The sequence below is a fragment of the Rutidosis leptorrhynchoides genome, chromosome 11 (assembly GCF_046630445.1).
Source record: "Rutidosis leptorrhynchoides isolate AG116_Rl617_1_P2 chromosome 11, CSIRO_AGI_Rlap_v1, whole genome shotgun sequence".
Classification (NCBI taxonomy): Eukaryota; Viridiplantae; Streptophyta; class Magnoliopsida; order Asterales; family Asteraceae; genus Rutidosis; species Rutidosis leptorrhynchoides.
This window is the reverse complement of record NC_092343.1, coordinates 12,101,746-12,173,834: the sequence shown is the minus strand read 5'-3', so window position 1 is coordinate 12,173,834 and position 72,089 is coordinate 12,101,746. Positions and strand designations below refer to the sequence as shown.

At 35.8% G+C, this 72,089-nt stretch overlaps 2 protein-coding genes across 9 annotated transcripts; one reads left to right on the top strand and one right to left on the bottom strand.

The window, feature by feature from the left end:
- The first annotated feature begins 28,437 nt into the window (after positions 1 to 28,437).
- Positions 28,438 to 28,863, top strand: LOC139874305 (secreted RxLR effector protein 161-like). The gene has a single exon (XM_071861751.1). It carries the CDS (start codon positions 28,438 to 28,440, stop codon positions 28,861 to 28,863), a length of 426 nt encoding a protein of 141 aa, XP_071717852.1.
- Positions 28,864 to 44,565: 15,702 nt separating this feature from the next.
- LOC139877877 (uncharacterized) lies at positions 44,566 to 52,672 on the bottom strand. 8 transcript variants are annotated; one of them, XM_071865273.1, is made up of 13 exons: positions 52,483 to 52,672; positions 52,293 to 52,393; positions 51,413 to 51,623; positions 51,208 to 51,289; positions 50,858 to 51,129; positions 50,505 to 50,722; positions 50,315 to 50,415; positions 47,244 to 49,682; positions 47,108 to 47,143; positions 45,475 to 45,546; positions 44,885 to 45,296; positions 44,734 to 44,788; positions 44,585 to 44,634 (listed from the first exon to the last, which is right to left on the bottom strand). In XM_071865273.1, the coding sequence occupies exons 1-5, from the start codon at positions 52,655 to 52,657 to the stop codon at positions 51,024 to 51,026; spliced, it is 675 nt and encodes a 224-aa protein (XP_071721374.1). In that variant the 5' UTR covers positions 52,658 to 52,672; the 3' UTR covers positions 44,585 to 44,634; positions 44,734 to 44,788; positions 44,885 to 45,296; positions 45,475 to 45,546; positions 47,108 to 47,143; positions 47,244 to 49,682; positions 50,315 to 50,415; positions 50,505 to 50,722; positions 50,858 to 51,023. The 8 variants fall into 8 exon arrangements, with proteins under 8 accessions (XP_071721378.1, XP_071721374.1, XP_071721377.1 ...); XM_071865276.1 differs by lacking the exon at positions 45,475 to 45,546 and having other exon boundaries at positions 44,885 to 45,016; positions 45,133 to 45,296; XM_071865275.1 differs by lacking the exon at positions 45,475 to 45,546 and having other exon boundaries at positions 47,244 to 47,299; positions 47,504 to 49,682.
- Positions 52,673 to 72,089: the final 19,417 nt, after the last annotated feature.

Below are 72,089 nucleotides of genomic sequence, written 5' to 3'. Positions count from 1 at the left end.
ATAACACACCTGATTCGGTGTACTTTCAGAGGGTAAAACATGAACGTTAAGCTTGTTACTGGGTGCCTACAACTTATAGAATGCTTTTATACACTTGCTAGTGTACGGATATTTATGAAACTGAAATCTTATGGCCTATTATTATAATGAAAATGATTGATTTTGATAAACTAATGAACTCACCAACCTTTTTGGTTGACACTTTAAGCATGTTTTGTCTCAGGTGACGAATAAGATGATTGCCATGATTGCTACCTGATGAATTGAATGCTGCTATGTGGAGTCTTCATTTCATTACATTTACTTTGCATTAAGACTATTATTATTATTTCAGTTTAAATTTGATGTAAAACTTTTAATGCTTTCGCTGTTTTATTAATAAATGTTTTATTCAAAACGTCTCATATAGAGTCGTTCTCGTATATACAACTGTGATTTGATATAATTAGTCACAAATACCCTAGGCCCTATTTTGGGGGTGTGACAAGTGAGTATGTCGCGAACCCACCCTCATTTTCTCCAGTAATCACGGTAGTTGATTGGTTGGTGTGCTCCCGTCACACTGTCTTCGGAGTCGGAGGAACTTGGTCGATTTGTAGAGGCCATCTTACGCGATCACAAAAAAAAAATTTGGTATGAAAAGCTTAGTGAGCAAATGTTAGTTAGATGGTATTATCAATGCATAGTATGCATAGATATATATAGTACCATGATCCCTTAAATTACGGAGAAATTTATGGAAGATATCAGGCAAAGTTTACCGTAATAGATACGCTAAGATATGAATTTGTCTATACACTATCTATGCAATAAAGGCAGTAAGGCGTGTCTAGACTTTAGGAATGATAAGCAGGTAACTTTCCACTATGAATGATAAACAATACTTATAATATGCAGCTAAGGTAGAAATCCAGACTCGCTAATGCATCCTAACAATTATCAGTTAGACACACTAATGCAAGACCTGGTTCGCTAGGACCAACGCTCTGATACCACCTGTAGCGACCCGTCCTAATCCACATGGACGAAGTCATCAACATTTGGTCCCATTGCGAGGTGATGTCCTAAATATGCCATGAATGACTCCATGTAATATGAGCAAATGTACAGCGGAAGATTTCTTTCATACCTAAGAATAAACATGCTTAAAAGTGTCAACCAAAAGGTTGGTGAGTTCATAGGTTTATCATAACAATCATTTCAATATCTTAATAGACCACAAGATTTCATATACACAAACGCTTTAATAAAAATATTCTAAGTGGTTGAGCACTTGGTAACCATACTTAACATTTAATCAACGTCGCATATTCCCTTTATTATGAAATCTCACTACACTGTACCAAGAGTAATCACCGAAACGAAGTACTGTGCAACCGTTGAATACTGGTCGTCCAGTCCGGTTGGGGTTGTCAGGCCCGATAGATCTATCAACAGGATTCGCGTTTACAATACCACATGTAAATAGTAGTTACCAAGATATTAGGGAAGATATGCAGGGTGGTACAACTCAACGTAGAATATATTTTAAGTACTTGTGTCTATCTCGTAAACATTTATAAAAGCAGCGCATGTATTCTCAGCCCAAAAATATATTGCAAAATCAATTAAAAAGGGAGCAAATGAAACTCACCATACTGTATTTTGTAGTAAAAATACATATAACGACATTGAACAAAAATAGGGTTGGCCTCGGATTCACGAACCTATATCATTTGTATATATATTAATACATATAATCGTAATTGAACAATTTCATATGTTATAACTTATGTTATATATTATATATTTTATATATAAATATATATCTAATTCGTGTATATAATTGAAATAGTTAATATTTATATAGTTATATATATATATATATATATATATATATATATATATATACATATATATATATATATATATATATATATATATATATACATATATACATATGATTAATATTATATTAAAGATCAATAATTTGTTATATGTAAATATTTATATAAATAATCTTAATGTATATAATTATATGTAATGTTATGGTAGTGTAATAAATATACTCTTATATAGGAAACACTTATTTGTTATAGTAATATTGTTACTAATAACAATCTATATGATAATTTTATTAATATTATAAATTTTGATAAAAATGATAATAATAATAATAATATTAATAATTATAAAAGGATACTAATATTAATATTAATGATAATAAATCTAGTTTGCGATAATAATGATAATCCTAATTATGATAATACTTATAATAGGAGTTAAAATAAGAAAGTTACATTTTTAAATGATAACATTATATTAATAACAACATTAGAAATCATATTTGTAATTGTAATCCTAATAATAATAAGTGAACTTTCTATCATAATACCTACTTTAGTAATAATAATTTTAACAATTATGATACTAATACTAATACTATATGATAATAATAATAATACTAACACTAGTAATACTTATAATAATAATAATATTTGTTATAATACTTATAACAATGATAATAATAATAATATCCATATTACTAATAATATTAATTGTAATGATATTATTAATAATAATAATAATACAATAATAATAATAAACATAATAATAATAAAAATGATAATACTAATAATAATTATATTAAAGAGTCTACCTTAAATGTTTTCAAAAAAATATGGCCATAACCGGACTCGAACCAGCGACCTCCCGCTCACACAATCATCATTTAACCACTCTTCTATTTTCACTTTCCTGATTAAAATTCCTCTCTGATTATATATAACTCGTAATAACGTCTTCCCTTATTGCTTCTTCTTCTCAATCGAATCCCCAGAACCACTCTAACTAGTTATGATAACAGCTTAATTGCTTGAATTAGGAAATTTAATTGAAACATAAACTTTCCTTGTAAATGTTTGTATCAACAGCCAACGAAAGAAAAAAATATATATATATATATATATATATATATATATATATATATATATATATATATATATATATATATATAAAGAAAACTCGTTGTATGTTCACGGCTTCAAGAAAAATAAATAAATCATGAAGTTGAATTTGAAAACGTTTTGGACAATGGTCATAAAACGAATTATGTTCAAAACGACTATTAGAATCCTTCTCAATCATTAATTTTAACAGGAACAACTTCTAAAACTTCAATTTGATCTTTGAATGTTCGGTTGACTTTTTAATCAAAAACTTTGACTTCGATAATCCGTATTTGATTTTGAAAAATTGATTTCTGAAAGTTCGCGGATAGTTTGCTCAAAGGATTCCCAACACAATTCCATTAACACAATTTGAAATTTGTTACAAAATTGTTAAATTTGAAAAATGGATTGAAACATGGTACGTACCTATTTTTATTTTTATTTTTCTGTCCAATTAAATTGATAAAAATTGTTGTAGTTGTGATTGATGATTGGTGACCGAAAGTAGTATGAATTAGTTTAACAACTGATTTCGCTTAACTTATAACAAATTGGTCGACTAAATTCCTAAGCAGGTACTACGAAAATAATAAAAAATTTAAAAGAAGAGAAAAAAAAATATAAAGAACTATAGTAGATCACGATTGATAACAAATTTTGGCAAGATGTAAATGTTTTTATTCATTAGTCCAATTACACAGATCATGTAAATATGTTAGATAGCGATTTTTTTAACTGCAATTGTACGATTTCCAGATTTTTCATTAGATTAATATTAGTATAATAATAATAATAATAATAATAATAATAATAATAATAATAATAATAATAATAATAATAATAATAATAATAATAATAATAATAATAATAATAATAATAATAATTATAAATAATAATCATACTAAAATCATAAAAATTGATAATAATAATTTTATTAAGGATAACATTAATAATTTGTATTGTTTTCTAATAATAGTAATAATTATTATAATACTCATGATAATAATAATAATGTTAATAATACTAATAATAATATACAAATTACATGTATCCATGTTCATGTTTATATATTTTAATTAGTAATACTAATAATACTGGTTTTATTACTAGTATTAATATTTATTTTAACAATAGTAATAATAATAATATTTTTAACTTAAGATTACTTTTAATATATATGTTACAATTTGTTTATTATGTAATGTTTAATAATTATGTACTATGTATAATCAACTTTTTATACATTACAATATACATATATAAAAATTATATACACTTATGTACAGATTTGTTACAATAATTATTTGTATCCTATTTTATATTTTTAAATCTAATGTTTAAGATATATATATATATATATATATATATATATATATATATATATATATATATATATATATATATATATATACACACATATTTATTTACAAATAATTGTTCGTGAACCGTTGAGCATAGCCAAAGGGTAATTGATTAAATGAATAGTTTCTAAAGTTTTTGAGATTTCAATATAATAGACTTTGCTTATCATGTCGGTTTCAGCTGAAGATCAAGTTTAAATTTGGTCAAAAATTCCCGGGTCGTCACAATTTTTTCTTGCTCACGCATATTCTAGGACGAAGGTGATCAAGCATATTTCCACCGAATGCTAGAGATACGCTTGAGTGCAATAGAGGAGGGTTTATTATGTACAGCGGATTTAACCTCCGGTCCGGTAACCGTGATAACCCTAGCCAAGATGATGATTTCGGGAGGGTGGTTATGGCTATTTGGCGGCCATCGAGGCGTGTCGATTGGAGGCTAGGGAAAAACCCTACACTTGTGTAGGTAAAACCCTAGAGGGGAGTGGAGAGCGTTTGAGCTTCTAGGATGTGTGTCTAGGGTAGAAGTCCTGCCCTTTATTTATAGAGGCAATATTAGGGTTTTAAGGGAAAAGGCCAATGGACTGGTAATGGGCCAGGCTTAAGCATAAGACCATATATTAGCCCGATGCGCTATGCGTATCATTAAATCCCCCAAGTTCGGTATGATACATAGCAAATGTATTATATCAAACTTATTATATATGTCACCGCATGTAACTTGAAAGAATTGTCACGTTTAATAAATTTGCAATAAGCATTTGATGCGCATCTTGTGCGCCAAGTAATGATGCGTAATGAGCATCTATTGCACCAAGTGATGTCGTGATCATGACAACTCCAATTTCGAACACCTATACTTATGAATGATATACTTTAGGTGTGATTTAGACAATTATGTCTATGCGGGACAATTAAGAAACATAAACCCAATATATTATTGCCGATAAAGTATACTAATAATATATTAGTATATCGTTACTCCCCCAGTTCAATATAACTAAAGTATTTAGTTGTGTTGAACTATGATAATGGCCATGAACATTTCGCGATCATGGATTTATGAAGTACTGCCATGCGTCCATGGTCTTACGCATAATGGCCAAGGGCATTTCGCGACCAAGGACTTATGAAAGTATGCCTATGCGACCATGGTCTTAGTGAAGATATGCCATGAGCGCGCTTATGCGACCATGGGCGCGCTTACGCGACCATGGACTTAGTAAAGATATGCCATGGGCGCGCTTACGCGACCATGGACTTAGTAAAGAGTGGTCCATAGCACAAAGTCATGGTCTACTCATAAAACGTTTTATCGTAAAGTAAGGCTTTCCTGAAGCAAACATTGTTCGGAATTTCTGTTTGCGTTCAAGACATCTAGCTAGTGACTTTGAGTTCCAAATCTCAAGGCCACGTCGAGGTTTCTCCAGCTATTCGCATAGGAGCCTTCTTACAACAATGCGATAAATCGGAGATCAATGTTGCATTCAAGGCATCCCTGACTTGCAAGCTCTGTACTAAGTCATTTTGAGGCATCCCAACCAAAAGGTGAGGGGTATTTAATTGTGCGGGCAATTCAATGTCGCAATTTGCGTATATTTGCGTATTTTTACGCAGGAAAACTAATGCCTTTTTTATTTTTGATAGTATTTTTATGCGCGCGTCTTATTCTGCATTTAGTGTTTATTCTGGCGTATACTCGAGCAAAGAAACAACTTAGTTCCTTAATATTTGCAAAATAGCAAATTAAAAAGCCAGCTTTCATTATTTGCACAATAACGTAGAATAAATGTTATGCTGCATGACGGGAGCGATCCCTCTATGTCTGACATAATCTTTTTATTCTTGCGGAAAAAATCCAATGTTGTCCGCAGAGAGCAAGCCAATACTCTAAATATTATACTCTTGACTTTTATAATTTTCTTATAAGTGTTTACACGCATTGACAATCCAATGTTGAATCCGTCTATATAAGCAATTCAATGCTTATCTCAAGAGTCTTCCGGCCAATCCAATGCCCGTGATGTTGACAAGTAACCAAACTTGTATTTTATAGTCATGACTTTGCAGATCTCCATCCTGCGCGGTGTACAAGCGTTTGAAACAAACCAATGTTTTACTACTGTCACCATTATTTATAGTTTTAGTAGCAAAACTAAACTATGCCACTTGGGATTCGGAGCGTTCCCTGTGCAGCGGTGCGTGCAATCAACATACTTAATGTTTATAGTGTTTTGGACACACTAAATAAGAAACACTGCGGAGGGTGGATCATTTCCCTCGATAAGTGTGTTTTCTTTACGAGCTTAACCGCGAAAATAATATATGTGATGCGTATGCGGGTCTATCCTACCTGTTTAAAGGATTTTTGGCATGCAACCGCTAATCAATAAAAGGAAAATAATCCTTTCTAATAGTTATGCTCATATCATGGTAGCCCCCATTTCAAAGTACTAAAGTACTTAGTGGTGTTGAAATCTAAAATGAAAATTAAACCACTTTTAGATGGAAAGTGCAAAAACACGCATGCGACCGTGAGCAAATAAAATCATCTCATGGTCTTACTCAATGCTACCATGAGATTATAATAAGTGTTCATGGTCTTACGCGTTGCAGCAATGGATTTAATAAATATGTTATGGGCGAGCTTACGCGACCATGGTCTTTAAATAATTGTCCATGGGCTTACGTACTGCAGCCATGGACTTAATAAATATGTCATGGGCGCACTTATGCGACCATGGTCTTTAAATAATTGTCCATGGGCTTACGTACTGCAGCCATGGACTTAATAATTATATCATGGGCGCACTTATGCGACCATGGTCTTTAAATAATTGTCCATGGGCTTACGTACTGCAGCCATGGACTTAATAAATATGCCATGGGCGTGCTTAAGCGACAATGGTCTTTAAATAATTGTCCATGGGCTTACGTACTGCAACCATGGACTTAATAAATATGTCATGGGCGCGTTTACGCGACCATGGTCTTATTATAAATGTCCATGGGCTTACGCGTTGCAGCCATGGAATTAATAAAGATGCCATGAGACCACCGAGCTTATGGCCAAGTGGTACAATTCCTTAGTAGAGATCCGCCTGGTCACAGGTTCGATTCTCGAATGGGGCTGGTTTTCCCACATATTGTGCATAAACCCATTAGCCGTCAGGTTGGTGGGGTCATGTGTCCTTGTCCTATGGCGGGAGCAGTACATAATAAAATCGAGCAGGTTCACGTAAGTGCGATGTTTCGAGAGTGGGTTTCCAGTGGGGGGTAATGGGAGGGGGACCAACCAAGCCGTTCTAAAAAAAAAAAGTATGCCATGGGCGCGTGCGACCATGGTCTTTAAATAATTGTCCATGGGCTTACGCGTTGCCACCATGGACTTAATAAATATGCCATAGGCGCGCTTACGCGACCATGATCTTATAATAAATGTCCATGGGCTTACGTGTTGCAGCCATGGACTATTTTGTACAAATAGTGCGGAATGTGATATTGCGTGATTAGCACCGCAACGGGGCATTATACAGCGGCATTGCGTAATCTTAGCATCTCAGTGAGACATATTCCGTACCCCACCGCCTTTCCAAAGATAAAGGAAACATTCCTTTTCTACCAGTTATAGTATATAATATGCTAGCCTCCATTTCAATATAACTAAAATAATTAGTTGTATTGAAATTTTCTTGATACATATTACATCGGGGAATTACACTAGATACACGGGATATGTGCAATTTGAACTTCACAAATTAGCGTCATATAATAAACTTCGCTAAAATATCATAAACTTCAAGCTTCACAAATTTAGCTTTATTAGGGCGAGTTGCGCTGATTTCATCAATTATACTAGTCATTGTACATGACAAAATAGTATAACCACTAGCTTATATCATGTTGAATGCGAACACAATTAAATTGATGTGTTATATTAACACACATCATTACTGTATGAACTGTTTTCGTGACCATACACAAAACTTTGATCAAACCACCTGAGAGTTATGCAAACCTGCATAAACTAGCTAGCATTAGATGGTTAAATATAGACAATTTATTTCTTCAAGCACATAGCCACGCAGGACCGTACGTCGAGCTGCGTGTGAGCTATAGCTGGGCAGCATGTAGGCTGCTTATGAGCTGCAGAAGGACCGTTCCCTATACAAACTAGTTGCAAATCAGTCGTGCAACGGTCGGCAAATCAGGCATAAATAACCTGCAAATAGGCCTTGCGCGTGGTCGGCAATCATACATGAGTAGTAATTAAATAATATAACAATGCATCAAGGCTTTGTAAAATCGTGTCCGCCGTGTATTTACATACTTTCCATATTTAAGATTTATACCAGATGGATTATATGGCAACAAGATCATGTTTCCAAAATTTTAAAACAATCAAAGATCGTTAAGCCCATAAGAAATCCTTCTAGTACATTCCTTACATAAGCATAAGAATGAAACGATTGCAACAGGAATTCAATATCATCTATTAGAAACGATATCGTGACCCTCGTATTATTCGATTTCTTTCCAAAAATTCCATTAGCCCATTCAAATCACTGCAGTTGGGTATCGTTATTACCATCTAATAAAGATACAGGTCCCGTTTTCTTTTGATCTCGTAAATAAGGGATTTGTTCGTCCAGACATGCCTGAAGGCAGGGCCGGTCCCGAGCATTTGGGTGCCCTGAGCGAGGTGGAAAAAAAGGGCCACAACGAATAATATAAACTATAATCACCTTTTTCATTCTACGTAGTCATTATCACCAATCCACTCAATCTTTGCTGGAACATTGTGAATAGTAGGTAAGATTTTAAAAGTTAGATTCTTTCTTTAATTCGCATATTCTTCCTTTATTCTTTCATTCACAAATTCTTCCTTTATTTGTAAATAAATAAATAAAATATAATTGAAAAGTTCATAAATATTCATTGATTACCCATTATATTTTATCATGCGACATTATTACGTAGTATTATTTAATTTATTTGTTGAGACTGAAGACTTGTGATTACTAGCAACATTTTGTGAAGACTATTTTATCGGTACATGCTTGTTGTGTATATACATGAAAGAATTTTTTGTGATGACTTGTTTATACCAACATTGAAAGAATTGAGAAACTCCTTTTAATATTTGTATAAATTTGCTGAATAAAAAAACATGAAAAGATCTAGAAGTATAAACGAGAAGTTAATGGGTAAAAGAGGTCTGGAAATGGATTAAAAGGGTATCAATTGTAGTGTAACCGAAAAGGACAAAATGCTTATAATCTAAATAAAAATAAAATGCCCATTAATTTGGCAAATATTTTTCAAAAGACATCAATTTGGTAGATAAAGTTTGTGGAAGTAGTGGTCTATGAAACTGTTCCCACATCGGTGTTTTATAAGAAATATATAATCTATAAAATTAAAAGCCGTGAAAGCAACAACCAAAATTAATAAATTAAAGATGGGCCTGTTTTCTTGGCCATGACTTGTCTTTTCATTTCTTAACGGATCAGGCTTATTTATATTCGACAAAGCTTAGTAAATTTCTGCGAAAAAAAATATTGAGCCCCAAAAATTGTTGGGCCCGTGCAATTGTTCATGTTGCACCACCATTGGGCCGGGCCTGTCTGAAGGTGTCGGGATTATCCCAAAGGCGTTGAGATCTGCCCAAAGGCATCGTGATTAGCCCAAAGGCGTCAAGATCAGCCCGAAGGAGCTATGATCAGCCCGAAGGCGCTATGATCAGCCCACAGGCGTCGAGATCAGGTTCGAAGTCAAGTTCGTGAACTCACATGTACTATCGACACTGGGGCCTTAGTTTTGCCGTGGTCAATCTCTACTTTGATGACCAATAAGTCTTTGTTCGTGTTCTCACTCAGACAGTTATTTAAGAAACTTTCACGTACAGCTAATTGTACACCTTTAAGATGTACTTTTTTTTATATTCCTTTCTGAACTTGATCGAATCGTTAGTTCGTATACGACGCAGATACAACTCGTCAAATCATCCAATGGTAAGAATATGAGACAGATTATAATCAAACATAATTCTCAGATACACATCGTTTAACATATATGTAATATTTATCGTGTTGTTGGTATCACAAAATCGAGAATAAGTGTAAAAATGTAATTGAGTGGATGTAAATAGGTAGATCCATTTAACCAAAAAGATCTTGCTTTCAGTTACGTAATTTGGCAAATATTTACATTCATAAATAACTTATTCATTCTTTGGTGGCCAGAATATATGGCTTTAGTTTGTAGACGGAACACGTATAATGACGTATGTGGATCTAAACTTTCTAAATAATTAGATATAATAAAATCGTTTGTATTAGGATCCACATGTAACTGGTTCAATCATTACGGTAGAATAAGTAATAAAACTTACAGATGTGTCATAGAGCCGAACCAGTTTTTGAAAATCGTGAGACTTCTGTGGTGTCCCACGGAGGTTGGAACGCGAGACTTTAGTTGTGGTCCCACGGATGGCGCGAAATGATCAAGCATATTTCCACCGAATACTAGAGATACGCTTGAGTGCAATAGAGGAGGGTTTATTATGTACAACGGCTTTAACCTCCGGTCCGATTACCATGATAACTCTAGCCGAGATGATGATTTCGGGAGGGTGGTTATGGCTGTTTGGCGGCCATCGAGGCGTGTCGATTGGTGGCTAGGGAAAAACCCTACACTTGTGTAGGTAAAACTCTAGAGGGGAGTGGAGAGCGTTTGAGCTTCCAGGATGTGTGTTTAGAAGTCCTGCCCTTTATTTATAGAGGCAATATTAGGGTTTTAAGAGAAAAAGGCCAATGGACCGCTAACGGCCAGGCTCAAGCATAAGACCATATATTAGCCCGATGCGCTATGCGTATCATTAGAACGGTTGTGACATTAGAAGGGTTGTGACATATTTATTTGTAATTATAGTTTTAACACTTGTAAACTAATTTATTTAATTAATATTGTGGTTTCATGTCACGGGGAGAAAGTATGTCATTATTTCCATGTCCTAGGAGGAAATGGGGAAAATATATGGGGTTTTATCATATTTCCCTCTACTAACATTCAAAATTACATATTTACCCATCTAAGGATGTTAATATCATATAAGCGCATCTTAAATAATAAAACTCAACAAATTTATCCACTAAACTCACATATTTACCCACTTAAAAGATATAATATCATATTAGCCCATTTTACTTATTAAACCCATCACATATACCCATTCAATTCAATTCAATAAAAGTAATCTTTTTGGTGTAGGGGTTGATAAAATTGAAGTTGAATCCATGGCTAACTTATTTGGGTGTAAAGTTGGTAATTTTCCTTTTATTTATCCCGGGTTGCCTATCGGTGCGAAAATGAATAAATACGAAAGTTGGAAACCGGCTATTGATAAGTTTGGGAAAAGACTAGCGGATTGGAAAGCGCGATCGATGTCATTCGGCGGATGTGCTACCCTCGTTACTTCGGTTCTTAATAGTTTGCCTTTGTACTACTTTTTGCTCTTCCGTACCCCGCCTTGCGTGCTTAAAGAACTTGAGAGTATGAGAAGGAAATTTTTTTGGGGTGGGTCGAGTGACGAGTCAAAAATCTTGTGGGTAAAATGGGATGATGTCATTCGTTCATACGCGGATGGCGGATTTAATTTTGGTTCTTTAAAATATAAAAATTTAGCACTAATTGGCAAGTGGTGGTGGAGGTTTCATACCGAGCCCACTTCCTTGTGGGTTAGTGTTATAAAAAGTATTTTTGGGGATTCGGGGCTAATGACTTCGGGTGAGTTTGTTTCGCATACTTACTCTAACTATATTTGGAGCAAAATTGTTAAAACAGGTTTCGAGATTGATGGCTTCGGAGTTGATTTTTCCAAGTCATTCTCTAAAGCTATCGGCAATGAGAACTCAACAAAATTTTGGGAAGATGTTTGGCTTATCGATAAACCCTTAAAGGCTACTTTCAAAAGATTGGTGCGGTTAGAATCAAACATAAATGCATTAGTTTCGGATCGAGTTACTTGGGATGGCAAAACGTCTATTACGAACTGGGCATGGGTGCGTGACATAAGTGGGACGACCTCGGCAGAATTGGACGACTTGAATAGGTTGATCTCGGGAGTCAAAATGATAGTCGACAAAGACGATTTTTGGTCTTGAAAGCTTAGTGGTTCGGGTATCTTTTCAACAAAGTCTCTTACAAAGCATATCATGAAGTCGTGTTATACTCAAATGAGTTCATGTATTTTTACTCAAAAGAACCTCCTAGTTCCAAAAGGGAATATTTATCTGTCAAAAGAAGTATGTTCTTGATTTTCTTGCAGAAACAGGTATGATTGATTGTAACCCAGCTGATACTCCAATGATTCCAAACCAGAAGCTGTATATGAAAGATGAAGCTGATCTTGCTGATAAAGGGCAATACCAAAGGATGGTGGAAAAACTCATCTATCTTGCTCACACTCGGCCTGATATAGCACATGCAGTTGGAGTTGTGAGTCAATTCATGCATCAACCACAAGTTCACCATATGGAAGCCGTCATGAGAATCATCAGATACTTGAAGAATACAGCAGATCATGGAGTTGTTTTTAAAAGACATAGACACCTAAAGACTCAAATATATACAGATGCAAGTTGGGCTGGAGAAAAAAGGGATAGAAAATCTACATCCGGATTCTTCACACTTGTTGGAGGTAATCTGGTGGCATGGAAAAGTAAGAAACAAAAAGTTGTATCTCTTTCAAGAGCCGAGTCATAATTTAGGGGAATAGCAAAGGGGGCTGTTGAAGCACTATGGATCAAGAAATTGCTGACAGAAATCGGTTTCCCTCCAGATGAGGCAATTCAAATATTATGCGATAATGAAGCAGCAATTGCCATTTCAGATAATCCAGTTCAGCACGATCGAACCAAGCATGTGGAAATAGACCGACATTTTACTCGAGAAAAGTTAGATGGTGAAATCATCTCTCTCCCATCTATCAGATCAGAAGATCAGTTAGCCGACATCCTCACCAAATCAGTCAACGGAAGACTCTTCAGTGAAGTTCTTGGCAAGTTAAATATCGGGAACCCCACTATTCAACTTGAGGGGGAGTGTTAGAATGCTGCAACAAATAAAGAACTTAAATTCAAATTACCATGTTTGGTAATTTGACATTTGGGATCAGAAAGTTAACTTTCATCCTTTCCCATTCAAGATAAGTCACAAGATTCAACTAGCAGCCAAGATAACGGATACAAGCCTGCCACCATTTCCTCAAATATCAAAAGGGGGTTCCAAAAGCATATTGGAGCCATCCCTTATTTTAGAAATAGCTGTTGACAGTTTTGTGTATAAAACATTAGTCAAATGTAAACTTAGATAATAATACAATCTGTATCAATAATTCAATCAACACAAAGATCAAGTTTATACATTTAACATATCAAATTCATAGATTTAACATGGTATCAGAGCGAGTGTGCTGATCGGGATCATAGCAACACTCATATGTCTCAATCATTTACCAAGAATCTGGCCACCATGTCTCAAATTGACGGTAGCTCAGATGTTAACCTAGCTGCCATGTCAATTTCAGACGGTAGCTTAACAAAGAATGGAAAGAGTTACCTGGAAGCTTTTTGTCACCATAAACCACCAATAATTGATGAAACAGAAAGTATCACCACAAACCACCAACTGGAACTAAGTTGTGTTTATTGTGGGGTACAAGGACACACAATAATCAACTGTTTTCAGCTCCTTGGGTACCCAAATTGGTGGCACAAACAGGAAAGTGGCGGGGTTATGATGGCAGAGATAGCCGGTAACAACCATAAAGCCACCGGAGGCAACCATAGGGTCACCGGTAACGATAGCACGAAATCCAGACCTCAAACTAAAAGACCAACAAGAGGTACTTCATATTTATTGCCTCGATCTTACAAATCGAGCAAATAGGTGAAGGTAAAATCTTCAAACCCTAATTTTGCATCAACAGGATCGACCAAAGTGATTAGGGTAAACCCTAATCACTATAAATCCGTTAAAGAACAGAACCATAATCGGTTCAAGTGCTTAGAAACGATTGAAGAAGAGGAATTTAAACCCTATCTTCAATCAAAAACCTCCCAACAATTGGAAAACCCAAATCCTGTCACTGAAAAAGGAAAGAATCAAAACATTTTTTTCAAATCTGTTTTTGATAAAAGAAAAAAGGTTGATGACAGTACCAATAATTTAACAAACGAACTTACAGATAATAATCTTGAAACCTTGAACAAAGGATTTAGGGTTGATAAGCTTTTTGGGGAGAAAAATTGTTGGGAACTAAAAAGGCAGAGCACGCGTAACAGGAACCCTACAGATACGGATAGAACATGCGTATGTGTGGGGAACAGGGATATTTATTTTAATCAAATCAAGTTGGGCCAGGGCAAAAAGAGTTGTTGGGATGCACATAGGCTAACGAAAAAAGACATTAGGCCAGAACAATTTGAACATAATGAAGGGATTGGGTCACCAAGTAAACATGGGTTAGTAAAAGACCCCTTTTCTAATGTTGGGCCAGCACAAGTAAAGGTGAATAATCAGGCCCAAAAGACAAAGTTTTTTGCTAAAAAGGTCCAAAGCCTAATTTTTTCGAAAATAAAAGGCTAACTAAAACTTCATCTTTTACCGGAAAAGCCAATATTGTTACAAATGACGTTAAGAATAACGAATGGATTTTTGATTGTGGTGCTACCCACACCATGAGTTTTGAAAAATCCGATTTTTATGCTCGATCAAAACATTCGGTTAGTAAAATTCAAACGGCCAATGGAGGTGGTGTTCAAGTTGAAGGGGGTGGAAAAATTGAAATTACTTCGACTATGAACTTATCTAATTGTTTATATATTCCAACCTTGTCACACAAACTTTTATCCGTTAGTCACGTTACGAAAGAGTTAAATTGTTCCGTTTTACTACACCCCACGTTTTGTATCCTTCGAGATATTCGAACTGGGGTGATTATTGGACATGGCACCGAACAGGGCGGGTTGTACTATGTGAACAAAGAAACCCAACAAGGTACCGTGATGGTTGCTCACGGAACACCTACGAGGGAAGCTTGGTTATGGCATAGGAGGTTGGGTCAACCATCTGCTGGATATATAATTGCTTTATTTTCGAGTCTTTTTCCATCAAATGTGACTTTAAATTGCGAAACTTGTATTTTGGCTAAAAGCCACCGAAGTACTTTTAAACCTAGTAATACAAGGAAAGATGTTCCTTTCGCTTTAATCCATTCAGATGTTTGGGGTCCTGCACATGGGGGAAAGAACTTCCGGTATTTTGTCCTATTTATTGATGACCATTCACGTATGACATGGATCTATTTTTTAACTCACAAATCAGAAGTATTTGAAATTTTTTCCCATTTTTATTGTAGCGACCCCGAAAAATCGTCAAGTGACGGCGTCGACTACGTAGGTCCCATTACCTGGTCATAAGTCTTTAAAACAGACGTTTGACCCAAAATATGTCGCATCCATTCAAGTGTAAAGATTGTTTCAAAGTTTACAAAGGTAATTGACCACAAGTTAAGTTACAACGTTATAAGTACAAATGAAAACTATGCGACACAGTTTAAATAAGTTCAAAAGATGCTCCAAAATGCATGTATACTTGACATCCAAGCAAGTATCAAAAGAGTGCGGAAGCATGTATCACTAAGCATTCAAAACCTGAGAAAACATAGAAGAATCTGTCAACGAAAACGTTGGTGAAATCATAGGTTTAGTAAGTATTAAACGTTGTTTTTGAACCACAAGATTTTGTATTTCCATAACGTAGATTATCCAAATCATTTGCATTCCAAAAGTGTTGTTATACGCGAGCACTCAATTATCAAAACTTAACCAACGTTACCCCATCACACAGTGCTAGAACCCACACTAAAACACAAAAATATATTTCATCCGCATAACGGTAGCGAACCGTCCGAATGAGGGTTTGTTAAACCCGTATGGCCACACAATATAAGTTCTCGCTTACACCCTGCAAGTGTAACTAATGATAATCGAATTGAGGCATTTTTGTTCTAACTCGCACGTGGAATGTTTGTTTTCACACTTGTGTTCAAAACATAACAGTAAGTAGTACAAGATGTAACAAAGTATATGTTTTCTCAGCCCACGATTTAAAAGTATAAAAGTTGTTGAAAAGGTGGGACTATGATCTCACCTTGAGCGCAAGAGTTAATAAAGTACTTCGACGAGTAAACGTGCAAAGAACAATGCTAGTCTCGACCTAAACAATTAGGTTGTATCAATAACGATAGTCACAAAAGGTCAAAGTTGTTCAATTAGTCCTATGGCTCGTTACGACTCGATTATGTAGCATGTGAAATCAAATTGTCAAGTTTCATGCAAGGTACAAGTATATAAACAAGTTAGGAGGGTTGCATAATCATTTGGTTAAGTTTGACAAAAAGTCAAACTTTGGTCGGTCAAAGTCAACAAAAGTCAACACGTTCGGGTCGGGTCCCGGACAAATTTTCTATGCTAATTATTCATATACAAGTATATTAAAACAAGTTTCATGTGAATCGGAGGTCCGTAGGTCATCAAACATTTTACGTGAAATGGGACGAGGAGGTCAGAATCTGACCAGGCACATCTGCGCGCCGCGCGGGGATGGGGCGCGCCGCGCCACCATCTGTGCAGGTCTGTTTCTGTTTTTCCCAAGTATGCACGAGCCAAAATCAATTCTAACACAACAATTGACCCGCAAACACTTATAATGCCTATCATATATCGTTGGAAAGGTATTTTGACGAGGAATACAACTAAGCACTTATGGTCCAACAATAACATCATTTACAATAGCCGAAATCTCATCAAGCGAACAATAAAAGTCCATTTTCAAAGTTTCAAGTTCATCAATTGCATTTTGAGTTTCGGGAAACCAATTCACACATATGATATGCCGTTTTGAAGGTAATGAAGCATACATTACTACTAAACACTAACAATTAACATTCCATGACATTCAAGCATCCAAAAATTCATGTCGAGAACTATCAAACCCTAGTCAAACATCTCAAAATCAATAATCATGTTTTTGAAGTTTTCTTAATCAATCTACACATCAATTTGAAGCTAATGATGCTAGTAACACATTTAATACATGAACTTTAACAATTAAACAACTTTTAATCATCCAAAATCAAAGATTAAGCAAGCAATTTTCATATTCAAGCTAGTTACACCAAAAACAACAAATCGAGCATACAAATTACATACACGACATCACAATGAGCCATAGACACTAACTAACACCATTTCAAGTCAAAAACACGAATTTAGAGAAATCTAGAGTTTTAGAAATGTTACCCAAACTTGATGATATTGGTATCAAAATGTAGAGGATGAAGAGAGGATCACGAAAATGTAATTTGTTTTGATGTTTGCTTCTCCAATCGGATTTAGATGATGATTGAATGAATTTGGAAATTGGGTGTGTTCTTGCTAGAGAGAAAGAGAGAGAGAGAGGGAGATGGTTGAATGGTGGTGATTGGGGTGGACTAGGTGACCTAGTCAACTAGTTTGCCCCGTGTCAATATTAGTCCCTCGAGTTTGTAGTCGGGTGCGGAAAATACCTAAACGGAATATTTTAAAACGCGTATTAAAATCCGATAACGAGAATATTTAGAATGTTAGCTAACGGAGGTTACGAATCTAGATACGAGGAATATTATCTAAAAAGAAAAAGACGGCGTTAAAAAATAATTTAACGGAAAAATGCGGGATGTTACATTATCCACACCTCAAAAGAAATTTCGTCCCGAAATTTAGTTGGAAGTAGTAGTCGATATCTCTTACTCGAGACTTAGAGTAGTAACTCTACGAATGAGTGAAGGTACTTTCTTGGACATTCCACGAATCCGGATAGTCGGGGTGTTACGTTGTATTAGGGCTTGGTTTTACGATCCACAAGTCCAGCCGGTTTTTCCTATGAGGAGGAGTTTGTCATCAATAGTTGGTGCATCTAGAAGGATTGCACGTTCCTGTTCCGCAGGACACGTTTCTAAGTTTGTTACACGAAATGTAGGGTAAACGGAAACTTAATTGAGTCGGAAGTTCTAAACGATAGGAAGCGGTTCCAATACGCCCCAAGGTTTCAAAAGGTTCGATATTGCGGATATAGCCTTTCTCGATTTCCCAAAATGGATTACACCTTTCCAAGGTGCGGTTTCTCAATATTACACGGTTACACACTGGGATTTGTGAGGTTTTCATCTAAGTTTGGTATGACTCTTTTGGGCGACTACGGGTCGTCTCGAGCCCTTCTCGGACTTGGATTATCTCAATTGTTGTTTCTTGGATGAGTTAAGATTCGGTGTTTTGTTTGCCACATGCTTTGGTCCAACGAATAGGGGTATGACATTAGCGGTCATATAGGGTTTCGGAAAGTGCGGGTGAACACACGAGTGGTAACTACTGTTGTAAGAGGGATCTACTAAAAGCGACCATGCAAGTTTGAAACATGTCTTTCGAAGACGTAAATCGTTCGTTTGTTCGGTTCGTCTGTTTGTGGGTGGTACGCGGTACTCATGTCTAAGCGGGTCTCCAAGGTTTTTTTTGTAAAACTAGAGGTGAAACGAGTATTTCGATACAGGATAAATGACGAAGATACACCGTGTTGGAATAGAATTTCTTAAGATATGTTTGAACAAGTCAGTTAGGGTTCGAAAAATGTTCGTTAGGACTATTCACCCTCGTGGCGAATACTAATGTAATATGAGGAGTTTCTCTATCCATGGAGAAATGTTACAAGGAGTTTCCTTAACGGAAATGCGAGCGATGAGGATAGGAGTGAAATGAGGACTTAGAATAGGATGAGCTTGCATCTCGAGGTTGCCATAACGTGCCTCTAGTTGTCAAAAGTTGAAGTCTGAAAGAGAAACGAGATAGTACACGTAGTTGTATAGTTCGGGGTTGAATAATAGTTGGCCGATTATCAGAAACACAAGGGCGTTAAGTCAAAGAAGAGTGAAGTATCGTTGGATTGTGTGTTATCTTAATTTCCAGTAATATCAGACGGTAACGGTGAAATAACAGAGGTATGTAGTGTGGTACGTGATGACGAGAATATTGATCGGATCTACAGTTTAGTATTCGAATTCTTCGTGCAAAATAACGAATTTTAGTTATGTTGATTTTTGAGTCGAGAGAGTATGCCTTTCGGCGTTCAAGTAGAAATATTTCCATGTTTGAGTTCCATCTGTTGCTATACGATTTTTAACTAGAAATGTTGGTGTGAAGAATCAGTCTCAAGGCGCGAACACGGAGAGGTTTAAAGTTTTCCTTAGTGAGTTAACGAGTTTAAAAGTCGTGTAACACGAGAAAAGTCAGAAATGAATCTTCGGTAAGAACCGGTGAGATCTAAGATTTTTTTTTTTTTTTTTTTTTTTTTTTTTTTTTTTTTTTACGAATACAAGTCCGAGTTGGTAGAGTTTCCTGATTACATGTGGCTTGATTTTGAGATTGATTGTAATGCCTTGACCATTAACATCATGGTCTAGAAAATTGGACTTCGTTCAACAGAAATTCTCACTCGGAGAATTTGGTATAGAGTTGCTCTTTTCTCAAAAGTTCGAGCGTAAGATGGTGATGTTGTTCGTTTTCCTTCTTTACTTAAATAAGTTAAGATGTCATCCATAAATACGATAACAGATTTGTCTAGATAAGTTGCATACGTGGTTTAGGAGGTTCATGAATACGGACGGAGTCCTAAATAAATCAAACGGTACTAAGAGAGATTTACAACTAACGTTGCGAGTTCGGAAAAATGGCTTAGGAGACATCGTCTCCCTTAACCCCCAATTGATGATAACCGGAACGGAGGTCGATTTGGAACATACGGGATTCGTGCAAATAATCATGAGGTCATGGATGCGAGGGAGAGGGTATCGGTTTCCAACCGAAAATTTCTTAGTTCACAATAATCTATACATAAATGTAGGGCAACAATTTCTCCTTAATGAATAGGTTTTGAGTTCCTTAGTTCTATTGGTGTCGAGTTCAATTTCTTAACGTATATCCTCCGATAATATTTATAGGCACACAATATTTTCCGTCGGTCACTTAAATCGTCTAAGTAGTATCTGGGGGAAAGAGGTGGAATATAAAGAGCACGAGTCAAATCCTTGGTTATAAAACGTCTAACGGTACTCGAATCGAATAAGTATGAAATATGCGGTTTGTTGTGAAGAAACGTACCCGTGACTAGTCCATCATCGTCTCGGGCATCCTAGGTGTCGATGTTGTAAGTTCAACGGCGCGCGTTGGTTTTTGCTTTATTCTTTGGGCATTCATTCCTAAAATGACCCGATTGGCCACATTTGTAGCAAATACTCGGCTTTGGTGCGTCGGGCCCCTTTTGAGTGACGGGGGCGGTACTTCCACAATACTTGGCAATATGACCACTACCTTGGCACCGATGGCAAATTAGCTTGCCACATTCACCAAAATGATGCTTGTGGCATTTGTTGCAAAAAGGTCGTGTCCCGGCATAACTTTTCTTGCCGACGGGGGTGAGAGGTTCCTTGGCAAAGTTGTTGTTGTAGTTGCTCGATTGGGGGGCTTCCCATTTTCTTTTGTTGTCACCCGACTCATCCTCGGCTTTAGGTGCCGGCACTTCAATCTCGTCTACCGTTTCGATCAATTGACGGGCCATATTCAGGGCCTCTTGGTGATTACTGGGTTTGGATGACATTACTCCTTGTTTGATGCTCTTGGGAAGACCATCCATGTAAAGTTCAACCCTTAGAGGTTCGGGGGTCACGAGGTTTGGGCACATCAAGGATAGCTCAGAAAATCGTTGATTATATGCCTTTAGGTCATTCCCGACCGCTTTTAAAGTTCTTAGTTCGTGTTCGAGCTTACGGGTCTCTTCGCGCGGGAAGTATTCGGTGATCATCTTTTTCTTTAAGTCGGCCCATGAGAGAGTGTGAGCTTCATCGATACCCACCGACAGCACATACGTATTCCACCATGTGAGGGCGATACCGGCAAAAGTGTGGGTGGAATATTTGACTTTGTCTTGGTCCCGACAACCGCTTATGCTAAAAACGGCTTCTGTTTGCTCAAACCATCGGGTGAGCACAACCGGTCCTCCGGTCCCATCGAAGGTGTGAGGTTTGCACCCCATGAAAGTTTTGTAGGAGCAACCCTCGTTTGAATTACCGGTTCCATGGTTGTTGTGGTTGTGGTTGTTATTGATGTCGGAGGAGATACTAGCCATAGCCGCACCTATGGCGGTGGCTATCATGCGTTGGAGGGCTTGTTCGGGAGTTTCGGGAGGAGCGCGTCGACGAGCCATTGTTCCTTCATGACACAAGAATATCGTTGGTTAGTAGTCTAAATAATACTAACCGCGATATGGAATAAAGATAAAGAGAAAATTATCCTTGACTCGCCTTAAATTCTTTATGTCATAATGTCGGAACGTCCATGTGAATCACCGTAATATAATCCCGGAAATTATATTACCCTGATTCTCATGTGCATTTAACATTACTTCATAAAGTCAAGGTGGCGCGTCAACAAAATTTATTAACGTAAGATCAAGATCGAATACGAGTTAGATATGATAGAAGAGTTCGAGTATAAATGCACAAATAGTCAAGTAATTCCTACTTCAGTCTATATGCCGGTTGTAGTCTAGATTCACCTATGTACCCTATGACTCGGGGTGGACACAAATGAACTCTAAATCCCTACAACCAAAGCTCTGATACCACTTGTAGCGACCCCGACAAATCGTCAAGTGACGGCGTCGACTACGTAGGTCCCATTACCTGGTCATAAGTCTTTAAAACAGACGTTTGACCCAAAATATGTCGCATCCATTCAAGTGTAAAGATTGTTTCAAAGTTTACAAAGGTAATTGACCACAAGTTAAGTTACAACGTTATAAGTACAAATGAAAACTATGCGACACAGTTTAAATAAGTTCAAAAGATGCTCCAAAATGCATGTATACTCGACATCCAAGCAAGTATCAAAAGAGTGCGGAAGCATGTATCACTAAGCATTCAAAACCTGAGAAAACATAGAAGAATCTGTCAACGAAAATGTTGGTGAAATCATAGGTTTAGTAAGTATTAAACGTTGTTTTTGAACCACAAGATTTTGTATTTCCATAACGTAGATTATCCAAATCATTTGCATTCCAAAAGTGTTGTTATACGCGAGCACTCAATTATCAAAACTTAACCAACGTTACCCCATCACACAGTGCTAGAACCCACACTAAAACACAAAAATATATTTCATCCGCATAACGGTAGCGAACCGTCCGAATGAGGGTTTGTTAAACCCGTATGGCCACACAATATAAGTTCTCGCTTACACCCTGCAAGTGTAACTAATGATAATCGAATTGAGGCATTTTTGTTCTAACTCGCACGTGGAATGTTTGTTTTCACACTTGTGTTCAAAACATAACAGTAAGTAGTACAAGATGTAACAAAGTATATGTTTTCTCAGCCCACGATTTAAAAGTATAAAAGTTGTTGAAAAGGTGGGACTATGATCTCACCTTGAGCGCAAGAGTTAATAAAGTACTTCGACGAGTAAACGTGCAAAGAACAATGCTAGTCTCGACCTAAACAATTAGGTTGTATCAATAACGATAGTCACGAAAGGTCAAAGTTGTTCAATTAGTCCTATGGCTCGTTACGACTCGATTATGTAGCATGTGAAATCAAATTGTCAAGTTTCATGCAAGGTACAAGTATATAAACAAGTTAGGAGGGTTGCATAATCATTTGGTTAAGTTTGACAAAAAGTCAAACTTTGGTCGGTCAAAGTCAACAAAAGTCAACACGTTCGGGTCGGGTCCCGGACAAATTTTCTATGCTAATTATTCATATACAAGTATATTAAAACAAGTTTCATGTGAATCGGAGGTCCGTAGGTCATCAAACATTTTACGTGAAATGGGACGAGGAGGTCAGAATCTGACCAGGCACATCTGCGCGCCGCGCGGGGATGGGGCGCGCCGCGCCACCATCTGTGCAGGTCTGTTTCTGTTTTTCCCAAGTATGCACGAGCCAAAATCAATTCTAACACAACAATTGACCCGCAAACACTTATAATGCCTATCATATATCGTTGGAAAGGTATTTTGACGAGGAATACAACTAAGCACTTATGGTCCAACAATAACATCATTTACAATAGCCGAAATCTCATCAAGCGAACAATAAAAGTCCATTTTCAAAGTTTCAAGTTCATCAATTGCATTTTGAGTTTCGGGAAACCAATTCACACATATGATATGCCGTTTTGAAGGTAATGAAGCATACATTACTACTAAACACTAACAATTAACATTCCATGACATTCAAGCATCCAAAAATTCATGTCGAGAACTATCAAACCCTAGTCAAACATCTCAAAATCAATAATCATGTTTTTGAAGTTTTCTTAATCAATCTACACATCAATTTGAAGCTAATGATGCTAGTAACACATTTAATACATGAACTTTAACAATTAAACAACTTTTAATCATCCAAAATCAAAGATTAAGCAAGCAATTTTCATATTCAAGCTAGTTACACCAAAAACAACAAATCGAGCATACAAATTACATACACGACATCACAATGAGCCATAGACACTAACTAACACCATTTCAAGTCAAAAACACGAATTTAGAGAAATCTAGAGTTTTAGAAATGTTACCCAAACTTGATGATATTGGTATCAAAATGTAGAGGATGAAGAGAGGATCACGAAAATGTAATTTGTTTTGATGTTTGCTTCCCCAATCGGATTTAGATGATGATTGAATGAATTTGGAAATTGGGTGTGTTCTTGCTAGAGAGAAAGAGAGAGAGAGAGAGGGAGATGGTTGAATGGTGGTGATTGGGGTGGACTAGGTGACCTAGTCAACTAGTTTGCCCCGTGTCAATATTAGTCCCTCGAGTTTGTAGTCGGGTGCGGAAAATACCTAAACGGAATATTTTAAAACGCGTATTAAAATCCGATAACGAGAATATTTAGAATGTTAGCTAACGGAGGTTACGAATCTAGATACGAGAAATATTATCTAAAAAGAAAAAGACGGCATTAAAAAATAATTTAACGGAAAAATGCGGGATGTTACATTTATAAAATGATACAAACCCAATTTAACAAAAACATACAAATTTTGAGATCCGATAATGGAGGAGAATTTGTTAATTCTTCAATGAAACTTTTTTGTGAAAACAACGGGATTATTCATCAAACTTCTTGTGCTCATACTCTCGAACAAAATGGAGTGGCCGAACGGAAAAATCGGCTACTTTTAGAAATGACAAGAGCTTTATTAATTGAATCTAAAGTCCCGAAAAGTTTTTGGCCCGAAGCCCTTGCTTCCGCTACCTACCTTATTAATCGGTTACCTACTAAATTTTTGGGTACAAAAACTCCAAGAGACACCCTTTCCCAATTTCATACACTTCCAACCTCGCTTAGTATTGAACCTCAGATATTTGGGTGTTCCGTCTTTGTTCACATCCCAAAGAACGAACGCTCTAAACTTGATCCATGTGAAGAAAAATGTGTTATGGTTGGTTATGGAATAAATCAAAAAGGATATCGGTGCTATAGCCCAAAAAGACGTCATATTTTCACTACAATGAATTGTGACTTTGTCGAAACCGAGTATTATTATGATACCCAACTCATGAGTGAGGGGGAGAATGAAATGAATGACACTCTCAGTTGGATGACATGGGTTCCACATCAAACACCTCAAACACAAAACCCTGAACCAACTCAAACACAAGAGCCCGAGCCAACACAAAACCCCGAACCTATACAAACTCCAACACTAAACCCCGAGCCAACACAAGACCATGAACCCACAGAAACTATCCCACTGATGTGTGTGAGGTGTAGTACGAAATAGATATTATTTTATTACGAAATACTATTAAATACGATACAATTTTACACAAGTTATTTATTTATTTATAGAATGGATATACCTAAACCTTGCTACAACACTTATAGGAAGTGTACCTAATCGTAGAGTAGTGTAGTTTTTAGTAAGTCCGGTTCGTTCCACAGGGATACAGCTGAGTTTAACGCTATATTTATTTTAAACTATATTTGTATATAAATATATATATATATATATATATATATATATATATATATATATATATATATATATATATATATATATATATATATATATATATATATATATATAAGTAATATTGTAGTATTATTATTATTATAAAATGAGGGTTTTACCGTTTAATGACCGGTTTGTCGATTTTAGAACTTAAATCACAATTAAAACCTAATGTAAAATATTAAATATAAATATGACTTAATTTAAAGCGTAAAGTAAATGACGATAAAAATACGATAATTAAAAGTGCGATAATTTAAAGTACGATAAATAAAATGACGATAAATAAAAGTGCGATAAAATATGAAATAAAGGAATTATGCTTATTTAAACTTCCGTAATCATGATGTTTGACGTGTTGATTTTAATTTATTACCAAGGGTTAATTGTCATTTGTCCTGGATTATTCGATACGTCCATCTGGTTTTTGTCCATAATAGTCCATCGGTCATAAATATAAAGTGCGAGTGTCCTCGTCAAATTACCCTTATACCCGAAGTCAAATATTCCAACTAATTGAGGATTTAAACTATAACAAGGTCTTAATACTTTGCTAATAATTACACCAGATTATCGACTGCGTGTAATCCAAGGTTTTAATACGTTGTTAACAATTACACCAATTTTCCTTGTATGTAATACACCCATGTTTTAATGAGTCCATTGACTATTAATCCATTCCCGTGTCCGGTCAAATGAACGATTATTAGTATTTATAAATATCCCGCCCATCGTGTCCGATCGAGTGTATGTAGTTATTTATAGATACGTCAAATTGTAAATCTCTATATTAAATTAAACTATCATTCAGTTAAACAAATATAAAGCCCAGTAATAGCCCATAGTCCAATTTCCACAAGTGTCGGTCTTTTATCCAAACCTCAATTATGGTCCAAAGCCCAATAACCCAGTCTTAATATTTAGTCCAACATCACGATTACTTCGACTTAAATAAGCATAATAATAACTTAGCTACGAGACATTAATTTAAAAAGGTTGAACATCACTTACAATGAGTATTAATAGCGTAGCGTTACACGGATAGAGTTTCGACTTACAAACCTTAAAACATTCGCTAAAATAACCTTATTATTATTATTAACTTAAATTAAAATTAAAATTAAAATTAAAATTATATATATATATATATATATATATATATATTTCGTAGATAGAAAGAAGAAAAAGGGGTGAGGAGATCGTCCGAATGCGTTGGCTTTTATAGGCCCATTTTGCACTATGTAGCTCCGCGATCGCGATAGTTTTGTTCCTCTCCGCAGTCGCGGAGCTTTGGATTCCAGCTCACCAAAATGAATTAAACGTGGGCGGCTGATAAATATAATATATAATATTATATATAATTAATTATATATTCTATTATATTCTTGTGCATAGTTGATTTGTAATTTTAGCTCCGTTGAGTCGTACGTTGATGGTTCATGTCTCGGTTCCGGATTTTCGAACGCCTTTTTGTATAATTTAATATCTCGTACTTTGCTTTTTGCGGCTTGTACTCTTGTCATTTTTAGACGTTTCTCACCAATAATTTGAACCACTTGGATTGTACTTTGTACTTTTTAGCGTTTTGGTCATTTGCGTCTTCAAATCATCGAATCTGTCTTTTGTCTTCACCTTTTATTATTTAAACGATAAATACTTGAAATTAGAACAATTGTAACTAAAAGTTTGTCTTCCTTGAATGATAATGCTATGAAATATATGTTCGTTTTTAGCATTATCACCCACCAGACCATGAGACTACTGAAACCTCCTCGAATAATGAACAGCAAACCCAAGAGGAACAAAATGACACCAATTTTGATGAAACCGCCCAAGGATATGTCCTACCTCAAAGAGTCAATAGAGGTGTCCCACCTAAACGATACTCACCAGAAAAAGAAGCGCAAAGATCCAGATATCCTATGGCTAATATAGCACATGAAAATGTGTCAAAAGAAGCTCATCGGTTTAATTTCGCAATTTACTCTGAAAATATTCCAACTTCCGTTGAATAAGCTCTAAAATCAAAAAACTGGAAAGAACCAATGGAAGTTGAAATGAAAGCCTTGAATGATAATGAAACGTGGGAAAAATGTGTTGTGCCCCAAGGAAAAAAATCCAGTGGGATGTCGATGGGTATTTACTATAAAACATAAACCTGATGGAACTATTGAAAGATACAAAGCTCGACTGGTTGCAAAAGGGTACACTCAGACATACGGGATTGATTACTCCGAAACCTTCTCACCAGTTGCAAAGATTGATACCATTAGAGTTCTCTTCTCTATCGCTGCAAATGAAGATTGGCCACTTCATCAATTTGATGTGAAGAATGCTTTTCTCCATGGCGAATTAAAAGAGGAAGTCTATATGGAAGCACCACCTGGATTCTCCGACAACTTTAAAAACATGGAAGTTTGTCGACTTAAAAAGGCTTTATATGTGCTAAAACAATCACCACGGGCTTGGTCTGGGAAATTTACACTATTCATGAAAAAAATATGATTTTAAACAAAGCAACTCAGATCATACTTTCTTTTTTAAACGAAAAGGAAATTTAATTACATGCTTAATCATTTATGTTGATGATATGATAATAACAGGAAATGATAAAGAGGAAATTTCTAACTTAAAAATGAACTTATTTAAAGAATTTGAAATGAAAGATTTGGACAGACTTAAGTATTTTTTTGGGGATTGAGGTATTACGATCCCAACAGGGAATATTTATCTGTCAAAAGAAGTATGTTTTTGATTTTCTTGCAGAAACAGGTATGATTGATTGTAAACCAGCTGATACTCCAATGATTCCAAACCAGAAGCTGTATATGGAAGATGAAGCTGATCTTGCTGATAAAGGGCAATACCAAAGGATGGTGGAAAAACTCATCTATCTTGCTCACACTCGGCCTGATATAGCACATGCAGTTGGAGTTGTGAGTCAATTCATGCATCAACCACAAGTTCACCATATGGAAGCCGTCATGAGAATCATCAGATACTTGAAGAAGACAGCAGATCATGGAGTTGTTTTTAAAAGATATGGACACCTAAAGACTCAAATATATACAGATGCAAGTTGGGTTGGAGAAAAAGGGGATAGAAAATCTACATCCGGATTCTTCACACTTGTTGGAGGTAATCTGGTGGCATGGAAAAGTAAGAAACAAAAAGTTGTATCTCTTTCAAGTGACGAGTCCGAATTTAGGGGAATAGCAAAGGGGGTTGTTGAAGCACTATGGATCAAGAAATTGCTGACAGAAATCGGTTTCCCTCCAAATGAGGCAATTCAAATATTATGCGACAATGAAGCAGCAATTGCCATTTCAGAGAATCCAGTTCAGCACGATCGAACCAAGCATGTGGAAATAGACCGCATTTTATTCGAGAAAAGTTAGATGGTGAAATCATCTCTCTCCCATCTATCAGATCAGAAGATCAATTAGCCGCATCCTCACCAAATCAGTCAACGGAAGACTCTTCAGTGTTCTTGGCAAGTTGATATCGGGAACCCCACTATTCAACTTGAGGGGGAGTATTAGAATGCTGCAACAAATAAAGAACTCAAAGTCAATTTACCATGTTTGGTAATTTGACCTTTGGGATCAGAAATTTAACTTTCATCCTTTCCCATTCAAGATAAGTCACAAGATTCAACTAGTAGCCAAGATAACGGATACAAGCCTGCCACCATTTCCTCAAATATCAAAAGGGGGTTCCAAAAGCATATTGGAGCCATCCCTTGTTTTAGAAATAGATGTTGACAGTTTTGTGTATAAAACATTAGTCAAACGTAAACTTAGATAATAATACAATATGTATCAATAATTCAATCAATACAAAAATCAAGTTTATACATTTAACATATCAGATTCATAGATTTAACATCGAGTGCTTGCTTCGGGTTTTGTTTCTCTATTTTATTGATGTGCACATAGGATTCTAGCTCGGTATCATTATGCGTAACATTGTATGGGTACTTTTGTACTTTGGGGTTATTATTAATAAAATTGCCGTTCAAAAAAAAAAAAAAAAAATCAATTCAATTATCCATAATAATAAATTATCAACAAAACCTAAAAAATATTGCAAATGATCATTAAGCGTATCTTAAATGGGACCAATATATTCAGCCATTTTTCTTCTCACTGATCCAAGACTGCTGGAAACTATATACTCGTATGATGTCTCTGTTGTTGATTTTGTGACAGAAAGCAGTACATTTAAGATTTACACATCTTATTGTAAAATAATGGTGACCAAAAAAACATCACTTTTCATGTCTAATTTTGTACCACGAACTGATGATGGTTTGGTACTCATCTATACATGTGTTGGTTGAAAGATAAGTAATGTAAGTCCATCTTTGAACACAATATATCAGGTTGAATCTGAATATGGTTTATTCAATAAGTCAATTAGGATCATTCGATTTTTTCATATTAAAATAGGATAACTTAATATGAGATTTATAATATCAGTGGGTAAACATGTGATTTTATAGGTTAAGGTGGACATATATGATATTATCATCTTTAGACGGGTAAATATGTAATTTTGGATGTTAATAGGGGGAAATATGATAAAATCCCAAAACATTTGATGTGGCAGTCTGTCCCGATGAGAAAAGATATCATTGTTGGGAGTGGTCTTGCAACTAAGAGTAGTGCCTACGTCCGCCCTCGTGTTGTATCTCGTGATTAATACACATATTTGAAAATGAAAGTTGTAATATTTTGTTTGTGCATATAGCTTTAAAACCTAAAATATATATTTTTATTTAATGAATATAATATGTTCTAATTTTTTGATAAATTATGTTATTGATGATAGTAATTCATTCATCGTTCTGTCTTGTGAAGATGTTTAAGGAGGTGCAGACTATCCGTCCTGAAAATTCTGTGATTGTTGGAAGAGGACTAACTATTCAACTTGAATAAGGAGTTTTCAATAAGCAGTTAATAATCGTACAATGTATAAACTTTCTATATTTTTATAGTAGCTAATTTTAATCTACATGATACATAATACATTTTAAAGATAAAATCAACTAACGATCAATCACACAAAACAAGAAATCGGATTGTGAGTAATCATCATATGATCAGTTTTATCTTCGAATAAGCTCGCATTTTGCTGCGGGGTGGTTTTGGTTGGTTAATGATCGGTTAACTGAACGTTAAAAAAATGGTTAACGGTTGATTAATTGAACGTTTAAAAGTAAATAAAGGATTGAAAAAGGATGTGAAAAAAGTTTGGTCGGTTAACAGTCGGTTAATAGAACGGTTAAAAAAGGTTAACGGTTGGTTTGTTGAACGTATAAAAAACGATTAACGGTTGGTTAGTTGAACGTTTGGAAAATAAAGGAATGAAAATCGAAAGTGAAAAAAGAAAGTGGAAAAATGTGGAAAAACTAACGATAAAAAAAAGTTTTTCGAAAAAAATTGAAACGACCCGTCCATATCACTATAGACACAATACGTTATTTATCGGTCACACAACGAAGTTTGCCCTCTATATGATATGTTTTCATAAACATTGCATGCATTTTAAGACATACTTTCTATAGAAAAAAGTTTTTCTAATATGTAGACTATATATATATATATATATATATATATATATATATATATATATATATATATATTTTCTAATATGTAGACTATATTAATATGTAGACTATATATATATATATATATATATATATATATATATATATATATATATATATATATAGTGGTAGGATCCAGTGGCGAAGCCAGGATTGCAGATGAATGGTGTCATAATATAATATTGAAACGTACCAATTCTAAAAAGAGATAAATTTTTTTAACAGCAGTTAGGAGTCACTGTCGGAGGTCCGAATGCGATGTCAGAACCCACCCACGAGATCATTTCCCTCGTATGAACCATTACTGTCCTATAGCCCCTCGGGAGAAACACCCACGACGAATCCATATGAGCATCGTGTGTGGTAAAACCCCATCGGGTGAGGTTCAAATACATAGACGTCTAAAACCTCCGAGACGCATTAAATGGGCGGGTAACTACAAAGGAAATATTTTTTGCAGCACATGGGAGTCGAATCCCTAACCTCCTGTATGAAAAGTCCGGTTACCATCAATGTACCAACACCTTACGGTTAAAAAAAAGAGATTGATTGACAAACTCTGAGTTCGTATTAAATTAAATCTAAAATCAATAAACCTTAAATTTATATAGTGCAAAATGGTAAATAAGAAATACAACGAAAAATATCTCAACCTAAATATAACAAACGAAAATTATCTCAACGGAAATATAGCAAATTTAATTGTGGGTATCGGATCTCTAGTGATGGGATGAATAGGGTAGCTTAATTTTTTCAATTGCATTACTTAAATTATATTAAATGGGTTGTACATTATTTTAAATTTCACGTTTGTAATTTTAGTTCACCGCCCAAATACGGATACAAGTATAAGGTTTTTATTGAATGGGTTACATGTTAAAAATTGATTGGTGTCATTTGTTAACCATTAGAATATTATAGAAAAAATTACGTCGTTGGTACCTGAGGTTTGTACTAACTTGCATCATAACACCTAAACTATTTTTTTTGCATCGTTGGTACCCAGGGTTTCATCTTATAACGTTCTTGGTACCCATACAAAACGGACGTTAGTATATGGGGGTTAACCCCTCACATGTGCCACACATGTGAGGGTATTTTCGTCCAAACAGAATTGTAAATTCAGATACCAATCAATTGTACGCTGTACGGAGTATTAAATTAATAATCTCTTTTTTATCTTCATAGCAAACATCTTGACTAATTAGGTGTAAATTCAGATATCAATCTAAACCTCTCTAAAAGGGGTTTTTAGAGAGAGAAAACAGAGAAGAAGGGTTGGTTTTATGTCCGCAAGTTTATTGACTGTTCTTGGGGCTCCATTGCTCTGTTTTCATTTTTCATCATTTGTTCTTGGGGGGCTCCATTGAAGCTCTGTTCTTGGATATCTTTAAGACTATTTTACAAATCATAATATTCTTTACATTTTTAACAACAAACCTTTTTTCTTTAAACATTGGGACTTCAGCAGCAAAATCACCTTCTTTTCCTTTTACCCTTCTTTTCGTTGGTACCCATGGTTTCATCCTTTTCCTTTTACCCTTCTTTTTTAACCCAACTACAACATCAAATTCATCTTTATGTTCTCTGTTGATAAAAACATAAACCCTAATTTATCTTCAACAAAAATTAAATCCAAAGAAATTTCGATTGTTGTGAAATTGGTTATTAAATGTTAACCCCCTCTAATATCAGTTGTGAGTGATTAGAAAAAAAAAAACCCAATAAATCTCAAAACCTTATTTACAGTTTGACCTCTTAATTAAGTCTGGTGGTGTTATGGTACGGTGTTCCTATTTACCACCATCATTCACAATGACTGCAAATCCCGCCACAACATAACACAGCCGACTGTTTTCAGATTATTCCCATTTAGTAATGGTATTTGTGCACACTTTGTTCTTCCATAGAGTTGTAGTAGTTTTTATTTTAACCTTTTATTTTCTTTATTCTATGACCATTAGGGTGGTAATTTGAAATTGAAATGGTGTGGATAGTGCAGATGTATGTGTGTTAATAATATCTAATTGTTTGACTTTAGTGGAAGAACACAGGTAGTAAAAGACATCAATGGAGGGGGTATAAATCCTATAATAGATGAATCAAATGCAAGGCAATTTCTGTTCGGACGAAAATACCCTCACATGTGTGGCACATGTGAGGGTTAACCCCCATATACTAACGTCAGTTTTGTATGGGTACCAAGAACGTTATATGATGAAACCTTGGGTACCAATGACGCAAAAAAAATAGTTTAGGTGTTGTGATGTAAGTTAGTACAAACCACAGGTACCAACGGCGTTATTTTTTCAATATTATACTATTAATTTCAACACTATAAGCCCAATTTATAGGTTTTCAATGGTGTCATATGACCCCATTGCTTACCATATACCTCCGCCACTGATAGGATCAAGAGGGAAATAACCATTCGGGGGGAAGCGGGGGGAAGCAAAAACTTTTTTTTTTTTTTTTCGTTTTTTGAAAAAACTTTGTTCACGAACATTATAGATGAGATGAAAATATGAACATTTAGTAGAGACACTTTGTGATAAATGTTTTTATTTTGGCGGGAAAACGCTCGAAGAAGTAATATATAACAATTATCGTGTTTTTCGAGCGTATTTTGAGGTTTTAGCTATTGGGGTTTAGATATTAGGGTTTAAATATTAGGGTTTATAGGGTTTAAATATTAGGGTTTAGAAATTTAGGGTTTAGGGTTTAGATTTAGGGTTTAGATTTAGGATTTAGATTGAGTTTTTAACACGAACGGTTTAGAGTTTAGGGTTTAGAGTTTAGGGTTTGGTGTTTTGGGTTTATGGAATAAACCCAAAACACCAAACCCTAAACCCTAAACCCTAAACTCTAAATCGGGCTAAATTTTACTTCACAAAACATAAAAAAAAAAACGTTCATATTCTTCACGAACAATATTATCTTGAATGTTATTTTTGTCGATCGTTTTCCCGCCTAAATAATAGCATTCATCACGAAGTGTCTCTTCTAAATGTTCATATTTTTGTATGATCTTGATGCCGGAAAAAAAAATTCAAAAAAAAACGAGAAAAAAAAATTTGCTTCCCCCCGATTGATTACTTCCCCATTGATCCTGCCCCTATATATATATATATATATATATATATATATATATATATATATATATATATATGTTGAGGATCATGGAGAACTAAAGGTAGTAGAGAACCCATTGAACTCGTGCAGATTGAGTCAATCTGCTACAGATTGACGGTTTTTTTTTTTTTTGCAGATTTTTTTTTCTGTGCAGATTGACTTTTTTTGTGTGCAGATTGAGTCAATCTGCGTGCAGATTGACCTTTTTTGCAGTTTTTTTTTTTTTGCAGATTGAGTTTTTTTCTGCGCAGATTGACTTTTTTTGTGCAGATTGAGTCAATCTGCTTTTTTTTGCATTTTTTTTTTTTTTGCAAATCGACTTTTTTTCTGTGCAGATTGACTTTTTTTGTGTAGATTGAGTCAATCTGCGTGTAGATTGACCTTTTTTTGCAGTTTTTTTTTTTTTTGCAGACTGACTTTTTTTTCCTGTGCAGATTGACTTCTTTTTTCCTGTGCAGATTTTTTTTTTTTTTCATAGATTGAAGCTCAATCTCCACAAAGATTGAAGTTCAATCTATGAGTTCTATGAGTTCTCCACATACTCTAGTTCTCTAGGGATCCTTTCACTATATATATATATATATATATATATATATATATATATATATATATATATATATATATATATATATATATATATATACCCGATTGGTTACTTCTCTCTTAATCCTATCACTATATATATATATATATATATATATATATATATATATATATATATATATATATATATATATATATATTCTAAAATTCTAAAACATATCTAAACAGCATAAAATATACAAAGAATTAAAACTTGTGAATAGAAACACATATTACCGCTAGGGATGTGCAAATTGAAAAGAGACATGCTTTTATCTTCAATATATCGTGATCACTTAGAGCTAAATCTAGTTCAGATGTAAGAGTTGGAAAGAGAATCTGTACAACATATGCCAACGTCAAAAGGATGTTAATTATTATTTTTTCCCTTCAACTAGATATGATATATTATGATATAATAATATACATATATATACATTGGGATGAAGTCGCCCCCAGTTGAAAGTTTTCTAACATCTTCAAATTCAAGCTTGTTAAATGCCCTGCAACATTTCAATGACAATTATTATATCAAGAGAATGGGTCAATAGCCTAGTGGTGAATGACTCACTCTCTCTTAGAGAAGGTGAGGGTTCGATTCCCACTATGTGAGGATTTTCCAAATAATTGGATCAAAAACCATTCTGTAAGACCCTAATAATAATTGTAGAGCAGTGTAATTATGGTACATGAAGTGTGGGTGACTTTGTATATTAAAACGGAGGTCAGAGAGTGATCAGGGCTAGGTGCGCTCAGCGCACACATAGGGGTGCGCGTGGCGCACTCCTCACTGTAGCCGGGTTCTGCTTGTTTTAATTAGATATTTTGATGGGCTTTTTGGTAATTTCACTTGTGGACGAGTTGGAGGCCAGTAGGTCAGATCTTGGGGTGTCATTCACTCCATTTCCAACAACCTCATCCTATCCACTTCAATTTTAGAGAGAGAGAGAGTGAGATTCTTGTGTGAGAAAGCTCAAGCAAAGGAAGAAGAAGCTAGTTTTGAGTCTTAGCTCGAATTATAAAGTTGTTCATCTCTTCTCTAGCTACGTTTTGGTTGTAGTGGTATGTTCTAACTTTAATTTCCTTACTTTGATTTTGTGTAAGGGTTAGGGTTTGAGATAGTGATGAACATAAAACCCATATTTAATAATTTTGGGTGTTCTTGAGTAAGATGGAGTCATGAAGACTCAATGGTGACTAACCTAGGGTTTCAAAATGTTAATTGATGTTTATGAGTCCTAATTGGTTAGTTAATCACTAGCACACTTAGTTAATTAGTAAATAGGTGTTAGATGGGTTAGTGGATGACCCGAAATGAGTGTGTTGACTTTAAATTAGTCAAAGGGCTAATGATTGACCTAATTGGGAAATATGGGTATGAAATACCCTAATTGTGTAATGGTTAGTGTTGTTGGACCTTAATCACTAGCTTTTAAGTGATTAATGATGGTCTTGACCCTTAAAGGGCGGTTTTGGTGAAAATGGGGCATTTAATGCATTTAAGTCATTAAATGCACATAAGTGAAATTGTTGGTATTTAGTCCAACTAGTTTTGTGTGTTGATTGAAGTACTTATTATATTAGGTACTTTGCTTTGAAGCTTGCAGAAGTATAAAACCGTCACCAAATCGTTAAAGGTGAGTGGAATGATTATATGCATATGTATGTAATGTATTTATTTGTATGCTATGGTATGAACCAAAGAGCCGGTAGTGCCATAGTATGTGCGAGCGTGCTATGATATGAACCAAAGAGCTGGTAGCGTCATAGTACGTGTGTTATAGTGTGAACCAAAGAGCCGGTAGCGCTATAGCACGATTTGTTAGGGTGTGAACCAAAGAGCCGGTAGCACCTTAGCGTTGTTAGAGTTGTGAACCAAAGAGCCGGTAGCACTCTAGCGTGAGTATGACTCGAGTTGTGATGTGAACCAAAGAGCCGGTAGCATCATGACAAATGTGTATGGTGTGAACCAAAGAGCCGGTAGCACCATGACGCGAGACTGGTTAACCATGGTTGTGTATTGTTTTGTAGCATATTATATTATGTCGATTATACGTTATTGATTACGCTAGTAGCGGTTTGTTGGAGATTATTAGCTTTGTACTTGAGATGGTATGCTAATTGTATTGCTAGCGTGTATGCGGTATATGTGTAAGTGATTGCAAGTAGGTATATTATATATATATGGGTATATTATTGCATTCACTAAGCTTTGCTTACCCTCTCGTTGTTTATCTTTTTATAGGCTCCGGCGTTGACAAGGGTAAGGGCATTCGGTTGTATTAGAGATCCCGCTTGTTGTTTAGGGGACGCTTTTGGGATGTGATAGCTTTTGGAGTTTGACCGAGACTTGGGTAGTTTAACCCCCAAACACCATGCTCATAGTGTCGTTTGGGAAATTAAACTCTTACGGTCGAACTCGTATGTTTTTGAACGAAACTCGTAAAACGGCCGTTGTGGGCCCCGTTTTGTAAAACTCATTTTATTATTGAACCGTGTGAGTTTTAACTATTATAACATGTTGTGAAAAGCGTTTCGTCTAATTATGTCAGGAAGTGGGAGATCTTTATTTGAAAATTTACAAAACCGGACAGAACTGATTGGGGCCTGTGCGCGCCGCGCACCCTGAGGTGGTGCGCGTGGCGCAATCTACTGTTATAAAAAAAAAAAAAAAAAAAAAAAATTTGTTTCGCGTGTTCGGTTGGTTATTAGTTTGGGTTGTTACAAGTGGTATCAGAGCATGGTCTAAGGGATTTAGGCGACTTGAGATAGGTGCCTAGACTTAGATTTATTTGTGTAAGCGCTTTATGCGGGACTTGTAGGAGACGGGTCGGACCGGGAGTTGATTAGTGCTTAGGTTTATGTGAACTAACCTTGCGCTAATTGTTTTGTGTTGTGTTAGCAATCATCAAGCGAGATAGACGTTGTACTAGCAAGTTAATGCGACGTGCTCGCGTAACAATGATTAGCTACCATTGTTACGGGTTCAAATCGTGTCAAACAAGCAATGTACGACGATTGTTGAGCAAGATGGGGTAGTGTGGTGTATATACATGTGTTAAGTCTTCTCGTTCGTTGCTTAACCTTTTCCGTTTTATAGTATGAAGACGAGAAACGGACCCGAGACCAATGAAGGGGGTTCGAGCGAGGATGTTGAGTTTACGGCCAAGGTTGAGGCCATTATGCAAAGGCGTCATGAGGCCTTCTTAGAGGATGTTAAGAAGATGTTCTTGGATTCGATTGACGAACAAGTAGTCAATCTAGTCAAAGAACAAGTTAAGATTGTTCTTAAAGAGGATAACGCGGGAAGGCGAGACTTCCACTATAAAAACTTCAAAAATGCTCAACCTCCCACCTTTGAAGGTGAACGAGACCCACTCAAAAGTGCTCGATGGATCTCCGATATGGAGGGGGCTTTCCGTACTAGTGAGTGCCCTCTCGATAAAAAGACGAGGTTTGGTAGTAGCATGATGAGGGGTGATGCCAAGTTGTGGTGGGACGCGAAAATCCAACTTTATGGCGAAGAACAAAGTATGAGTTTGACGTGGGATGAATTTAAAGAAGAATTTTTCAAGGAGTACCGAACTTCGGCCAATCTTTCAAAGCTTAAGGACGAGTTACGTACTTTAAGGCAAGGGTCAATGGATTTGAACACTCTCAAGTCCACTTTCTTATCAAAGACCCAATTTTGCCCGGAGTATGACGGGAACGATCATATGTTGAAAGAAGATTTCTACCGAACCTTGAATGATAACTATCAAGAAAGGATTAGTAGGAATTCGGCGAAGACTTTTGATGAACTATTTGATATCGCTAAGGGTTTTGAGTCGCTTGCTCCAAGAAAGAGTGACTTCACCTTTGGCAAAAGAAAATTTGAAGCTACTAGCCACTCGAACAAGAAGAGCAAGAGTGTGACCGAGAGCGTCGGTAGTGTGAAAAAGGGGGCTTCTAAGAGTTTTTGGCCCACGTGCTACAATTGTGGTCGACAAGGGCACTTGGCCCGTGATTGTACGAACTCATCTTCCAACAAAATCGTTTGTTTTAATTGTAACAAAGAAGGACACAAGAGGCCGGAGTGTCCCGAATTGCGCAACGATAATGTTAAACGACTAGAGAAGGCGGCGGGTACGGCTAGGGGTCGCAATTATTTGATGACCAATGAGGAAGCCAAGCAATCTAACGAAGTTGTCTCAGGTACTTTCATGGTTAATTCTAATCCGGCACGGATACTTTTTGATAGTGGTGCTAATTTGTCGTTTGTGTCTTCAAGATTTGTGCCTAAGTTAAATAAACCGCTAGTTAAGTTAAGTCGTCCGGTAGAAGTTGAAATAGCGGATGGCAAGACGGCGCTAGTGGTTGATGTGTGTAAAAATTGTAATGTTGTGTTTGGTGCCAAAAACTTTAAAATCGATCTCATTCTGATGACTTTGGATGATTTTGATATCGTTGTTGGTATGGATTGGCTCGATCATAATAGAGCCGATATTGCATGCCATGATAAGTTTATTCGGGTAAAGACCCCCAAGTGGGGGAGAGTTAATTATTCACGGTGATAAACGAAGAAGACTTGTGCCGATATGCACTTTTGCACGGGCATGTCATTTTCTTGTTAGTGGTGGCATGACTTTTCTTGCCCGTGTTGATACTCGAGATGAGCCACCATCCATTCGTGAAATTCCGGTGGTAAGTGAATTTGAAGACGTTTTTTCCGGATGAGTTACCGGGTGTTTCGGCGGAAAGACAAGTAGAATTTCGCATTGAGTTGGTTCCGGGGGCTACCCCCATTGCTAAAACTCCTTATCGTTTAGCGTCAACGGAAATGCAAGAGTTGTTAAATCAAACCCAAGAGTTGCTTGAGAAGGGTTTCATTCGACCGAGTGCTTTGCCATGGGGCGCTCCGGTTTTATTCGTGAAGAAGAAGGATGGTAGTATGCGGATGTGCATCGATTATCGGGAGTTGAACAAAGTGACGATCAAGAATCGTTATCCATTACCTCGGATTGACGATTTGTTTGACTAACTCTAAGGTGCAACGTATTTCTCTAAAATCGACCTACGGTCCGGCTATCACCAAATGCGGGTCCGTGAGGAAGATATTGAGAAAACGGCTTTTCGAAAGCGTTATGGGCATTTTGAGTTTGTGGTAATACCTTTTGTTCTTACGAATGCACCGGCGGCATTCATGGATCTTATGAACCGAGTGTGCCAACCTATGTTGGACAAGTCGGTAATTGTGTTCATTGACATACTTGTCTATTCGAAGAGTATGAAGGAACATGAACTTCATTTGCGGTGTGTGTTAAAGACGTTGCGGAAGGAGAAGTATGCTAAATTCTCCAAATGTGAATTTTGGCTGAGGGAAGTTCAATTCCTTGGCCATATTGTGAACGAAAATGGTATTCAAGTAGATCCGGGGAAGATAGAGACGGTCAAGAGTTGGGGATCACCGACTACGCCTACGGAGATCCGAAGTTTTCTCGGATTGGCCGGTTATTATCGTCGGTTTATCAAAGACTTTTCCAAGATTGCTTCTCCATTGACAAAATTGACGAGAAAGAACGTAAGATTTAATTGGGAGAACGAGCAAGAAATTGCCTTTCAATTATTAAAAGAGAAGTTATGTCAAGCTCCGGTGTTAGTGTTGCCGGAAGGGGTAGAAGACATGACGGCTTATTGTGATGGTTCTTTGAATAGGCTCGGTTGTGTTCTAATGCAAAGGGGTAAAGTCATCGCTCATGCCTCTCGACAATTAAAGGAACACGAAACGAGATATCCGACTCATGATCTTGAGTTGGCGGCGGTCGTGCATGCGTTGAAAATTTGGCGCCATTACTTGTATGGTGTCAAGTGTACGATTTATTCGGATCACAAGAGTTTGAAACATCTTTTTGATTAAAGAGATTTGAATTATCGTCAACGTACATGGATGGATGTGGTGAAAGATTATGATTGTGAAATACTTTATCATCCAGGCAAGGCGAATGTGGTCGCGGATGCGTTAAGTCGAAAGAGTCAACATCCGGCGTTACGATTGGGATTGTACGTATGATTATTATTAACGATTTTCTTGTAAAGCTTGGCGAGACTCAAATCGAAGCTTTTGTTAACAATAAGCATGAGGAACGAATCGTGGGACAAACGGAGTTTATTACCTTAGGCCCGCATGGTTTGTTATCTTTTCAAGGAAGAGTGTGGGTGCCTAAAATGGGTGATCATCGACGAGTGCTACTTGATGAAGCACATAAGTCAAAGTATTCCATTCACCCGGGCGCGACGAAAATGTATTTTGATTTGAGGAAAGAGTATTGGTGGCCGGGCATGAAACGTGATGTTAAGTATGTTGAACAATGCGTCACGTGTTTGCAAGTGAAAGCCGAACACCAAAAGCCGTATGGTAAGTTACAACCATTGGAAATTCCGAAATGGAAATGGGAGCACATTACCATGGATTTCATTACAAAATTACCAAAGACGGCGAGAACCCTATTTGACTCGATTTGGGTAATAGTTGATCGATTGACGAAGAGTGCCTTGTTTCTTCCCATTCGGGAAGCGATATCATCGGAGACTTTGGCTAAATTGTTTATCAAGGAGGTGATAGCGAGACACGGGGTTCCTATATCTATTATTTCGGATCGAGATACCCGTTTCACATCTCGGTTTTGGGAAAAGTTTCATGAAGATATGGGCACTCAATTGAAATTGAGCACGACGTATCATCCTCAAACGAACGTTCAAACCGAACGTACGAATCAAACTTTGAAGGATATGTTACGGGCGTGTATTATTGATTACGGTGGTAGTTGGGATGAGCACTTACCTTTGGTGGAATTCTCGTACAATAATAGTTATCATACTAGTATCGGGATGCCACCTTACGAGATGCTCTATGGACGGAGGTGCCGAACTCCGATTTGTTGGGGTGAAGTTGGTCAAAAAAAAATCGGGAGTATCGATTTGATCTTAGAAACGAATAGCAAGATTGATATGATTCGGGATCATTTGAAAAAGGCGCAAGATAGACAAAAGTCATATGCCGACAAGCGTAGACGAATGATTGAATTTAAAAAAGGTGACATGGTGATGCTTAAGGTTTCGCAATGGAAAGGTGTTATTCGGTTTCGAAAACGGAGAAAGTTAGCTCCTCGGTTTATTGGGCCATTTAAAATTCTAGCTCGTGTTGGTGAAGTTACGTATCGTTTGAAATTACCCGAAGAGCTTGCGGGGATCCATAATACATTTCATGTTTCCCATCTCCGTAAGTGTCTTGCGGATGATTCATCATGGGTGCCATTAGACGAGATCGAGCTAAACAATAAGCTAGAGTATATTGAGGAGCCGATTGCTATACTCGATGAGAAAGTCAAAAGGTTGAGAAATAAAGAGGTGAGAACTTTTAAAGTTCAATGGCGTCGTAGTATAGGTTCCGAGTTTACTTGGGAGCCCGAAGAGTTTGTGTTAATTTATCTTCCCTCTTGTCATGCGGCTTGGATCGCGAGGACGCGCTCCGATTCAAGTGGGGGAGAGTTGTAAAACCCTAATAATAATTGTACAGCAGTGTAATTATGGTACATGAAGTGTGGGTGACTTTGTATATTAAAACGGAGGTCAGAGAGTGATCTGGGCTGGGTGCGCTCAGCGCACACATAGGGGTGCGCGTGGCGCACTCCTCACTGTAGCCGGATTCTGCTTGTTTTAATTAGATATTTTGATGGGCTTTTTGGTAATTTCACTTGTGGGCGAGTTGGAGGCCAGTAGGTCAGATCTTGGGGTGTCATTCACTCCATTTCCAACAACCTCATCCTATCCACTTCAATTTTAGAGAGAGATAGTGAGATTCTTGTGTGAGAAAGCTCAAACAAAGGAAGAAGGAGCTAGTTTTGAGTCTTAGCTCGAGTTATAAAGTTGTTCATCTCTTCTCTAGCTACGTTTTGGTTGTAGTGGTATGTTCTAACTTTAATTTCCTTACTTTGATTTTGTGTAAGGGTTAGGGTTTGGGATAGTGATGAACATAAAACCCATATTTAATGATGTTGGGTGTTCTTGGGTAAGATGGAGTCGTGAAGACTCAATGGTGACTAACCTAGGGTTTCAAAATGTTAATTGATGTTTATGAGTCCTAATTGGTTAGTTAATCACTAGCACACCTAGTTAATTAGTAAATGGGTGTTAGATGGGTTAGTGGATGACCCGAAATGGGTGTGTTGACTTTAAATTAGTCAAAGGGCTAATGATTGACCTAATTGAAAAATATGGGTATGAAATACCCTAATTGTGTAATGGTTAGTGTTGTTGGACCTTAATCACTAGCTTTTAAGTGATTAATGATGGTCTTGACCCTTAAAGGGCGGTTTTGGTGAAAATGGGGCATTTAATGCATTTAAGTCATTAAATGCACATAAGTGAAATTGTTGGTATTTAGTCCAATTAGTTTTATTTGTTGATTGAAGTACTTATTATATTAGGTACTTTGCTTTGAAGCTTGCGGAAGTATAAAACCGTCACCAAATCGTTAAAGGTGAGTGGAATGATTATATGCATGTGTATGTAATGTATTTATTTGTATGCTATGGTATGAACCAAAGAGCCGGTAGTGCCATAGTATGTGCGATCGTGCTATGATGTGAACCAAAGAGCTGGTAGCTTCATAGTACGTGTGTTATAGTGTGAACCAAAGAGCCGGTAGCACTATAGCACGATTTGTTAGGGTGTGAACCAAAGAGCCGGTAGCACCTTAGCGTTGTTAGAGTGTGAACCAAAGAGCCGGTAGCACTCTAGCGTGAGTATGACTCGAGTTGTGATGTAAACCAAAGAGCCGGTAGCACTCTAGCGTGAGTATGACTCAAGTTGTGATGTGAACCAAAGAGCCGGTAGCGTTATGACAAATGCGTATGGTGTGAACCAAAGAGCCGGTAGCACCATGACGCGAGACTGGTTAACCATGATTGTATATTGTTTTGTAGCATATTATATTATGTCGATTATATGTTATTGATTACGCTAGTAGCGGTTTGTTGGAGATTATTAGCTTTGTACTTGAGATGGTATGCTAATTGTATTGCTAATGTGTATGCGGTATATGTGTAAGTGATTGCAAGTAGGTATATTATATATATATGGGTATAATTATTGCATTCACTAAGCTTTGCTTACCCTCTCGTTGTTTATCTTTTTATAGGCTCCGGCGTTGACAAGGGTAAGGGCATTCGGTTGGATTAGAGATCCCGCTTGTTGTTTAGGGGACGCTTTTGGGACGTGATAGCTTTTGAAGTTTGACCGAGACTTGGGTAGTTTAACCCCCAAACACCATGCTCATAGTGTCGTTTGGAAAATTAAACTCTTATGGTCGAACTCGTATGTTTTTGAACGAAACTCGTAAAACGGCCGTTGTGGGCCCCGTTTTGTAAAACTCATTTTATTATTGAATCGTGTGAGTTTTAACTATTATAACATGTTGTGAAAAGCGTTTCGTCTAATTATGCTGGGAAGTGGGAGATCTTTATTTGAAAATTTGCAAAACCGGACAGAACTGATAGGGGCCTGTGCGCGCCGCGGACCCTGAGGTGGTGCGCGTGGCGCACTCTACTGTTATAAAAAAAATAAAAATAAAAAAAATTTGTTTCGCGTGTTCGGTTGGTTATTGGTTTGGGTTGTTACACATTCTTACCGGGCCCAAATGATCCCTTGATTCCACGCATGCGAAGATTGAAACAATGACAATGCAGGTTCGTTTATCGGGTCTGGCATGCTGTGGGGAAATGGGTGATGGTGTTTCGCCAGGCTCCAGTGGGCTACCGGGAACCGCTGGATGGGTTGACAAAGTCAACACAGGGCTAACATGTCCCTGCCGATACACATGTTTTTTGAAACAATGACAATTATTATATCAAGATTCTCAATTCATGTTGAAAAACCAAGATGACAGTCAAGCTTAAAGCAAAACCTTTTGAAAAGAAGAGCTGCAATACACCGTGAATCACTGATTTCATAAATATGATCTGCAGAACATTTTGTACATTAACATAAGTAGAGCATTTCACACACATTGTAAACAAAAAAAAAACACAAATGGAAAATAAAGAAGAAATGCTTACTATTTACACTAAGAAGATCACCATAAACATGAGAAGATTCTAGGTTATTGAAAACACTCAACGGAAGAAGCCTTATAATAAGTAATGGGCAAAGGCGGTCAAATAAAGAAATCCGCAATTTTACATCATTCTCTGTGTGTAACAGGTATACTAAGGTTTACAGCTATCAAACAAAAACGTACCTAAAACATATTCAAATATACTTCAAAATTTGAATACTTAAATAGAAAATAAAGGCGTATGCTTACTCTGCTTCTGATTCTGTGTGTAACAGAATTTGCTGGAAGACTATATCAGTTTCCCTTCCTAAATGATCGCTTACATAACTTAAAAACTTGACAATAACCGGGTTTGATGGTTCAGAAAACATCTTGTCTACCAATGGCACGATCAATAATTGCCAATTCTTGACCTGAAATAAATCATAAACAAAATAATATATGAACTGATAAGGCATTAGATGAACATTATGCAGAATTTGTTACCATCAAGCACTACAAACATTCAGCTGTAAAACAAAAATTAAAATAATAACAACATTAAGAGAGGAAAATGTGGAAAGTTTAAAGAATCTCGACATCTAAGCTTACAGATTTTGCCCATTCTGGTATCAACTTCAAAACATGATCAACATCCCCCTTTTTTTGAAAAGCCAAGCAACTCTATATATATATTTATATATCGGGTCATAATCAAGAGGGAAGCACTTTTTTGAGCGGACGGGGGAAGCAATTTCTTTTTTTATCCGTTTTATGAAAAAACTTTGTTCACGAACATTATAGATTAGATGAAAATATGAATATTTAAAAAAGACAATTTGTGATGAATGTCATTATTTTGGCGGGAAAACGCTCGAAGAAAAAAATAAAAACATTCAATGCATTGAATGTTATGCTGCTGAGTTTATTTGCATCGTTTTGTTTTCGGGTTTACTACGTAAACCCTCGACCCAAAACCCTAAACTCCAAACCGTTCGTGTTAAAATATTCAATCTAAACCCTAATTTCTAAACCCTAATTTCTAAACCCAAAACCCTAATTTCTAAACCCTAATAGCTAAACCCTAATTTTTAACCCCCTAATTTCTAAACCCTGATTTCTAACCCCTTAAAAAAAACTCAGAATCAAAACATTCAATGTTTTCATTTTTTTCTTCGAGCGTTTTACCGCCAAAATAATAAGATTCATCACAAAGTGTCTTTTTTAAATATTCATATTTTCATGTGATCTTGATGCCTGAAAAAAAAATTCGAAAAAAAGGGGAAAAAATTACTTCCCCCCAAAAAAGTGCTTCCCTCTTGATTAAATCTCTCTCTCTCTCTCTCTCTATATATATATATATATATATATATATATATATAGGGGCAGGATCAATGGGGAAGTAACCAATTGGGGGGAAGCGGGGGGAAGCAAATTTTTTTTTTTTCCTTTTTTTTTGAATTTTTTTTTCCAGCATCAAGATCACACAAAAATATGAACATTTAGAAGAGACACTTCGTGATGAACGTTATTATTTAGGCGGGAAAACGATCGACAAAAATAACATTCAAGATAATATTGTTCGTGAAGAATATGAACGCTTTTTTTTAATGTTTTGTGAAGTAAAATTTAGCCCGATTTAGAGTTTAGGGTTTAGGGTTTGGTGTTTTGGGTTTATTCCATAAACCCAAAACACCAAACCCTAAACCCTAAACCCTAAACCGTTCGTGTTAAAAACTCGATCTAAATCCTAAATCTAAACCCTAAATTTCTAAACCCTAATATCTAAACCCTATAAACCCTAATATCTAAACCCTAATATCTAAACCCCAATAGCTAAAACCTCAAAATACGCTCGAAAAACACGATAATTGTTATATATTACTTCTTCGAGCGTTTTCCCGCCAAAATAAAAACATTTATCACAAAGTGTCTCTACTAAATGTTCATATTTTCATCTCATCTATAATGTTCGTGAACAAAGTTTTTTCAAAAAACGAAAAAAAAAAAAAGTTTTTGCTTCCCCCGCTTCCCCCCGAATGGTTACTTCCCTCTTGATCCTACCACTATATATATATATATATATATATATATATATATATATATATATATATATATATATATATATATATATATATATATATATATATATATATATATATATATATTATGCAACAAATATTCCATCGCATATTAGGATGCCTCCTACAACTCGACTACACAAACTATGAACATAATCACGAACCTATACTATGAACATGATCAGCATCCCCCTTTAACCCTGCCAAATACATTATATGCAAAAGAATCTAATAATTTTATCATCCAATATGATTATATTTAAATTAATTTATTATATATAATCATAGATTACAGCATACCTTCCAAACTGTAGTTTGATGCAGTGTTCTGATGATCTGAGCTGGCATTGAGATTACTGTTATGTAAAAGGAAATGAAAAATAAAAACTGTAAGCACAAATATAAGTATAGTTACATCTGAAATACTAAAAAGAGAAAGAAAAAAAAATGAAGTGTTCTATGCTCCACTAGATTGTTATCTTTATCTTTTTTTGAACTTCATTCATCTTCAAGAAAGGCAGAGTCAAGCATAAAAAAATGACATAAATCGAAATGTTTACCTTAAACAATCTAGCAACAAGGATATAACCTCGGGTTTCTGATTCTGATATGTGAGCAAGTTGAGTAATGTAGTAGTAGTTGCAGGTGAATGTAAAGAAATAAAACAAACTAGAATAATTACAGTAAAACTACGTTACAATAACCCTTAATCCAACGATCATTAATCATCCACTAAAAAGATTAGGTAATTAATCAATTTTAAATACACACCATCCCTAAAATACTGTGTTTTCAAATAATTATTTCCAATTTCAAATTCAAATCAATTATAAAATAAAAAATGGTTTAGTTTTTTTACATCGGGTGTTTAAAAAAAATAGCAAAAGGATTGTTTATCAATCAGAAATAAAAAAAAAATATCGTTGACTATAAAAATCTCTGACGAAATTGCACAAACCCTAAAAATCGCATAAACCCCAAAATTTGAACAAACCCGTTCACCATGAAGATGCTGAAAAAACAACCTGGTGAGGTCTTAGCCCAATTCGAACTGCATGCAACTATAAATTGGTTAAAGCCTTATGAATTCGCAGTTAGATTTGTTAAATGTTTAGCGCAAGTCACAATTGCTCGAGTTTGGCATGAGAAAGCAGACAAAATAATTGAGGTTTGGGTCTCTGTAGATGGTAAGTTTGTCAACACACCTGGTACTTGGTACTTCAAAACTTCTGACATTTATTATATTGGCTTAGGAAATAATAATGGAATTTGGGAAATCAAGATTCAAAATCCTAATGATAAATACTATCTTCGATATGCTGTTGTCTCGGAAGATAGGCATCACATTTTGGAATATAATTGTGAGTATGGTAATGATAGAGCTCTTGATTACTCTTTAATAGTCTACACTACATCATCGACAAGCTTTCTCGTGTTAATAACACATCCAAAGAATCCCGAAAGTTTCTTTGTGCGATTGGTATTATCTTTTCCGAATCGATTCGCAATGAATGGTTCGAGGCTGAATTTGAGGTGGTCTTTAAAACGAAAGAATCCACATTCTTTGAGCTTCCGAAGTGGATAACCGATGTGTTAGGTTTATGGAACGACATCTCGGCATGGAGCAAAGACTATACCGGAAGAAGTTTTGAGAATAGAAAAGAGAATACAAGCAACTTCATTTGTACTTGTATTAAAGCTATAGAGATCAGAGATTCAAATGTTTTTAAACTTGGTGCCAATGAATACTTCAAAGAGTTCTACTCTTATTATAGTTTAAAGATTCAAGTTTGAAAACATTTAAATCTCTGATCTCTCTAGCTTTAATATAAGCACAAATGAAGTTGCTTGCATTATTTTTTCTCTTCTCAAAACTTCTTTCGGTTTAGTCTTTGCTCCATGCTGAGATTTCGTTCCATAAACCTAACACATCGGTCATCCACTTCGGAAGCTCAAAGAAGGTGGATCCTCCCGTTTTAAATACCTTCTCAAATTCAACCTCGAACAATTCATTGCGAATCGATTCGGAAAAGATAAAACCAATCGCACAAAGAAACTTTCGGGATTCTTTGGATGTGTTATTAACACAAGAAAGCTTGTCGATGATGTACTGTAGACCATTTAGAGAGTAATCAAGAGCTCTATCATAACCATACTGACAATTATATTCCAAAATGTGATGCCTATCTTCTGAGACAACAGCATCTCGAAGATAGTACTTATCGTTAGGATTTTGAATCTTGGCTTCCCAAATTTGCTTCCCAAATTCCATTATCATTTACTAAGCCAATATAATAAATGTTAGAAGTTTTGAAGTACCGAGTGTTAACAAACTTACCATCTACAGAGACCCAAACCTCAATTATTTTGTCTGCTTTCTCATGCCCAACTCGAGCAGTTGTGACTTGCGCTAAACATTTAACAAATCTAACTGCGAATTCATAAGGCTTTAACCAATTTATAATTGCATCCAGTTCGAATCGGGCTAAGACCTCACCAGGTTGTTCTTTCAGCATCTTCATGGTGAACGGTTACTGAAAGTTGACTCATGGTAACTTCAAAATCTATGAGCCTGCGTGCAAGTATACACCAACCCAAAGCAACATGATGGTCCCCCTTCCTCGGTAAAATATCACAAAAGTTTTTTATCAACACTTCAAAAAGAACCTCGTCTTGAAATAGCCAATTGAGTATAATCATCTCCTGGTTCTTGTATTTCAAATCCTTACTTCTTAATGACTAGAAACAACAGAACAACAGAGCAACATTAACCTCCAAAACGATTTAAATATAGTGACTGTCAAATGATTTAAGTTGGATTTTACTTCATAAGGAGATGCATTTTGACTTCACATAGTCAATCTATGTAATGCTTATATCTAATTGAGATATTTACTGAGATGGACTGTCAAAGCGCCCATTGTCACTATCCAGACGTCACAAAATATCAATTCTAGTTATATATTTTGCCTAAAATCAATTACACAAACGCTGTACCCGCCGAAAATCAATTCTAGTCATTCAAATTTGATGCGAAACTAAGTTAAACGTAACTCTCAACAGAAATCACCAACATTAACTTATTCACACCTGTTTTAGGCTTCACTGAAATTTGAGATACATTTTCACTTTATAAAGTCATGCTGTGTAATCCTTACATGAAACTCTATGCAAAATTATGTAATTCCAATACTCATGTCTACAACCTAACCGATACCGATATATACATACAACCTAATTCAATTGAAAAGATACTAGACCTTTACTATTACTAGTTTCAATTTCTGTATACTTAAATTAGGTTTTACATTAGTGCTTCAAGTTGACCGTTGAATACTTTACAAAATAGAAGTGAGAATGATTACACGTACATGTTCAATCATAGGAATCATAATTTCATCAACTGGATGTTCAGTTTCAGCTCCATCTCTAACAAACTTGTGAAGTATGCGTAACGAATTCTCTAATGAAACTACACAAAATAAAATACATATTCACACATAATCATAAACACGTAACAGTTATAGCTTATGTATTTTGTATATAGATATAATAACTTACGAGTGAGCTGATTATTAGGGTTTGGGGATGATTGAAGGCGCGAAATTGAGTCAATTAGCTTTGTAGGTCGAGCGGTGAGCAGTGTTGTCATTACACGGCCAACTGTGGCTGAAACTATTGAATCCGAATCTGTATCGTTTGAATTCCATACGGTTTTGATTTGTTCGATTACACGGCCAACTGTGGCTGAAACTAGCATATATAATCTTACTTGCATCCTATGTATCACAAGAGGATATTTACATCTTTAGCTATTTAATTTTTAATGGAAGCAAAAAAACAAAACATTTAACAATTCAGTAACTAAGAAATTAAAACAATTAATAGGTACAGATAACAAGTTGAGGGCATACAGCAATGAGTCTCTGCACAAGTAAAATGAGGTGATCTAGAAGATTCCAAAGCAACAAGCTCATTTCAATATCCTTTGTGAATTCAGAAAATGAACAAATTGGCTTCACTTTTTTCTGGCCATCAACAGCATTTGGTCTAAATGATATTTTCATATTCTTTGAATTATCAGAAACGACCTCCTTTTTTTGTCAATGCTACGCTAAGAGCTATAATACAATCAGCAGCAGCAACAGAAAGACGAGTAGGTAACTCAAACCCACCCTGCAAAGTACTACAAATGCAAATATCAACTACTGCACTATAAAAGGACAGTTCTAAGTATGCACTAAAAAAGAACGTATGTGTATACCTCCCTCTTTTTATTAAAGACAGCAGATGATCGCTGCATATGCAAAGTTGCTGCAAGAACCCAGAGTACCTTTCTTTTAACCCTGCAACATAAAAAAAATACTTTAATTTATATTGGTGTTCAATAATCAATATAAAAACAAAACTAACTATCAGACATAGATTACATTAAAGTATGATTTAGAGGCAAGGTCTTGAAATATTACCGGTTACTGAAAGCTGACTCATGGTGACATCATAATCTATGAGCCTGCGTGCAAGAATACACCAGCCCAAAGCAACATGATGGTCCTCCTTCATCAGTAAAATATCACAAAAGTTCTTTATTAACACTTCAAAAAGAACCTCGTCTTGAAATAGCCAATTGAGTAGAATCATCTCCTGGTTCTTGTATTTCAAATCCTTACTTCTCAATGACTAGAAACAACAGAACAACATTAACCTCTAAAATGATTTAAATATACTGACTGTAAAATATGTGGAAATTGAAACTATATGATTTTCATATGTATAGAGTTGAGTCATGCAGTCTGATATTAAGTATGTTTAGTTGAGTTGGATTTTACTTCATATTGAGATACATTTGACTTCACATAGTCAATCTAATGCTTTATTCAAATTGAGAAAATTACTGAGGTGGACCTTCAAAGCGCCCGTTGTCACTATCTAGATGTCACAAAAACATCAATCCTAGTCATACATTTCGCCTGAATTCACCGAAAATACTCATTCAAATTTGATACGAAACTAAGTAAAAGCCAACTCTCAACAGAACAGAAATCATCATCATTAACTTATTCTCAGCTGTTTTAGGCTTCACTGAAATTTGAGATACATTTTCACTTTATAAAGTCATGCTGTGTAATCCTTGGATGAAACTCTATGAAAATTATGTAATTCCAATACTCATGTCTACAACCTAACCGATACCGATATATACATACAACCTAAATCAATTGAATAGATACTAGTGGTTTACTATTACTGGTCTTAATTTCTATATACTTAAATTAGGTTTTACATTTTTATACTTCAAATTGACCGTTGAATACTTTACAAAATAGAAGTGAGAATGATTACACGTACATGTTCAATGATAGGAATCAAAATCTCATCAACTGGCTGTTCAGTTTCAGCTCCATCTCTAACAAACTTGTGAAGTATGCGTAACGAAATCTCTAATGAAACTACACAAAATAAAATACATATTCACACATAATCATAAACACGTAACAGTTATAGCTTCTGTATTTTGTATATAGATATAATAACTTACGAGTTAGCTGATTATTAGGGTTTGGGGATGATTGAAGGCGCGAAATTGAGTCAATTAGCTTTGTAGGTCTAGCGGTGAGCACTGTTGTCATTACACGGCCAACTGTGGCTGAAACTATTGAATCCGAATCTGTATCGTTTGAATTCCATATGGTTTTGTTTTGATCGATTTCCATTTTATTTTCAGTTTTTGTGTGTGTTTGTGATATGAACTGTTCAAGGTAAAATGAGTACACCGTAACAGCTCTAGAATATTTTTGGGAAATTTACAAAACAGGCCTTTTAACTATTGTATAAGTATGAATACAGCCCCCTAACTTATAGAATTAGTAATTTTAGTCTATAACTAATATGTTTATTTATTTATTTTATTTTTCTTGTACAAACTATAGTGAATCAGAAAATTGTGTTTCTTTTTAGAGGATTGATAACGGGCCTCGTGGTGAATCTTGCTCTTGGTTTGTCCTTGAAGACACCGTCTGCAATGCCTTTTGATGAGCATTATCCTCGTTGTGTCCTTAAGCTTCGTCCTGATTGTTTTCACTAAAAAAACATTTTGTAGCACTGGTCCATTCATATTTATTTATTTATTTATGTTGCATTAGTAGGCCAATTATATGGACCCTCATCTAGACAAATCACCGAAAGGCATTTCAAATAGGGGGAAAAAGTTATGTTATTTCTTAATCTTCATATTATGATTTATTTGTTTTTGTCTTATTTGTAGGTAGGGGACATTTGTTTTGTAACCTTTTAAATTGTCAATAACAAAAATAATTGACAGCAAGCGTGAACACTTAAAAATCGGCTAATATAAACGTGAGTTAATAATAACACCACTACAGGGATTATAGCCAAAATGACCATTCCCAGCAAGTTTCTTGCGCTGGAGCCCAAAAAAAAAAAATATATTGCCAGGTTGCCCTCGCAAGACGCAAGGTGCCTTGCGAGTTGCCCTCGCAAGGCGCAAGCTTGCGTCCTTGCGTCTTGCGAACTTGCGACTTTATCTGATCAGATGTTGGATTTTCAGATAAGATTTAGTGAGATTTCTTAGATTTTTGTCGGATAAGATTTTACCCTATTTCCTGGAACATGTTATTGCACAGTCTCATAAAAATTCCATCCTTGTGCAATTCATTGATTAAAAGCACTTTAAGGTACTAATTTAAGCATTTTTCTTCACTAATTATAGTATTTATTATTTGTTTGTATGATAATTATTTTTAATTAGTTTGTTATTTACAGTTAATCTCAGTTAATATCCATGGACAGAAGAGCTAGAGCTTCACACCGACCATCACAAGGAGAGTCATCACAACAAGTTGCTAAAAGACGACGACTATTAGCCGACCGTCCCATTCTTCCTGGTATTAACGTTGTTGCTCAAGGTGGTTTTTTCGCGTACTGGCGGGGAATAGATGTTGGAGCTTTTCTATATCGTCAAGTTAATGAGTACTATCCCATACTTGTTAGGGAATTCTATGCTAACTATGTGTTTGATCCACGTAAACTGAAATGTGTTCACGTGAACATGTTTGGTTATTCCTACGATTGGACGTTGGAGGAGTTTGGTGAGATTCTGGATATTCCAGATGGAGATTTCAAGTTTTTCAGTCTTAGCAAGGATGTGAAAAAGGCCCCGAGGAGGTCAGCTACAGGAAATTCATTCTCCGCTTCTGGGTTTGTTTCGGGACTATGTAAACCTGGTTTTTACATGCCAAACAGTGGTCCTGTCATTATCAGGGAGGAAGATATTCAGGACCAGTATCAACAGATGATGAATGTCATCAAGAAAAATGTCATGTTTCGAGATGATGCTGATGTGGAGCTATCTATAACTGAAGTTTTGATTTTGATGTGTTTGCTCTAACAAATCCCAATTAATCTGGCATATGTGGTTGCTAATCGGATGGCAGGATTGTCTGCAGCTGGTGCGAGTGGATTGCCGTATGGCATGTTGTTGAACAACTTCTTTGCTGATGAAGACGAGTTGGTGTATCCTTCTGATCGAGAGGTGTTGAATGCTCAGATTATGTATGCTGCTCCAATTTAATTAATCTTGGTTGATCATGTAATAAAGTATGTCGTAGGGCCTTTTGTACTACTTAGTTTGTGTGTTTGTAGTAGGTCATTATGGTTAATGAAATGGTATTTTAATTTTAGCCTATCTGTTTTATTGGTCATTTTAATTTCAGTACAAGTTCAAGGACGACTGGAGTAATTTGGTCAATAACTTTTATAAACTTACACTTAAGCAGTAACAAATAAAAAAAACTCAAATTTAATTGAGTACCAAAAACTTTTATAGATGGACATATACATTAACAGAAGTTAAACAAATAAAAAAACTCAAACAGCAGCAACAAAACAATATTAATCATACCATACGCAAAGACGCAAATCAAACCTTGCGACTGGACGCAAGACGCAAATTTTAAGGCTCTGGCGTTCTTGCGTCTTTGCGTCTTGCGTTTGTTATTATTAGGTTATAAACCTGATAATAACATTCACTTGACACACACACACTTACCCAGACGCAGAGAAGCAAATTACGTGAAACCTATCCAAACGCAAATACGCAAACCTCCATCATCTCCTCTCTCGTTCGAACAGTAGATCGTAACCACCATCACCACCTGCACTACCACCAGTTCATCCATCGTATTCACCACAACCACCACGTACCAGCGCCTACGTCACCAACTACGTCACCATCGTCTTCGTCTGCTTCATTTTAACTACGAAAGAAATCAAGAAATCAACCTAATAACAATGGCAAATCCTCAGGTTAGTTCTTCTTTCACTATATATGTTAGTTATATGGGAGTTGTATATCAATTTCATATGTTCATATATAAATGTGAAAATGTGCACACCAACTGTTCGATGAAATGTCTCTATGATAATCATCATTATTTAACCGTATTCTTGCTTTTTTTTAATAATGGGGTATATTATCTCATGTTTTATATAGTTTTTTGGTGAAACGACAATTTGTTGCTGGTCAAAATAACTTGACTGTCCAGGACGCAAGGGTCATTTTGCGTCCTTGCGTTCCGGTTTATATATGGTCGCAAGACCAAATTTGCGATCTTGCGTACCTGTAGTTTAGGACGCAAGACCGATCTTGCGTATTTGCGTATATTATGTTGATGTTGTTATTGTTAATTTTACAGGGGTGGGTTGAAGGTAAACTGACGATGAAGAATAAAATAACTATTATAGGTGATGTGAAGAAAGTAATGACCGAAAATCAAATAAAAATATTTAAAGAAACATGTTTTGGTGTATGGTTAGATCTTGAATACATGGGAAACGATCCCGGACTTGTACATGCAATGCTCCAACGTAAAACTCTACGGCCGGAAAGAATTGATGATGATAAGTACCCAGAGGAGCAAGATGACTTATGGTTTAGATTCAAGCCTAATTTTTCTATTAGATTTGGTCGCCATGAATTTTATCTAGCAACGGGGTTTTTGTTTGGTACCCGTACGGACATGGCACATTACATCCCTAAAAATTATGAAAAGGAGACGGCTCCAATTAGACAACGTGTATTTCCGTCCATTAAAGAGAGCACAAACATTTTGATTGGTGATATTGAAAAGAAGCTACTAAAAAGTAGTCGGGTTGGTGTTTCGGACGATGATGTGGTTCGACTAGCAATCATATTAGTTGTAGAGAGAGCTTTTATGGGTAAACAATCTGCCCATGTGGTGAACAAGAAGTTCTTATATTTAGTTGAAGATTTTTCAAGTGTTAATAAGTACCCATGGGGGTCTCGTATATGGGAACCGACTTACGAAGTGGTTAGTGAAGGGTTTGGTGTTCGAGAAAGCCAATTAGATAGCGGCAAGGCGTACACTTTGGCGGGATTTATGTGGGCATTTAAGGTAACTACATGTTTGATTTCAAATACTTTTATTATTTAAAGATAATATATATATTGATATTGTTAAAACAAATGATTGGTAGATTTGGATCCTCGAGGCTTACCGTCGTACCATTAAATCCTTTGCTACAAAAACGGACAAGAATGGAGTACCGAGGGCTCTTTTTTGGAAGTGTACAACAGCGGAGACTTTTGGAATCTCTGATTACATTAAACACTTAGATATTCAGGTCAGTTGCATTTAATATTTGGAATTACCCTTGATTGGTAATTGACTGTTGAAATAGAGAGGAAATGGCAAGGACGCAAGACCATTCCTGCGTCCTTGTGTCTTTCTTAAGCTTGGACGCAAGGTTGTATTTGCGGCTTTGCGTACGTGCTACATTGGAGATGCAAAGCTTTGTTTGCGTCCTTGCGTCTGTTTGACCAGAAAAGTTCCAAGTATTTTTTGTTATCTTGGTGTATAAAGTCGTGTTTGATTATGCAGGATGATTGTCCCAAGAACAAGAAACCTCTATGTGGTCTCTTCCCCACTGATACAGAGAAGGAGTGTCAATGGTGGATTGATAGTGACGCGTTATTTCTTGGAACTTTAGTTGAACAGGAGATCCAGCAAGAAGAAACCCCAATAATTCCAGAAATTGTAGAGCAGACACAGACACAGACACCAACACATCAAAATACCGAGGTACAAGAATTACATCGTGTGGTAGCGTTGTTGACCGAGCGGGTAGACAAAAGTGAAAAAGAATTTAAAGAGCGGTTGGACAAAGTTGAAAATGAATTAAGTGAATGTAAAAGGAAATTGTCGGAATACGAAGAAAACCCTTTTCCAGAGCAAGAGTATCCGGTATATTAAAATTTATTAATTATTTTTATTTTTTGCATTTGAATATTTGTTCTCATCTGAATTTATATAATTTATGTTATTTATTTGTTATTTGCTTAGGACGATACGTATTATGAGAAATCTTTCTCTGACAATGAGATTGTCAACCCTTCTCCGATGCAAATACGACGTGGAATTAGAGAAAGACGGCCCACGAGTGCATTAAGGTCCCCGTTTACTTCACCTGGATATAGAAAACCAATTGAGAAGGTAAATTGTTGCATTATAATATTATAATTGTGTTTTTTTTATAAAAAAAATCATAAATATTTGTTGTTCTTGCTTCACTGATGTGGACGCAAGGTTAATCTTGCGTCCTTGCGCTTAGTGGACGCAAAGTTAGTCTTGCGTCCTTGCGCTATATGGACGCAAGGTTATTATTGCGTCCGTGCGTCTGTGTTTTTTACTAACCAGATTTCCTGTTTTGCACAGTTGTCCAGACATGTCATTGAGAAAGTGGAAAACATGAATGTGGTCAACCTAGATACAGATGAGCAATTTGTTGATGAGCAAATGGTTGATCAGAAAGCTGTTGATGGACAACCTGATGCTATGGTAGTTGATATCGTTGCACCTGTTGAAACAGAAGGACCAAAGAATGTAAGTGGTAAGGATGTAAAGGTGTGTTTTAAGAGAAAAAGGAAGGAAAAGGACTGGGCTACTGAAGAAGAAATCTGGGCCATGATTAACAGACTTATCAATGATCAAGGTTATCTTAAACCACCACCCACTGGAGCATGGAGAGATCAGAGAAAGCATGCACCCCCTGCAAAAGATCCCACGACAATTATACAGAGCAAGTAAGAGACCCGTTGCATGTTCATCTTTTAAAGTGATCAGTTCATTTACCTTAGTACGAAGTTTTGGATTCGCTTGCTGGGGTTAGGAAAGGCAGGATATTTGGAGAACTTGGTGAGTGATCTCCTTAATGTTTTGTTTATGACATGATTTAATTTGTACCCAAATATCCTAACATGTCTTCTTAATTTGTAGCACATTGATGGCTGGGTTACATTTCTTTTAAGATATCGTCAGAGATTTCTCCCCAGAGCAAGCCAGATGTTTAACACTCCTGAGTTTCCACATGAGGTGGTTAAAGCAAGTTCTCGATGGACAATTATGCCATCTGGATTCCTGGCTCAGCTTGCAAACTTTAAAGAATTTTGGGGATTAAGTCAGAAGGAGAAGGAGGAGAGGTTGAAGCAAAAGGAGGAGAAGCTGAAGCAGGCCAAGGCCAAAGATCCTAATTTCAAAGATAATGAAGGAATCACTGTCTTTAGGGAACCAAATTACACGTATATAATTGCTCTTGGGGATGGTAGTGATAAAATGTATCCAGCTTGGTCTTCATGTGATCAGGTAAACATTCTAATTATCAATCTAGTGTTGTTTATAATTAGTAAGCAAAATGGTAGTGATGTTTTTTGTAAACTGGAACAGGCGCAAGGTACATATTGCGACCTTGCGTTTGCAAATGTATTTGGACGCAAGGTTAGTCTTGCGACCTTGCGTCTCGTAATGTTCTTGGACGCAAGGTAAGTCTTGCGACCTTGCGTCTTCGTGTAATTAGGACGCAAGGTTCTTTTTGCTTCCTTGCGTATGGATGGTTTTCTGAATAAACATTCTCTTCTGTTTCAGATCTTGATCCCAGTACACTTTAGACAACCAGAACATTTCTTGCTGCTATCATTAAAGTTAGATGAAATGAAAGTTTATGTGTACGACAGTTTACCCGGTCTTGCAAGTGAACATCTACAACATGTTGTCACAATGTTGTGTGAAAACTTGCCCGTCTACTTGCACGCGATTGACTACTATAACAAGACGCCATAATCACAGCTTGAAGATTACTACCAAAACAATGAGAGTATAGAGTTGATGATTGAAACTGGGCGTAATGTGCCAGTGCAGGCAGGTGAAACCAGTGACTGTGGTGTTTGGGTGTGCATCCATATGGAGAGACTGGTGTTTGCACAGGAGGGGCTTGATGACATTGGAGATCCAAAAAAGGCTGCACAGGAATATAGGAACAGAATGGCAAGGACTTTCTTCCGTGCACGTTTTGATACACTACCGCCACCACCAGAGGAAAAAGATGCGACAAAGGATGCTAAAAAGGCTGCACAGGTTGTATGATTGTACCCTTGTTGATATGTATATGTGTTGTTGAACTTGTTGTTTTATGAAATTCTGCACAGGTTGTAATTATATGATACAAGTATTTACTTGTAGGTTGGAAAGAATAGACTGTAAGAGTAGCAGAGTAGCAGGGTTATGGAAGAAAGATGGACTATCTTGCGACCTTGCGTATGTGTTGATCAGGTCGCAAGGTCAATCTTGCAATCTTGCGTATGGGTTAATGAAGTCGCAAGGTCTATCTTGCGACCTTGCGTACGTGTTAATGAAGTCGCAAGGTCTATCTTGCGACCTTGCGTACGTGTTAATGAAGTCGCAAGGTCTATCTTGCGACCTTGCGTATCTGTACATGGTTGGACTCAAGGTTTAATGATAGCATAGATAAACCAAAATATAGATTATCACACATAACATAGATAAACTTCGAGAATTTATTACAACCATCGATATGACATAAAAAAAATACAATAGTAAAAGAAAATAAACAGAAACTTGGAGATTGGTTTACTAATTATCGCTTGCTAGATTGCACGTTGCATAAAACTGAGACTGATAAGCATGAAACGCTTCTTTGTTAGTGAGTTTCTCCTTACCCTTTATCGACTTTGAAGTTGAGGCCGATGTTTTTACTACCCTTTTCGTGGTTGGTTCACCAGTTCGATCAACTGAAGATTTGCACGTATTCCTACCATGACCTGGTTCTTTGCAACGAGTACATGTTCTTACTGTTTTGTCAGTGTCTTCACCCGTTAACGGATGACGTTTTGTTGATTTTGGGTGTCCGGGATCTCTTTTCGACTTAATGGGAGGGTTTACAATTGGTAGGACGTTGGGCCCCGGATCCGACCATTCAGACCGATGGGGCAAAGGAAGGATGTGTTCCATATACGTACTTATATAAGTTTCTGTCGTGAACCAATGAGATACAAATTGAGTAACATCAGCTACTCCAAACAGTCGTGCTGCTGTAATAACATGTCCGCAAGGTATGCCTGATCCCTGCCACTGCCCACATGAACAAACTTTATCTGCTAGATTAACAAGGCCATTTTTTCGTCCATCGCGCACTTCTACTAGATTGTTTGTCGATGGAATTGCTTGCCATCTTCTTGACTTTTTTATCCTCTTAGCTAGTTTATATTCAGCATATGGAGTAACAGTTGAAGTAAGACTAACCGATTGGTTGCGATGTTTGAAATACCAATCTTGTACCGAAGCGCGAAAAAATTCCAATAACATGCAAACAGGTAGTTTTCGAGCATGTACGAATAGTGAATTAATAGACTCTACACTGTTGCTAGTAAGGTATGAATACCTAACATGTTCCGCTCTACTTCTAGACCATTTGTGGAACCCGACATCACTTAAAATTTTGTAAGACGCTTTCAATCTTCTTCTAAATACATTAAGATGATCCTCAAAATTCGACGCACGATAAGCTTTGACCATTTTCCAATAATGCCATTAAAAATATTTAAATTTGTTGGATTTACTTTTAATGCTTGCAAACAAATGACGAGCGCAGAAACAGTGAAACGCTTCGGGGAACACGGTTGAAACACCATGTGCTATTGGAAAACCTCGATCTGAAATAAAAGTAAGCTCTGACATACGATCACCCATTCCCCAAGTCATCAAATGGTCTCGTAGGTTGCCCAAAAACCAATCCAAAGACTCGTTTGTCTCGCCGCCAGCAATTCCATAAGCCAATGGCAAAATTCCATTATTTCCATTCATCGCAACAGCAACTAAATTTGTACCCAAATATCCTGCCTTCAAATGCACTCCATCGAAGATGATTATCAAGCGACAATGTTGAACAAATGATTAAATCTGCAGGAATGAACAATGTTAAAACAAATATGTTTTTAATTTTTTCATCGATACGCAAGGAACGTAAACATTAAAATTTTTATTAAATGGTAATTGTGATACTTACAACTACGCCAAGGGAATAATAACACATCAGAAATCTATTTTCTTTGTCTGTAATCAAATTCGTTACGCTTCCGGGGTTGTGAATCTTAATGTTATGTAGGTAAATTGGAAGCATTTGGTACAACTCTTCACTACTCCCACGAAGCATCTGTAATGTATGACATTTGGCCCTACATGCTTGATTGTAAGATATGCTGACACCAAATCAGCTGCCTATATCCGCACGTATAGCGTTTGCTTTATATTCCCGGTTTGCAGATTTGAATGAATCCACAAGCATACTACCCAACACCTTTTTGGTTGCATGTTTATTGTTTCCCATAATTAGTGTGCGTGAGCATGTGTGTTCGTCATGCAGTTTCTTTACCATAAAGTTTTCAGTGAATCGTATTCTTTAAGCACTACATTTCCACTCACAGTTTGGCAACACACATTTAGCGGTGTATCGAGATTTGTCTGACTTTACAGGCTTTATTTGGAAGTTTTCTTCAAGACATTTTGTAAACAGGGTGTTTATAAACTCTTCTTTGTTAAAGAAAGTTTGACGGACTTTAATTAAATCTGACACCCTATACGTGGTTGGTATTTCAGTCGTCTGTCCGCGCTCTTCCTCATGCTGACTCAAAAGAGTTGGCATATTCCAGAACGGATCTTGCTTTTCTTCTTCATATTGGAATTCTGCGTCTCGGTCTTTTCCTCCATCTGAATCACTATCTTCGACAAGAGGTACCTCAAACGGGTGGTCTAATTCTTTAATTTTACATACGTTTTCAAGACCATAGTTATGCAAATCAAACTCTTCTGTGTTTGAAAGTGGAAATTCAGGTTCTTCCACTTCCAAATTGTTACTTGCGAGGTTTTCTTCGGTATCATGTTGTAGTAAGAATTGTTGTGGTTGGTGTTTTGGTGGTTTTGGTGATTTTGGTTTTTTTGGTACCTCTTTTTCTTGGTTTTGTTGTAGTAGTGGCTGGTTTGTCGAGTATTTTGTTTCAAGATTTCGTTGTGGCTGATGCATTATTACTCTATCGACAATATAAATATCAATAGGACCATTTACAATTGCATATTGTAAAAACTCTTGAAAGTGTTCATCATCATCAGTAATATCAAAAACTTGATTATTAAAAATGTATCTCATTGAAACAGCTGCATGGGGTGGGAAGTCAATCTTTTTAAGAACATTTTTTTAACAATATTCTCCGATTCATTGGTTTTACGGGCGCAATTGGGAGTCTTAACCGAATTCTAAAACAATCTCGTGGCATATATATGGGTATGTTGTTAATGTACTCAAAAGAACCCCCACAACATATATTAACAACAAATTTATCATCATTAACACAATTCATAATGACAAAAATTAGTGAAAAATGGTTAAAATAGTACCTTAACGTGGGTATAAGCTCTGCATTGAAAACTTTTGAAATTTTTATGAGACTGTGATTTCAAAGTCTCAGGGTCAATCTATATATAGGGACAAAATATTATCCGTAAAAATCTAGGATATCTGACGAAATCTTATCCAAAAAATCGTATTTCTGATCAGATAAGGTCGCAAGTTCGCAAGATGCAAGGATGCAAGCTTGCGCCTTGCGAGGGCAACTCGCAAGTCACCTTGCGTCTTGCGATGGCAACCTGGCAATTTTATTTTTTTTTGGGCTCCAGCGCAAGAAACTTGCTGGGAATGGGCATTTTGGCTATAATCCCCTCTTTATTCTCTAGTACATTCAGTAAACTTCTAACAATCGTATCAATGTCACATAATCAAAACTTTATTTCACTAACCATTTGCTAAATAATCTCACAAACATACCCAATGGCAGAATCAAAAAATTTTTTTACCTTTGGGAATTTTTTTTAAAAACGTTCACATTCAATGAAACTCTTTTGGGGCAAAATATATGGGCTTTTGAACATAATATGGATGCTTTTTGACAAAATATGAATGCTTTAGGGGGAAAATATGGAGACTTTGGAGGGAAAATATTGAGGCTTTGAGGAAAAAATATGAAAATCTAAAATTTTAGATCCGAAGTCTTCAAATCTACTAGGGGCGGGCGCCCCACCACGCCCCACTTTGTTTTCTCCCCTGAACATACCCCACAAAATATAGACATAAATACGCTCCTCGTCCCCGTGGTTTACCCCAAAATACATTCCTCGTCCTTATCCCATTTTTTTTGCTTTCCTCGTATCTGTTGTATTTCCCGTATACATCCCTCGTCCTTCCGTCCATAAAACGTTATTTTTTGTCGTTACCTTATATCACATGCATAACATGTGGGGGGTAATTACGTCTTTTAATTAGTAATTTGGTGTTTATGAACCACGAGGACGAGCAAAACTTTTATTATGGCCATATGTTTCACATTTGATTAACATAGAAATGAGCATTTAAACCTACAATTGATCTTTATTTCTCTTGTGCTTTCGACTCATTAAGATTCTTTTTCCTTATGTAACCAACATCACTGTCAAATTGATCAATATCAAACTATTCTAACTCCACAAACTCATCATCTTTGGTTATTTCATATGATTTTTGGCTTGCATTAGCCATGAATTCACAGTCCTTATCAACACTAAAATGAAACTCTTGTTAGGAAGAGAGGATCGACTGGACGTTGGGAGATACAAATTTGAGAGAAAATAACTCTATTACTCACAAGAATAAATTACACGAGTATTTACAAAACTAAAAAAAACTCTCAAACTCACACACACTATCTAGGTTGTGATTACACTTCTCTGAGTGATTTTTGGGATGATTTACAATGTGTGACGATCGCTCCAAATCCACTTTGGACGAATACATCATTCATTGATTTCATAGTGAGGTTTTGACCTCAATATGATACGTTTTGTAACATTGCATTATTTTAAAAAGGCACACCATAAATGAATATATAAATCCAAGGTTTTCGACGTCTGATGATTTCTACGTATAGACAATTACCGTATATAATAGTTTACAATACTACATCCGTTGACAATGCAGTCAAAATAAGATACACGGTGATGATTTTGTGAATGCAAAGTTTTCTTGAATAAAGCATGTATGACTCCATGCACATAGCTTGTATAACGTATAAGCGAACAGCGGAAGACTTCTAGAAACCTGAGAATAAACATGCTTAAAAGTGTCAACACAAAGGTTGGTGAGTTCATAGTTTTAATGTTGCACATAAATCGTATGTAAAGGTGGATCACAAGATTTCAGTTGTTTCTTCCAGAAACGTTTATCAAATGATTCTACGTAACAGAGCACCCTGGTAACTAAACTTAACGTATATATAATTTGTTCCCTTTGTATAATCATCTTAATAATACACGCAAACCAACGTGTACGCTTCTCAAATAGCATACGTCCGTTAAAAGGCTAGTGCTCTAGCTCGGACGGGGATATCAAGCCCTATGGATCCATATACTACTACTCGCGCCCACCAGTTCTTATAACCGGCAGTTACTAGTTACCAAAGCTAAGGGATTTTCGATTCAAACTAAGTGTATAATTTAGTATGTACTTGTATCCATTGCGTTTAAAATAAAGTGCATGTATTCTCAGCCCAAAAATATAGATTGCAAAAGCAATTAAAAAGGGAGCAAATGAAACTCACCTTAGCAGCACATAAAGTCGTTCACCGAAATGTGACCGAAACTTGGAATATCAAATAACCGTAGATCTCAACCTAGAGAACATATGTTGGTCAATAATTGTCTATCAAGCTAGGTCAGGTCATAGTGTATCACAATCCTAATGATCGAGATCGACATATAAAAGTTATCAAAAGTCATTTCAAAAAGTCAATCTGACTCAATACAATAGTTGAATGATCATGGCAATCGAAACATTTTAACATTTCACATAGTTTCCTAATTTTAGTAAAATTAAACTATAGTTTTTATAAGGCTTTAAAATATGATAAAACAATCAATTTTGACAATTGTTCAACAAAACGAGACGTGCCTTATATAAGAATTCAATTACTCCGCTGGTAATATTTAAAAATTCAATTTATCAATCTTATAAACAAGTTGTTTAAATATTAATTGCAGATTCAAAAGCAATTTCAATTAACGTTAATCATAATTCAGTTGATCACATCTTTTAATTCGTTCATCGAAATCATACAATATCTAAAAGAAAAATTATTGATTTTTCGCCAGCTTTCCAAAAACATGCACGTCATATACCTTTTATTAGTAATATATGTATTTAATTCGTGACTCATCATAAACTGTTTAACGAAAAAATTTAGCATACTAGCATGCATAAACATATATACTCGAGCATTAGACATGTATACAATATTAATATATAAAAGATAAGATATGAATGCTCACGTATCAATATTGTGATTCAATATTGCAGGAAAGTACGTAGACGCAACGGAGATGATAAACACTAGGTTAGACTTGAAAGTGACATGCTCATGACCTCGTCGTAGTATTTTATGTATAATACTAATTAATAATACTCCGAACTATAAGATTAATAATAATATTAATCTTAATAATAATAATAATAATAATAATAATAATAATAATAATAATAATAATAATAATAATAATAATAATAATAATAATAATAATAATATTAATAATAATAATAATAATAATAGTTATATAACAGAGGGAGTAAGAAATAGAATATGGGTGTGTGTGTATGTTGAGCAAACTGGCCAATTTATAGAATGTTTCTGAATCCTGACTGCCATGCGATCGCATGGGTTTTATGCCTATTTCTCATGCGATCGCATGATCCCAAAATCCAGCTCACAATTTTTTTTTGTTTTGTTTGTCGACATATTTTTATAATATATATATAATTTATATTATTTATATTAATTAATTATATATTATATTATATTCACGTGCGTAGTTGACTTTTAATTTTTGGTACGATGACTCGTACGTTTACGCTCGACTAATGTCTCAGTTCCGGTTTCTCAAATGCATTTTTGTATGCTTAGAAAACTTGTACTTTACGTTTCGTGATTCGTACCTTTTTCAAAATATAATATTAAATTATCAATAAAATATATTACTCAAAGTATAACTTATACATTTTAGTAATTTGATCATTTGCTTCTATAAATCAACTCCTCGTTGTTTATTAAAATATATTTAATAATATCGAAACGTTTTATATCTAATTCAATTCTATGCATTATCACATTGTAAAATATATATTTTCGTTTAGAAAAATATAAATTTGTATATAATATTTATTTATCAAACGGAACAATAAATGGGTGTTACTATTGTTTACAAAAATAATTTCGAACCTTAATATATATATATATATATATATAAATACTTTTTCTATACACGTTGCAAGTTATTTATATATCAAATACAGTTAAAAAGGAAAGATTTCTTAAATCAAGGTGGACCTCTCAACAAAGACTTATCACAATACTTACGGGATTTATAATTGTTGAAATATCTGCTAATCCAATTGTTGGTATTATCTTCTAATTCCGTAGATGAATATATTAAGCATATATTGAGACAAATACGTTTAATCTAACATATTATACATTTAATACTTTGTTAACGTTTTCAAGTTATAATATATATATCCATTTACATATTCGTTCGTGAATCGTCGAGCATAGTCAAAAGGGTAATTGAATGTATGAACATAGTTCCAAAATTTTCGAGACTCAACATTACAAACTTTGCTTATCGTGTCGAAATCATATAAAGATTAAAGTTTAAATTTGGTCGAAAATTTCCGGGTTGTCACAGTACCTACCCGTTAAAGAAATTTCGTCCCGAAATTTGAGTGAGGTTGTCATGGTTGACAGTTAGAACATTTTTCATGCCGAATATGTGTTGATAAGTAGAATTTTATTACCATTAGGTAATATGGATAAACAATTCGATTACTCGAGGCGTATGAAAGAAGTTATCGTAAAAGAGTGAAATGATGAAATTAAGGTTGGTCTTAACTCTTGATGTAGTCAAGGTTGATTTCTGGAATTCAAGGAAACTTTCATAATCTATATAAGATTTGATTCTCCGGAAATTAAGGAGATTAAGATTTTATTTGATTAAATGCGTAATCTGCCTCGATTGCTATGTCTGATATTTCATTATAAATTGTCCTCTTCCATTCCATTATTTTCACCATTCCTATAATCTCTTCCTTAATTCTTATTTCCAAAAGGTTGTGAAAATGCTAAATCCAGTTCTAATTCTTGATATTTTCTTGGCTATCGTATCCTTCATTCTTTTGTTTCATCTGCCACCGGAGGAATCTATTTTCTTCTACTATTACCTAGGTGTTATAGTGTTTTTCATTATTCCGTGTCTTTATATTGCTATACGCATTGATATACATGGTTTGTAATTTCGGTGTTGCTATCGAGCTTTATATTCCCCATTATATTTCGGAGCTTCATGCTTTCATTTTCTCTTCCCGACCTTAAGTCAAGCGGGTAATGGTCCAGAATTTGTAGATATGAATTTCAGAATGAACATAGTTAATGTTCTAAGAAGGAAATTGTAATGGCACGGTCTTGATTTGTCAAATTACCAGAATATTCAAAAAGACCGAATTATCAAGAAAATATTTTCTTGATATGTTTAGAGGTTAAATATAATGAAAGAGTTATGTAACATGGTTCATGATGAGGGTATGATCTGTGAACCTTTATCACGTTCCATTATAAACTCAGCATGACTTACTGTAATATAATCACGTTGATCAAGTGTCATTATATTATACTAACTCATGCTTCAGTTCCCAACACTACTTCAAACACATTCATATTTTAAACTCGAAGGTTTCAGAATTTAGAAACTAAAATAGTTTCTTTTATAATTTTACACAGATAGCGCCAAGAAGTAAATGATTTCGGATAACAATAGTTGTGAAGATATCTTCAGAAACATCGAAGATATTTATAATGAAAGATATGATGATATCTTAGAACATTTAAGATCAGAGGATGATGAAGAATATTGTCTTCAAGGGTTTTAGAGTAAGGAACAAGGTATTTGATAAGGATTTCAGCCGACACTGAATCATTTGGATTCTTTGAAGGCAGGTTTAGTATTTGTGATTTGTCCACAGCCTCCTTCATACTTTGCTCGATTCGTTTTCCAGTTTCAAACCTTCTCTTTTTCTGAGCTTTGCCAACACACTATTCTTTATCATCAAACTTTTTACTGTTAAGGTCGTTTACAGTTTTTACTGCTTCATCAGCATCTTTCGAAATTTCGAGAATTAGTTCGCAGTTTAGGGTGTTTTCAGAAACTTCACATTCAAAGTACGTAAGTATAGGAGATAGATGTTATATATACACATATAACTGTTGGTATATACATGCTGCGAGATTTCAAAATACGGATTGCTGATTCCCAGTAATTGGCAAGACAATTCTTGTTACAAGATGCAGATGAGTAAATGATGGGGTTTCAATAAATATAATGATTTTTCAGAAAGTCAAAGATCAGTGAAGTTGTTGGTAAGTTTATTGCTAATGTGGTGGAACATAAATGGTTCCCCGGTAACGATGGCGAAAGGGGCAACGTATATACCAAGGTTATAATAAGGCTATTTCGACTGAAGAATCGAAGTTGACTTGCTGGAGCTATGACAAAACTGTCTATTTTGAAAAGGGATTGAAAAGTTATTTTAGCTAATAAATGCCAAAGTGTATGACACGGATACGTGTTAAACTATGACTTTGGTTTCGAGGGTTTTTCAGGTACAAGACTGCGGTTAACATGTGGTTGGATCATCATCTCGATTGTTCATTATTTGAAGTGTCTTGAGGGATTTGAACATAGATTGTAATCGTTAATATTCATATGATGTTCTAGGATTTTGAATGATACAAATACTTTTCTGGGTTTTATGAATGGAAATGATGTTCTAGCACAGTTTTGAAGTCAAAGTATAGCTTCGAAAGATGTAGGAATCTAAGAATGATGTCTTTTGTTAAATCTTGACTTGAATTTTGATTTGTCAAAATCAAAATATGTAATCAAATTTGGATGAGGATGGTTGTTTTGATTTTTATAAAAGAATATATATATTGTTATGAAAGTAGTGAGTATAGTTGATGATTTGTTGAATCAAAATCGGAGAATGTAACATATTAATTATGAATTTATATATCTATCGGGTATTACCTACCCGTTAAAATATTCTCACCATTAACAGTTTGTACAAAAGAATTTTCTTAATTACAATCTTTATGAAAATATACCTACATATATATTTTCTTTAGGTGTAATCATGGATTTAATGAGTTAACATAATATTAATCTCATCTAGTTTTCGACTAGGACTAGAATATATAATCTCTAAAACTTTTAGAAACTACATATTCTATGCAGAATATTTCTTCGATGAAGTTATGAATCAATACTTCATCGTTTGTTATTGTTGGTATTCTTTGGTATCTATGGTGCGTATGACGTTGATGTTTGAGGTACATATTATGATGTTGAGGTGTGGGATGCGGATGTTGTTGTTGGTGGTGGTAATGATACTATTGGTGTTGATGTCGGTGGTACTGTTGATGCCGGTGATGCTGCTGGTGCTTGTAACCTTTGCACCATATTCTACAAAGCCACTACCCGAGCGCGAATCTCGTTGACTTCTTCTATTACACCGGGATGATTGTTGGTTCGGACTAGCAGATGAATAAGATTCAGAATTTGAGATAGTATATTATCGTGATGAGATACTCTGGAAATGAGAGAGAAAATGGTGTCTCGAACAGGTTCACCGGTAAGTGCTTCAGGTTCTTCGCCAAGAGGGGAATGTGGTGGATGGAAGGGATCACCTTCTTCTTGTCTCCAATGATTAAGTAGGCAACGAACCCATCCCCAATTCATCCAGAATAGGTGATGGCTGATTGGTTGATCCATTCCGGTTACACTGTCTTCGGAATTCAGGTGAATATCCATATCGGAATAGCTGTCAGAGTTTAAGGAATTTGAACTAGATACGGGATCCATCTTGTATAATTAGGGAGATGATTTTTGATATGAATTAGATTATAGAATTTAGTTTGGTATTCTTCAATACATAATTTACATATGTATATATAATACCAAATTCCATAAATCACGGAGAAATTTTCGAAAGATGTCAGGAAAAGTTTACAGTGACAAATACGCTAAGATATGAATTTTTGTCTATACACTATTTATGCAATAAATGCAGGAAAATGTGTCTAGACTTAAGAATGATAAGCATGTAATTTCTGACAAGAAATGATAAGCAAAACTTTTAACATGCAGTCACGGTCGAAGTCCAAACTTACTAATGCATCTTAACAACTATCAGTTAGACACATTCATGCAAGACCTGGTTCGCTAGGACCAATGCTCTGATACCAACTGTGACGATCGCTCCAAATCCACTTTGGACGAATACATCATTCATTGATTTCATAGTGAGGTTTTGACCTCTATATGATACGTTTTGTAAACATTGCATTCTTTTAAAAAGGCACACCATAAATGAATATATAAATCCAAGGTTTTCGACGTCTGATGATTTCTACGTATAGAAAATTAAAACATATGCGACACAATTTGAAACTAGCCAAAAGACGCTCCATGTATGCATGTATACTCGACATCCAAGCAAGTATCAAAAGTAATGAGCGGAAGCATGTATCACAAAACGTTCAAGGACCTGAGAAAAACATAGAAATCTGTCAACGAAAACGTTGGTGAAATCATTGGTTTAAGTAAGTAATTACAAGTGAACCACAAGATTTGTAACATTGATATAATAGTAATACATTCCAAAAGTTTGTTTCACGAGTACCCAATTATCAATGCTTAACATTCCTTCCATAGAACCCCATCACAATAGTGTTAGAACATACACTGTTTCTCGAAAATATATTCCATTCGTAAACGGTAGCGAACCGTTTGAATGAGGGTTTGTCAAACCCATATGGCCATATAACATAAGTTCTCGCTTACACCCGGCAAGTGTAACTAATGATAATCGAATTGAGGATTTTTGTTCAAACTCGTATGTAGAATGTTTGTTTTCCTGTACTTGTGTTCACTTAGTAAAAGAAACGTTTATGTTTTCTCATCCCAAATGTAAGTTCAAAAAGAGTAAAAGTGGGACTATGATCCCACCTTGAGTGCACGTATGTAAAAGTACTTCAACAAGTAAACGTGTGCAAGAACGAATGCTAGTCTTGACCTAAACAAATAGGTTTGTATCAATAACGGTAACACGATAGGTCAAAGATGTTCAATTAGTCCTATGGCTCGTTAAGACTCGATCATAATAGCATGTGAATCAAATTGTCATGTTTCATGCAAGGTACAAGTATAAAAGCATGTTAGAACGATTGCACAAACATTTGGTTAAGTTTGATTAAAACTCAAACTTTGGTCGGGTCAAAGTCAACGAAAAGTCAACACATTCGGGTCGGGTCCCGAACTATTTTTCTGAGGTTTTTAATCATATATGAACATGTGAATCGGAGGTCCATAGCATGACAAACATTTTTCGTAAAATGACCAAGTTGGACAGTCCCCTGATAGGCAAACTGGATGGCGTCCAAAATGGCTGGACGGCGTCCAGTATTGAAGGCCTGGACGGCATCCAATAATCTGGATGGCGTCCAGATTGGTACACAGGTCTGCTATGCTGAAAACACACAAGTGCACGAACCAAAACGCAACCAAACACAATTTATGATCCGCAAACACTTGTAACATGTATTTTATATCATCGGAAAGGTATTTTGAC

Bases quoted from the DNA above. Each gene is read 5' to 3' on its own strand.
- LOC139874305 (XM_071861751.1), top strand. From the start codon at position 28,438: ATGGAAGCCGTCATGAGAATCATCAGATACTTGAAGAAGACAGCAGAT.
- LOC139877877 (XM_071865277.1), bottom strand. From the start codon at position 52,657: ATGGAAATCGATCAAAACAAAACCATATGGAATTCAAACGATACAGAT. The intron at 51,624-52,292 runs GTACGTGTAATC...TGTTGTTTCTAG, and splicing joins TGATTCCTATCATTGAACAT to TCATTGAGAAGTAAGGATTT. The intron at 51,290-51,412 runs GTAATATTTCAA...TTTATGTTGCAG, and splicing joins GAGTCAGCTTTCAGTAACCG to GGTTAAAAGAAAGGTACTCT.